The sequence below is a fragment of the Magnolia sinica genome, chromosome 16, assembly GCF_029962835.1.
Source record: "Magnolia sinica isolate HGM2019 chromosome 16, MsV1, whole genome shotgun sequence".
Lineage (NCBI taxonomy): Eukaryota > Viridiplantae > Streptophyta > Magnoliopsida > Magnoliales > Magnoliaceae > Magnolia > Magnolia sinica.
This window is the reverse complement of record NC_080588.1, coordinates 67,206,827-67,278,915: the sequence shown is the minus strand read 5'-3', so window position 1 is coordinate 67,278,915 and position 72,089 is coordinate 67,206,827. Positions and strand designations below refer to the sequence as shown.

At 39.8% G+C, this 72,089-nt stretch overlaps 3 protein-coding genes and 1 long non-coding RNA gene across 4 annotated transcripts; 2 read left to right on the top strand and 2 right to left on the bottom strand.

Annotated features, from left to right (window-relative positions):
• The first annotated feature begins 20,935 nt into the window (after positions 1-20,935).
• On the top strand, positions 20,936-22,386 carry LOC131229698 (UDP-glycosyltransferase 91C1-like). Its single transcript, XM_058225688.1, has one exon. The coding sequence runs from the start codon at positions 20,980-20,982 to the stop codon at positions 22,369-22,371; it is 1,392 nt and encodes a 463-aa protein (XP_058081671.1). The 5' UTR covers positions 20,936-20,979; the 3' UTR covers positions 22,372-22,386.
• Positions 22,387-30,510: 8,124 nt separating this feature from the next.
• LOC131229481 (putative UDP-rhamnose:rhamnosyltransferase 1) lies at positions 30,511-32,031 on the top strand. Its single transcript, XM_058225445.1, has one exon. It carries the CDS (start codon positions 30,557-30,559, stop codon positions 31,937-31,939), a length of 1,383 nt encoding a protein of 460 aa, XP_058081428.1. The 5' UTR covers positions 30,511-30,556; the 3' UTR covers positions 31,940-32,031.
• Positions 32,032-34,948: 2,917 nt separating this feature from the next.
• Positions 34,949-43,357, bottom strand: LOC131229088 (uncharacterized). The gene is made up of 2 exons (XR_009163172.1): positions 43,088-43,357; positions 34,949-35,209 (listed from the first exon to the last, which is right to left on the bottom strand). It is a non-coding gene; the product is annotated as an uncharacterized LOC131229088 (long non-coding RNA).
• Positions 43,358-53,475: 10,118 nt separating this feature from the next.
• LOC131229293 (anamorsin homolog 2-like) lies at positions 53,476-62,207 on the bottom strand. The gene is made up of 5 exons (XM_058225205.1): positions 61,920-62,207; positions 60,579-60,745; positions 60,366-60,497; positions 59,499-59,691; positions 53,476-54,189 (listed from the first exon to the last, which is right to left on the bottom strand). The coding sequence occupies exons 1-5, from the start codon at positions 62,050-62,052 to the stop codon at positions 53,894-53,896; spliced, it is 921 nt and encodes a 306-aa protein (XP_058081188.1). The 5' UTR covers positions 62,053-62,207; the 3' UTR covers positions 53,476-53,893.
• Between the last annotated feature and the right edge of the window lie 9,882 nt (positions 62,208-72,089).

The window sequence follows — 72,089 nt, the reverse complement described above, 5'->3', positions numbered from 1 at the left end:
AGAGTTGCTTAATGTGATATGAAGAGAGGATGAGGAAATTTATAACCCCCTTGAATGGTTCTTTAGTAATTCTAAGAATTATGGAGGATAAATGATGATGTGGTAGCCTAAGATTCGTGGGGGAAAGGAGATGTCACATGACACTTTCTTATGGGTTAAATGACATGTTAAAATGGTAAATAGTGAGAATTATGGGGGCAATAAGGGTTTCATTATAGTTGTCTCTCCAATAGAGCAACAGCTATAGCTTGAGGCATATTTTTCAAGCGGAGACAGTAATTGAATTACCGCAGGTGCAGCTTCGGTGGATCTGGATTTAGGGTCCATCTTTCTGTATGTGTCTCCCATCCATGCCATAAATCTGTTTTGACAGCTCATTTTAGGCATCATCCAAAAATGAAGAAGATAGAAAACTCATGCGGAACACACTGCAAGAAATAGTGGTGACTGACCACTAAAAACTTCTTGTGGGCCACAAAAGTTTTGGATGAAGATGATATTTATGTAGTCCATTCATCCATATATTTTTTACCTTATCAACTAGTTAGATGGAAAATAAAAAGGGACATCAACATGCATATGCATACGTTTTGGTGCAATGATGGAGAAAAGACTACTTTTAAAATAATATCATCCATTTGCCTAAGCTTTTTAAAAAATGTCATCTATATGCCTAAATTGGCCTTAACCAATGGTCCCGAAACGGAAAGCGATGTTAACTTTATTTTGAATCGATTTTACCCCCTTGATTGTTGTGTAATCCACCATTTTATCCTTTATTACCCATTCTCTAAAGTTTCAATGATTGCCATCAATTTACCCACTTTTTCTTACAGTGTGGTCCACTTGAGATTCCGATCAATGTCCTTTTTGCTTCTTACCCTAAAATAATGTTAAGAAATGGATGGATGGATGGTGTTGTTCAAGCAGATACATCATGGTGGAGCCCACAAATACGACTCTGCTCGTTTTTATGCCTAGCTAAAAAATAACTTCAGGAAATGGATGGACGGTGTTGATCAAGTATACACACAGTGGGGCCTACAGATATAAATCTGTTTTTTTTTTTTTTGCGCTTAGCCCTAAAATTATCGTGTCACGTAAAATTCCTTGCTAAAATACTGATGCATACATGGGCGAGACCGTTAGGGAGCCGTATTTGTCCAACTTAATGTCCTAATTAGTCTGAAATTGATGAATTTAGGATAATTAAAGTCGAACATTGTTTTCACTAATTGTTAATGAGTAATATTGCTAGCGTGGGTAGTCTCGATATTAACTAGGGCCCATGAGAAATTCTTGGGGTTAAGTTACCTAAAAAATGCCCTGATTAGCCAGATTAGGTCTAGACTATACGTTAATGGTTTGCTAGACTCGAAATTATAGAATAGCATCCGTCTTGCTAGTGTTGATGTCAATCATGGATATTGAGTTGAGATAATGCCTAGGATCGCTTAACTTAGGCCTGAAAGCCAAGTGCATGGGATGTGTGAACGGCTTAGGTGATTCCTGAAATTTAAGTTAAATCAGCACCTTTTTTTGAAGTTGTAGATTTCAAACCGTTGGATGATGACCCAATTTGGGGCACCAATCGAGGATTTTACCTAACCCACATCCATATAATTGGGGACCTGATCGATGCTTGGTGAACGTCGATTTGAGTTAGGGCCTTCCTGGTCAATCGACGCGCCTGATCATTAAACGGTTGTGTTCAAGCATAGATCGCTTAGAAGGATGTCTATCCCATGGTGTAGATTGACCCATACACATCCTATTGGGTCCTATTGGTAGAAACAACCTCCTTAAGGGTTAATATAATGAACAAAGGGCCATTAGGGCTATCTGCGTACAATCTGGCATTATAAATACCAATTCGTTTCACACCCCCTCCCCTTATATAAATTTTGTGCCCTAACCCTAAAGTTGAAAAAGAATAGAAGGAAGAGAGGAGAAATGGAGTGAGAGAGGTATCGATTGAAAGATATTGCTCTTCCTTCCTTCTATCATCGTCCATGCCACATCCGAAACCCTCATCGGAGATTTTTTAATAACAATTGAAGGTAAGATCCGAGCCTTACTTCCAAACCCTATATCAAGTAGATTACCTTCTCCAAAATCCTCACATGACTTTTGTGATTGCTTAGGGCTTGGTGATTTCTCCCGAAACCCTAACCCTAGGAGCGCTAAGTTGGGCAAATTATCGCAAATGTGCAAACCATTATTCCTAGGTTGCCGTTTATCAACCATTGAGGGTCCTAGTTAACGATTACTGATAATAAATGATGCAGTGCATGATAATGTCTATGTTTTGATTTTTAATTGCATGTCTTATTATAAATGCTTACATGTTTGATGAAATGCTTGAATGGAAAATTTGTTACATTTCGGGCTTATACTAAATTTCATTGTGATTTGTTGGATGAATAGTTAGTTTTTAATTGATATGTAGAACTACTTAAGATGTTGGGTTAGTCAGAAAATCACCAAACTAAGGGGTGGCCCGAGTTAGGTCGGCAACCCTAGACTCATTCGATTGACACGGGTCGAACACGGACGACTAATGGTAACTGAACTATGCGGGATGCTTACACCCAATGTTGGTTGCGCCGGGGTTCCCCAATATCAATTAAATTAGTCTAATGGTTGACTGATCATATATGTTCACCATGTATAACCGCGATCGATTGAATCTAGGATACTTCATTTCCATTGAATGAGTCCATTGATAACTGTTAGCGATATGACCCACAGGACTCATGAGCTGAGCATAGTGTTATGGGACACCGTGTTTGTTTACGCTGGGGTAACGAGCCTCCTCGTAGTGACCGTTGAGCAAAGTTATTGACAACCTGTCTATCGTATGCATTTGATCGGGAGTGACAAACCCAAACATATCAAGGGACACATGCTAGGAGCCGATGTGATTGTTTCAAGCCTAGTAATGCGGTTGAGACCAATGATAAAAATGAAGGTACTCTAGCTTCCCCAATATACTGGGCGAATAGGACTTAATTACTCGGCTAAACTTACATATCCACCGCATTACATTAGATTAGGTTGTAACGATTTGGTGTTGTAGTCGCATGATGATGGAGTGTCGGTATTCGCGAAATAAACATTGAAGTCGCTTGTGAGGGAGTGCTGAATTGTAAGAGCATGCATCATGCCACAATCCGAAACCACTGAGTTGATCACTTACTCCCACTCTGGGATGATGTTTTAAAACATTAACTAGACCATGTTGTAAATGCAGGGGTTACAAAGGAGGATGCGCGTATGGACCCAAAGGAGTTCTTGTACTTTTAACTGTCGACAGGCCGATGTAGCTGACTCTCCGCTTGGTTAGATGCGACAGATGTTTTGGCTTCAAGTGGACCTTACGCTGACACATTTCGTTTATTTTTTGGAACTATATATTAGGCCATAACTGTGGACCCATACTCTGGATAGATACTTATTGCATGTTTAGTTGATTCACTTGCTTTAACTACATTTATTTTAGAGTATGATACACCGTTTAGCTTACTTCTATGATTGCTTGGGTATCAGGATAAACATCTTGAAAAATAACACTTATGCAAAACATAAGTGACATTCGGAATATCGAAGATCGAGTATTTGATCGACTCCTGAAATTTAGGATGTTACAAAAATAATAAAAGGAAATAGATGAACAATGTTGATCAAGCAGTTACATCATATTGAGGCCCATAGATACAACTTTACTCTTTCACTAATCATGACTGTCCAATATGTAGACCACCTCCTAGATGAATGAAAATGCCATTCATCTTACTGAATTTTATTTTTAATTTTTTGATTCCCGTTAGTGGTTGAGATGTAGACAACACCATTAGACAATCATTTTCACAATTTTTCTTGTTAAATAAACAACACCCTTTATCTACGCATTTATGAACTTGCTTCGATTCCATAATCTACAATGTTAAACAAATAACACCCTTTACCATCCAAAAAACACATCACCAGGGAATATACAAGGACAACTAGAGCTGTGCACGAATCGGGCTAACCCGGTTAACTCGCTCGACTCGACCCGAAAAAGCTCGACTCGGCCCGACCTGGAACTGAATTTGGGCCGAGTTTGAACAGGTGCCAGTTCGGCTCGACTCGGTTCGAAACCCGACTTGATCTGGCTCGACTCGGCCATTTATATACACATATATATATATATATATATATATATATATTCTTAAATCCTTACCCTAACCATTTGAGACAGATAAGTGAGAACGCCGCCCGACCCTAAACCCTAAAAATCTTTATCTCTCTCTCTCCCTCTCTAATCTCTCTCTCTCTGTCAATCTCTTTACTTCTGAGACAGTTCACCGCTCATCTTTGAAGTGACAGTGACTCATCCACCTCACAAGTGTCATAGATTTACAACAATCTAGGCCGTCCAAATCGTGGGTCCCTTTGTAGATGGAGCAGAGTCCAAAAATCACGTAAATTGGAAGGTCGTAACCATTTAAGTTTGACGATTGAAACATTTTAACCATTCATTTGATAGCCGCTGGCTGGATAGCGTAGATAGTTTGACATGTTTCGAGTTATGCACTGTCCACAATGAGATGTATAACTTGAACGGCCTAGATTCACCCAAATACAAAAATGAATTATAATGTCCTGATTAGTTAGATTTTTTGTGAAGTTTATATAAATCGTTGATCGAGGGTCTTGTAATGGGATGCGGATTACATGCCAAAGCCCTTCCTATGAACTTACTGTAAGGTCCGAAACTGGCCCGAACTCACCCGATTGCTAACCGGGCCGAGTTCGGGCTGGACATGTTGGCCTGGTTACCGGGCTGGGTTTGGTTGGTGACTGGGCCGGGCTAGGTTGAGCCCAATTTGACTCGGTTCAACCCGATGTACACCCCTAAGGACAACCATCCAGTGAAATAGCCCACTTCATACTGTGGAAAGTGATGGGGATTTTCTCCTCGTCGCTCGACCGGTCGAGTGGTGCTCGACTCAAAGTCCAACGACCAATTGCGTTTATTCTTCCGCGCTGCTCGACCAGTCGAGGAGTCTGCTCGACCGATCGAGGCTCCACTCGACCAATTGAGGACTCTGCTCGACCAGTCGAGGTTACGCAGATTCATATCCGGATTTTGTGCGGACTGCGTAAATTTGAGGCGGATTTCGCCATGGTGCGAAAGGGAGTTGCCTAAACTATAAATAGGGGTTCCTAGGGCTTTTCTAAGTAATGCAAGAGGGTTTCCTAAAGCTTTACAAGGGTTTGTTAAAGGGTTTAGGGCTATCAAAGGTGTGAGAGAGATAGAGAGGAAGCTTGTGGAATGGAGGTTATGCTCACAGAGGTAATCTACTATGCACTCAACATCTCAACGCTTTTATATCCTCGTAATCAGTGAGATCTCTCCATTTTTCTTAATTATCTTATTGTTTATCCACTCCTACGTGAGTGAAGAAGGTTTGATCCAAGCGATGTGTGCTTGTGATCGGTTGTAACGTTTTACTTCATAGTGGATTGTTGATCTGGAAGAGGTCCCATGATTTTTACTTCTTTGAGGGTTTTCTATGTAAAAATCTCGTGTCATGTGGTTTGTGCTTTTATTTATTTCATTGCTTTATTATCCCATAATTCTAATATTTTTGGGAGGCCAAATCCTAAGGTTTGTGCAACGACCCCCAACAAAGTGGTATCAAAGCGTTAAGGTTGGTTGAACGGGGTGAGATCGGTTTTGAATTATGGAAGGTGGCTCATCAAGGATGATCAGTTTCAATGGTTATAACTGGACCATATGGAAGACTACGATAGAGGACTCGCTTTATTGCTAGGACTTGTATTCTCCAATTCAAGGCATATCGGCAAAGTCAAAGGATATGACAAATGATGATTGGAAGAAGTTGGACCAGAAGGCGGTGGGGTTTATTAGATAATAGTTGGACGATTCCATATTCCACCATGTGTCTACAAAGACCTCAGCCGCTAGCCTATGGTTGAAACTGCAAGGGTTGTATGAGAGGAAGACAAATGACAATAAAATTTTTTTGATAAGATAATTTGTGAATCTCAAGTTCAAATATGGTGGTTCTGTGGCTGAGCACATGAATGAAGTCAGTAATATATTGAACCAACTCTCCGCTATGAAGATGGTCCTGGACGATGAATTACAAGCTTTACTATTGCTTAGCTCATTACTTGATAGTTGGGAGACATTGGTAGTATCTCTAAGTAACTCCATGCCAGACGAAAAAGTATCCATGAAACAGGTAACTAGCTGTCTCTTCAATGAGGAGACAAAGAGGAAGTCTCAGGAGTCTACTCAGCAAAAGGCCCTTGTGACAAAAGAACGAGAGAGAAGAAAGAACAGAAAGGGCGAAAAGGCCAGAGATAAATCAAGAGGCAAGTCGAGCACCGGGAAGGATGTTAAATGCTGAAATTGTGGCAAGAATGGCCACTATAAGCATGAATGTCATAAGAATAAGAACGACAATAAAGGAAAAGAAAAAGACAAGAAAGATGAATCAGATTCCATTACGGTCGCTTCAGATGGTGACGCTATAGTTATTCTTTCTACAAATCATGATGTTTGTCTCACGGCTACGAGTGTAGACACAGATTGGGTGATAGACTTGGGAACCTCGTTTCATGCGACTCAACGCAAGGACTTCTTTACAAGCTACAAGTCAGGTGACTATGGGACCGTGAAGATGGGAAATTCTGGCATATCGAATATCGTAGGGGTCGGTAATATTTGTGTGAAGACCGATATGGGCTGCACGTTAGTTCTCAGGGATGTGAGGCATATCCCAGACCTTCGCCTCAACTTTATGTCGACGGGAAGGCTGGATGATGATAGATATGAAAGCTGATTTATTGGTGGGTGCTGGAAGCTCATCAAGGGTTTATTGATCGTGACCAGAGGAAAGAAGTATTGCACCATTTACAAGACAAGTGTCAGTGTGTGCAAGGGTAGGTTGAACGCAGCGGAAGATTCAACTATTGACATGTGGCACAGGTGTCTAGCCACATGAGTGAAAAAGGGCTTTAGTTACTAGTGAGGAAGCGACTCTTTCCAAACGTGACAGACATACCTCTCAAAAACTATATTGATTGTTTATCATGGAAACAACATAGAGTTTCATTTGTTAAATCTATTTCTCATGTTAATAAAGTGCATGAATTAGATTTGGTTTATTCTAATGTTTGTGGTCCTATGAGGACAAAAACCTTGGGTGGGGCATTGTATTTTGTCACTTTTATAAATGATGCATCTAGGAGGGTTTGGGTTTATGCTTTGAAATCCAAGGATGAGGTCTTTGGTGTGTTTAAATTGTTTCATGCTATGGTCGAGAGAGAGACAGGTAGATCATTGAAGTACATCCGCACTGACAATAGTGGTGAATACATCGGTGACTTTCATGAGTATTGTAAGTCCTTAGGTATACGGCATGAACAGACGGTTCCCAAGGCCCCCCAGCATAATGGTGTAACTGAGCAAATGAATTGCACCATTATTAAGATAATCAAATGCATGTTATCCCATGCGAAGTTGCCCAAGACGTTCTGTGGAGAAGCAATGCACATGACAATGTATTTGATAAATAAGTCTTTATCAACCTCGTTGAATGGAGAAGTACCTGAGAAGGTGTGGACTGGACAGGATCCATCGTACAGTCATCTCAGGGTGTTTAGATGCAGGGCATCCGTTCACGTACCAAAGGACGAGAGGTCCAAGCTCAATATGAAGATTAGACAGTGTGTGTTCTTGGGGTACGGTGATGAAAAGTTCAGCTATAGATTGTGGGATCCAACTGAGAAGAAGCTCGTCAGGAGTAGAGATGTGGTATCCTTTGAATATTAATGTATAGAAGATATTTGTAAGCCAGAGAAGAACCAGCCTAGTTTAGGTGAGTTAGAGGATATGGATCTGGTTACTCCTCCCGTGGTGCCTGATGACGGAGGAGTACAGTAAAGTGTAGAGGAAGAGGGAGTTTCTACAGAAGATGGATCGGGGGAGTAACCCCCACTTAATCCACCTATTGAGCCACAAGTAAGGAGGTCATCTAGGGACAGATAGTCATCTAAGAGGTACTCACCGCATGAGTACATTATGCTCACTGATGGGGGAGAGCTAGAAGATTATTCTAAGGCCCTAGCTGACGAGCATAAGGGGGAGTGGTTGAAAGCTATGAAAGAAGAGATGAAATCCTTGTATAAGAATCACACCTATGATATGGTGAAATTGCCTAAGGGCAAGAAAGCTCTGAGCAACAAGTGCGTGTTCAGAAAGAAGATTGAGCAGAAGAATTCACAGATGAGGTTTAAGGTCAGACGTATGGTGAAAGGGTTTGGTCAGAGGAAAGGTATAAACTTCGAGGAGATATTCTCACTAGTGGTAAAGATGACATCCATACGAGTGTTGCTTGGGTTGGTGGCTAGCATGGATCTAGAGATAGAGCAGTTAGATGTTAAAACTACTTTTATCCATGGTGACCTGGAAGAAGAGATCCACATGCACGAATAAGGAGGGTTCGAAGTCAAAGGCAAAGAGCATATGTTGTGTAGGCCGATGAAGAGCTTGTATAGGCTGAAACAAGCCCCAAGATAATGGTACAAGAAGTTTGACTCGTTCATGTTGAAGCATGTGTATAACAGAATAGAGTCGGACCATTATGTGTTCACGCGTAAATTTTCGGATGGTGATTTCTTAGTTCTGCTATTATACATTGATGACATGCTCATCATGGGAAAAGATATCAAGAAGATTGACAGGCTGAAACAGGAGTTGGGCAAGTCGTTTGCGATGAAAGACTTAGGCCTAGCTAAACAAGTCCTATGAATGGAGATAACCCGTGATAAAAGTAGTAAGAAACTTTGGTTGTCACAAGAGCAGTATATTGAGAAAATCCTAAAACGGTTCAATATGAATGCAACGAAGTCGGTTAGTACTCCACTGGATGGTCACTTCAGATTGAGCGACATGTAGTGTCCCAAGACGAAGGTAGAGGTGGATGAAATGCAGAAGATACCCTACGCATCAATAGTAGGAAGTTTGATGTATGTTATGGTGTGCACGCGCCCAGACATAGCATATGTGGTTGGTGTCGTCAGCAGGCACCTTGCCAATCCTGGCAAAGAACATGGGTCAGCGGTGAAATGAATACTGCGGTATCTAAGAGGCTTATCCAGGTTGAGCCTATGCTATGGTGACGAAAAACCTATGTTAGAGGGCTACACAGATGCAGATATGACAAGTGACATAGACTCCAGGAAGTTTACATTGGGGTTCATGTTCACGTTTGCAGGGGTAGCGGTCTCTTGGCGGAGCAATCTACAGAAGGTCGTAGCATTGTCGACAACATAGGCCGAGTACATTGCGGTCAAAGAGGCATGTAAAGAGATGCTTTGGATGAAGAGGTTCCTACAGGAACTTAGCTGAAGCAAGAGCACCACGTGGTCTATTACGATACTCAAAATGTTATACACTTGAGCAAGAATCCAAGTCAGCACTCCAAGTCGAAGCACATAGAGATTCGGTATCACTGGATCAGGGATACTTTGGAACATAAGGTGTTACAGCTTGAGAAGGTCCATACGGACGATGATGGGTCAGACATGAGACCAAGGCTTTGCTTAAAGGCAAGTTTGAGGTTTATAGAAACCGGGTTGGCTTAAAGAAAGTAAATTTCTCTTGAGTCGAAAAAGGAGAGATTTAATGGAGATTTTTTCCTTGTCGCTCGACCGGTCGAGTGCCCTGCTCGACTCAAAGTTTAGCGACCAATTGAGTTTATTCTTCCGTACTGCTTAACCAGTCAAGGAGTTTGCTCGACCGATCGAGGCTCCGCTCGACCAGTCGAGGACTCTGCTCTACCAGTCGAGGTTAAGCAGATTCATGTCCAGATTTTGTGCGGACTGCGTAAATTTAAGGCGGTTTTCACTATGGTGCGAAAGGGAGTTGCCTAAACTATAAATAGGGGTTCCTAAGGCTTTTCTAAATAATGCAAGAGGGTTTTCTAGAGCATTACAAGAGTTTGTTAAAGGGTTTAGGGCTATCAAAAGTGTGAGAGAGAAAGAGAGAGAAAGAGAGAGAGGAAGCTTGTGGAAGAGAGGTTATGCTCGTAGAGGTGATCTATTATGCACTCAACATCTCAGCGCTTTTACGTCCTCGTAATCAGTGAGATCTCTCCATTTTTCTTTATTCTCTTATTATTTATCCACTTCTGCGTGAGTAAAGAAAGTTTGATCCAAGCGGTGTGTGCTTGTGATCGGTTGTAACGTTCTACTTCATAGTGGATTGTTGATCTGAATGAGGTCCCGTGGTTTTTATCTCTTTAAAGGTTTTCTACGTAAAAATCTCTTGTGTCGTGTGGTTTGTGCTTTGATTTATTTTATTTCTTTATTATCCCATAATTCTGGTGTTTTTGGGAAGCTAGATCCTAAGGTTTGTACAACAGCCGCCAACATAAAGAACTAGAACATGCATTAGGTGGGCCCTACTGTTCACATGCCCTAGCAAAAAATCCCCGCCATTCAAACTCATGAAAATGGTCATTTTAAGACTAATATTTTATAATTTAGGTGGATGGATGACATTATTTTAAAAGCAGGCATTTTTCAGTGGTTGCACCAGAAGGTAGGTATATGGATGTCGATGTCCCAAATAAAAATTCCCGTGGCCAGAATTTTTTATTATTGTTGTGACCCTGTTTCCTATTGCGTGGTACACCAAATATTTATATCTAATTAATTTTTATCACATGCCCTAAAATAAATTTCCAAAACGTATGGGCGGCGTGGATGTACATCAAGGTGGACCCCACAGCCAGGGATCTACCGAAGCCGCGCCCCGTTTCCGCTCCTCGGAACGGCGGACATCACTCATCAGTCATCATCCAGCGGTGTCTCATGATGACCAAAATACCCTTCACCCGTATGGGAAGGATCGCTAAATACCCGAATGGCATTTTCGTATTTATATGGAAGACCAGGCGTATTTCTGTTTCGAATACGACAGATGGTCCGGGATTCCGGCCAGTAACTTCTCACCGTATCGTACCTGGTGGATGATGCTGTCAGGATCACGTGCTGGAAAGCACGAAATCTCGCTATCACGTGTTATGGCACGTGTAAAAGGAGACAAACTGCTCATTGACACGTGTATTACAGGTACAAGACAGCATAAAAAATACTTTATTATAATGATGATAACATTTTCTATGTAAAGCAGCATCCTTCAATTATAGAGGGCCCACATTCAACGGCAAAGATCTTCTCGAGAATAAAGAGATCGGAGATCACGATATCATGATAACAAAGCCGTTTTAAATAATATCTGAAAATGGAAATCGGATTGCGTACTGAGTTACTCAGTAGGCTCTTATCGTACTGAGTAAACTCAGTTGGGTCCACCACGAATGCACGTGGTTTATCCATGCCGTCCATTCGTTTTTCCAGATCATTTTATGGGTTCAAACCAAAATTAATGTATATACAAATCACAAGTGGACCATACCACTGGAAAAAGTGGAAGTATTGATTTCAATCGTTGAAAACTTTCTAAGGCCCCCAATGATGTTTATTTGTCATCCAACCTGTTCATAATATCAGAAAGACATGGATGAAGGGAAAACATAAATATCAGCTTGATCTAAAACTTCTGTTGTCCCCAAGAATATTTCAACGGCAGATGTTCAATTCACACTGTTTCCCGTGGTGTGGTCCATTTGAGGTTTGAATATGCTCCATTTTTGGGATAAAGCCCTAAAATTATGTGTTAAAAGAGATGGACGGAGTGGATATAATGCATGAATGACACTGGGGCCCACGGAGTTTACTCAGTACGCTTACCGTACTGAGTTACTCAGTACGCAATCTGCTTCCCTGAAAATGTACCACACCGTGTCGGATGCAGAAAGGAATTGGGTGGTGACCCCAACACCACCCATATGGTGGGGCCCACCTTGATGTATGTATTTTAAATCCACGCCGTCCATCCGTTTTTGCAGCTCATTTTAGGTTATGAGCCAAAAAATGAAGAAGACCCGAAGTTCAAGTGGACCATACCACAGAAAATAGTGGAAATCATGACATCCACCGTTGAAACCATCCTAGGGCCCATTTGTAATGTTTATTTGCCATCCAACGGGTTGATAAATTCACACAAACGTGGATGAAGGGAAAATAAAAAGATCAACTGGACCCAAATCTTTTATGGCCCTCAAGGAGTTTTTAATGGTGAGGGTTCAATTATCACTGTTTCCCGTGGTGTGGTCCACTTTAGCTTTTGATCTGCTCGTTTTTTGTATCACGTCCTGCGATAATCTAACAAAACGAATAGGCGGCGTAGATAAAACACAGACATCACTTTGGACCTGTGGTCGACGTGCATTCAATCATCACTGTTTCCATGGCTGGTGGTCGGTGCTTTGTGGGCCCTAGCATGGTGTATGTGTTTCATCCGTGTTGTCCATCTATTTTTCTGGATAATTTTATGGTATGAGAACAAAAATAAGATATATCCCAATGTTAAGTCGACCACGTAACAGAAATAGTGTTGAGTGAACTTCGACCATTAAAAACTTTTTGGGGCATAAAAAGTTTTGGATCAATCTGGTCTTTGTATTTTGCGTTCATCTGGTTCTATATGGCCTAATCAACAGATTTGATGTCAAATAAACAGTACAGTAGGCCTTAAGAGTATTTTAATGGTGGATATCTAATCACTAATTTTTTTTTTCCTGTGGTGTGGTTTACCTGAGATCCATATCCCTCTCATTTTTTGGATCAACCCTTAAAATGATCTTTAAAAATGGATGAACGGAATGGATGAAATACATAACATGACTCATTAATGATTATTCACTATTGTTCCGTATTTTATGGTCGACTTGATAATTCGATTTACTTCAACGCGGATTGGCTACTCACGGGTCGAGTAGCGAGACTAGCTACTGAAGTGACGTCACCAAGTTTTGTGGCTCCACCATGATATATGTTTTGCATCGGTTGCATTTGGAAGGATGGTATTAGGGCATGATCTAAAGAATGAGTTAGATCCAAATGTGCAGTGGACCCCATCACAGAAAACAGTGGGGAGAGTGATGCCCACCGTTAAAAAGTCCTACGGGCCATGGAAATTTTTTTATCAACCTGATATTTGGTTTTTTCCTTATTTCATGTCTGAGTTAACATATGAAGGGACCTTAGGAAGGTTTCAAAAGTGGGTGTCACTCTCCCCCTGTTTTCTATGGTGGGGTTCATTGGAGATTTGGATCTGACTCATTCTTTGGATCATGCCCTAAAATGATATCTCCAAATGCATGAATGGCGTGGATATATACAACACAAACATCATGATAAGCCCTAGAGAACTTGGTGACATCACCTCAGTAGCGAGTTTCGCTCCTCAACCTGCAAGTAGCTAATCCGGGTCTGGACCGCAACGTCTTGGGTGTGGGGTCTCACATGGTCGGCTCACATGAAAGTTAGACCCACGTGGCAACTTAGTATATGTACATAATATTCGAGCGGTACGTGAGGTGGGCCAGACAGTCCACTAAATAAGTGGCTATGCATGCATGTAAAACATGGACTGATTAAAAAAGTTTCTCCCTGAGATCATCTTCACGGTGGGGCAGCTGGAGTCTCCACATGTCTGAAAATGAGCATAAGTTTACCTTAAAAAACGTGCATCAAAGGCAAAATGTTTTTTAAAAAACTAAAGTATGTCAATCCATACGTGTGAATGAACCGTCGATCAAGGTGGGCCAACATGCCAATAGAAAATGATCAATATGAGCTGCAGGTCATGAATGATACTTACACAACAATCTACCATATCATTTAGATTTTCTTAAAAAATTTGTTAGTTAATAAAGAGATATGGATTCCAACCTATTTAAGTATCGTTTCCAGGAAATTAAGAAATTTTTAAAAAAATCAAGATAATGTGGTTGCACTTTGGTTTGATGAATTTTGTGCCATGTCGTGGAGAGATCATGAAAATCTTAATGATATGTTGGGTTGCTTTCAAGACAGAACCTTTTGCCATGAGGCTTTCCTCCCGTCGTGACATAAGCACAATAATTATATCATACAGTGTAATATATTATGTTGGGAGTGAACCTGCTCTGTATCACACCACTATGATATAAATATGAGCTAACAACAAACTTGAATTAAATCCTATATATTAGAATTTTGGATTTAACATTATTGTCAATGCATGCACTCTGTGAAAGCATAATAATTGAAGATGGAACGATATAATAATGTATGATAATCATATCAAAAGTAAATAAGTCACAAATACATGATATTTTACATTAACTTTTGGGAGAAATAACCATAGTACAAAATGACAGAAATCTATTATAATCAAAATCTTAAAGTTGTACAAAATCATATTTTTCGATTACAAAATTGTCCAATCTCCCCTTACGATGCACAACACTTGAAAAACCCTTTCCAAGTCCTTTCAAATGTTGGAAAATCCCTCCCTTGCAAAACTCTAACCCCTTAAACTCTAAACTCTAATAAAAAAACCATATTTCAGAAAAAATCACAAAACTGGACGATGGTTCTACGGTCAACCAACAGTCAACCATGAACATCACAGCGAACCAAAGTCGACCATGAATTCTCATGGGCAACCATAAACTCTGCAAAATGCAAAGCATCTGTAGAACATATTATATTTTAGATTATCATATATCAAATGGCACGAAGCTTGAATTAAAGAATTGAAATATGAAAATTGGTGGCCCATTTAAGTCAACCACATAATGGAAAGATGAGCCAATTTATTTACCTCATTCGAAGCCAATTAATAGTTGGTGAATGTGGTTTTCCTAAATCATGTGAGCAGGGTCCCTCCTTTCTCTTCTCTTCCTTCTCTATTACACCCGTACGTCCATCTTTCTATATCTAAAATAGAAAGTTGGTGGAATACTAGCAATCCTTTACTTTACCACGTGGGTGGGTCCCGTTAATGGTTGCCCATCAACACGTGTCTAACAAAAAGCTTGTTTGAAAAGTTATTCGGTAGAGAACATACTCAATGGGCCCATCCATAACAGTGGCACCAGGCCTAATAATATCTCAACATGTTGGGTTATCTTTTCTTGTGTGAATAGATTAACCTTAATTAATTGGATGTGGATTGTCTAATGACCCAACATGGTGAGATTTGATTAAGCCATGTGTGGCATGGAATAGGTATTACTCAAGTTACGCATTAATAGGTGTTTCCTTGACCTTGAGGCTCACCCTGATGTATGTGTTATATATCCATGCCGCCAATCAATTTTTTCAACTCAAGTGGACAACACTACAGGAAGCAATGATCATTAAATGCCCTCTATTGAAAATTTCTTCAAGCCCACTTTAATGTTTCTTTATTTTCCAACCTATTGATGAACAGAAAATACAAATATCAACTTGATCTGAAACTTCTGTCTCCCAAAAGGTTTCTAATGACAGGCATTCAATCCTTCTTATGTGGTCCATTTGAGATTTAGATCCGCTTCATTTGGCCACCATGTCCTAAAATAAGTTGATGGACCGCATGGATATACAACTCACATTAATGTGGGCCCCACAGTTAGGACAACACCTACTAACGTGTTACCTGGGTGACCACCTAATCCGCTCCACACTAAAGACAATGTCTTTGATAGCGTCACGTGTCCCAATCAAGCCTCTTCCTTTTGGAAGCGGATAGGCTGGTGTACCCTACACCAGCTGTATAGCTGCTTTATTGACGTCAGCTAGCTCTGTGAGTCAAATCACGAGGTCTATGTTAAATCTAAATCGTCCATCAATTTGGCGAGCTCGTCTTAAGGATTGGCCGAAAAATAAGACATATATAAAAATCAACTGGATCACACTATCAAAAACAGTGGGGGATTGAACGTCTACCATTGAAACCCTTTTGGGGGTCACAAAAGTTTCAAATCAATATGAAATTTGTTTTTCCTCTTCATCCATTTATTTTTAACCTTATTGCCAGATTGGATGGAAAATAAACGTTATAGTGGGCCCTACAAAATTTTTAACGGTGAAAATCATTATCCTTGCTGCTATTTTTGGTGTGGTCCATTTGAGTTTTAGATATTATTCCTTTTTTTTTCTAATGCTCTAAAATCATCTCGAAAAATAGATGAACGGTATGGATATAATAAATACATCATTGAAAGGCCCATGTTACTTTGATCTCATTTGAACCGTTCGTACAACTCAGAGGTCGAGGCTCGTCGGCGCTCGTCTTGGCATCGACACGTATCTACAGCAGCTATATAGCTGGTGTGTGGTACACCAGCCAATCCGCTTCCCTTCCTTTTTCTTATCAACGGTTAAAAATTAATATCCACTAGATAAATTGGCCGTACGTCACCAACTTTGCAATCCGTTGCGATGGACAGGACATTGATATTTCCTGAAAAAAGAGAAGAAAAGATAATGACACGTCACTGTAGCCATTGTAATGGTCAGTATCGGTGGCCCGGTCGGCGCATTGAGGGGCATCCAAGCAAACACAATGAACAATCTCGTTCTCCGCAATTTATCGCTTGGAAATTTCTCGTGGGATTTTCAAAATTTAAGGTTTTCTTCAATATTATCTAGAAAATATCGGCAAAAACAAAATGATTTAAATATTTATTCTTAATTATTAAATATTTATATGTTAGAAAAATTATATTTTTAAAGCAAATATCATGATAAAAACGTAATATTTTCGTAATCTGCTGAGGTTTTGAAAACCTTGAAATAACATCGAGAAATGTCATCAAGTGTATTTATCACAATGTTATCTATATTTTCAAAATCTCAGCTATTATGGTTACACTGCTCGCAAGCATGGTCCCATCCACCGTACACGTGGCATCATATGATCCGGATCTTAGGTGGTGCATGGATCAAAGCCAGACATTTGCACAGATAGTATGATCAAACCATCCCTCTAAATAAAGATTAGATGGTTGAGATTATCCTGTTAGCTTGATTTTCAGTCCTAGCCCCATCTATGATGGCCCAGGAAACATAAAAAAGACTGAAACAATTCTATCCATCAATTTTCTTCACCTTGTAGACAAAGATGTAGGGCGTCGATTGGCCCGGACCGAGTTGCCTTTGGCATAGGTTTTGAGCTATTTGGGCAGGGCCTGATCAAAATTTTAATTTTCCATGCTCAAGCTTATCTCAGTGAGAGCCTTTCATAAGCTTGTTTGGGAGCTTCTATATAAATGGAAAATGAAATTGGAAGTAAATGAATTAAGAGTAAATGGTAAACAGTCAATTTTATTTTTTAAATTTGAAGGGTGTGGAAGGATACTTTAAATTATATGTATTCTGATATGTGGGGGTCATATCTGGTAGTTTCTAGAGAGGGTTTTCATTATTTATATTATTCATATATGACTAATTTAGAAAAGTTTTGATGTACTTTATGAAGTACAAATTCAATGTTTTTATCACTTTTAAAATATGAAAGGTGATGGTGAAAAAGCAGTTAAGACGAAAGTTAAAAGTTTTAAGGACAAACAATAGAGATGAATTCACTTTAAAAGAATTTAATCAGTTTTGTAAAGATAAGAGAATTGTACAGCACAATACAGTCAGGCATACAACAGATCAAAACAGTATAATAGAATGAATGAGCTTTCACTTTTCACTTCTCGGCCATCCTCTGACTCTGAATGACGTGTATTACCTAACCAGTGCTAGTTGTTACCTCTGCCGCACGTGCTCGAAAATATCTTTGCAGATCTTACGCATGCTATATATTTCTTGTGCAATGACATGTGTCTGTTCTTAATTAACTTTTCTAAGAATGATAAAAACAAGGTATAATAGTTGTATGGTGGATCACTCTTAATCACTTTGGATCGCTAATATTTAATGTGGATCGCAAATATTAAATACATAGATATTCATTATGGATCGCAGCTATTCACTATAAATCATTGATCCCACAAAAAAAAAAAAAAAAAAACCATAACTCTCTCGTTAAATGTTTAATTTGGATGATCTTCTACTCGTTGGAAAGATAATTTGATGAAATTTTAAGGGGATTTAGAATAATCTTATTGGAAACTATTTGATTGCCCAAAAGTAAGCCTAAAGTTCATTCATTTGGACATCTCATTCAGTAATACATATTATGATAAACTTTGTGCCCACTTTTGGATAATTAAATGCTGTCCAAAAGAGATGGATGCAAGTCCATTTAAAAGTTCATTAAATTATCTTTCCATTGAGTATAAGATCAACCAAATCAGACATGTAATGAGGGAGTTATAACAATTTTTATTAGATTACCAATATTCACTTTGGATTACCGATGTGCATTTGGACCATATGGATTACCGACATTCACTGTGAAAATATGTTGTAAACCTTTACAACTTCTGAACGTGTCTGTTAAAATAAGAAAAGATCGACATTGGCAGATGAAGGGGCTTTTTAAAAAGATTGGCATTCTTCTTATATATGCTTTCTAACCATCAAGCCTCATTAATCCCATCAGTTCAACTTTTAATCTTCTTGCATAAATTAATTTCCCTGATATTGCTCGAAGGGCTATTACTTCTACGATTTCTTTCTTTAAGTTAGATTTACTGATTTTGTCTTGCGAGGAGGGATAGAGGGATTATTGCACTTCTCCAATAACTCTGACCCTTTAAAATACATACACTATTGCATGGGAAACAACCATCGTTTACGACTGGTTCGAGCCATTCTTGAAGAATTTTGCGAGGCTTGACACTTTTACATTCTGACAACACAACAATTTCATACTCATCAAGCTTGAAAAAAACAACTTAGACAAATATAGGAAGACAATAACGTTGCCCAAGCCATCGTATATGTCCTCTGCAGGGATTATCGTAATGCCCTGTACGTTGTCCAACATCTCTCTAGGCTTCTACTAATATTGAAATGTTAAATTTAAAGAGAAGGTCGTCTTGCAGAATTGAAATATCATCTTCCTGAAGTCAAAATTCGACTTCAATTAGTCAGACGCATAGCACTATTAAGAGCCAAAACTTTGGAAGATACTAAAATAGTCTTAATCACAGGATAAGAGCTCTTTGTGATAACACTTGTCCTATGTAGACATGAACATGTTAGAACAATTTCATAGAGGGAAAATTTATGTAGGACTGTTGCAACCTTAGTCGACTGCAACTATCGACATGAGTCAGTGCCAAATGGCCAAATATAACTCATCCACATAAAAGAAATTCTAATCTCATATTATTAACTCAAGTTTGAAAGTAAAATTTATCACAAACCGACCACATTGGATGAAACAATTTAAAATTAACATTGGATGAAACAATTTAAAATTAATGCACAACATTAATATAGTTGAGAGCCGCAAAGAGTTTTAAAAGAAAACGAAAGAAACCATTTTATGAGTTCACAATTATCCGATTAAAATAAACTGATCAAATCAGCTATGAGTCCGTATAACTCTTAATTTTGGTGAGGCCATACCTATTTTTAAAAAACGTTCTCTCTTTTAGAGACAAAAGCCCGCTGTAATAGGAGCCCTAAGAGGGCCATTTTTGCAAAGAGAAAAATGAGAAAGTGCCATTGATATTTAAAAAAAAGTTTGAAGACGTCTTCCCTGAGCCTATTGGCCCCCCTACCCCTTGTTATTTTTAATTTCTCGTATTTCTATTTTTTTTTAAAGAGACCGGCAGAGTTAATTTTAAAATGAGAATGGATCAGGTACATCATTGAGTACTCCAATCAGGTTTTTCCCAACACGACAGCTGTGTATGACATCCTTGCAACGAAAAGGATAAGCCTATCATGAATATCACCTGGGATAAAAATTAGAGGTTTGTCCTTTCATCAGGTGGGCCACACCTATATATTGAGTTAGACTGTCGGTTGTCCATTGATTCCAATGTTGCCCCGAATTTAATAATCTGGCCCAAATGATTTTTGTACCACACGATCTTCCTATTGAGTCCTATCTATTACATGGTACGGATTTCCTAAAAATGTAGAATATAGGCAGGAATGAATGCGTAGGATCACAGGCCAGCGTACATTAGGCTGTACCTTATAAGTTCTCACTTAATAAAAATTAAAATAGCCCTCCCCATCCAAAAGCATGATTCCAAAGTCCAAACCGAGGAATTGTTTAATACACCCACCGAATATGATCACATGATGTACATCCAATCGTGCAGGTTTTATAGCCTCTATCTACACAAACTCAATCTGCACCGTCTATATTGTCGGCTTTAATTATGGATGTTTTATAACGAAAATTTACACTAAAATCCCATTGAATCCTAACCATCCGCTTAATTTCTGTCCATACAAAGATGGTTAAATGAAAAACAGTTAATGGTTCAGATTTAAGAAAAGAATATTCATTAATATGAATTTCGATCATATGATTTTGGATACAGTGGCCCACCGTTCCAATTATTTGGAAGGAGGTACATATGCATGCATACACGCATTTCACATAATTGTGGATACATAGATATCATGATAGTTTACCACCATTTTGCGGTAATCGTTGACTCATCCACTGTAAAATAGGCGTAGATCTATGTCAATCTAGACCATCTAAATCGTGGGACGCATCATGGGTGTACCCCAACTTAAAAATTCTTATGGATTAAATACTCGTTATTATCCAATTGATTGACATAGGATTCAGAGAACAAAAACAGACGGTTAGGATTGTTGGATCAGTCTGATCTTTCGATCTGATCCATTGATGATGGAGCACGTAGTTTGGAACGAGGATTAATAATCTGTTTCAGGGCATTAGATCATGCACCGCCACTACGTGTTGTATTGCTTGTATTGGACAATCCAAAAATGGTAGTGGATTAATATCACCAGTGTAACGTTGTCCTTGAGCTATAAAACCAAGTGCTTCCTCTCTTCCCTTTCAAGTGTTTGTATAGACTGTAGAGAAGGTGGGTCCCACCCTTCAATTGCATTTGGTAAGCCATGGCTGATGGAATGCATGTGGTGATGCTTCCATGGCTGGCTTTTGGTCACATGATCCCATTCCTTCATCTCTCCATAGCCTTAGCCAAATCTGGCATCCGAATTTCCTTCCTCACTCCTCCTAGAAACATCCAAAGGCTCCCCAAGATCCCACAACATCTAACGGCTCTGATCAATCTGGTGGAGCTTCCCTTGGCGAAGGTGGACGGCCTACCTGAAGGCGCTGAGGCAACTGTCGATATCCTCCAAGGAAGCGACGAGTACTTGAAGAAGGCCTACGATCTTTCCTACCCCACCTTCAAGCAGTTCATTACCAAAGAATCGCCGGACTGGATAGTCCATGATCTCTTCCCCAGTTGGGTGAGCAATGTTGCAAGTGAATTCAACATCCCTCGTGTCTTCTTCTCTATTCTCTCTGCTTCCATGGTTGCATTCTTAGGGCCGGCCGGAGAGGTTCTAAGGAAAATATGGCCATCACCCGAGAGCCTGGAATCCCCGCCTGAGTGGTTTTCATTTGAGTCATCTGTCGCATTTCCACCCCATGAGACCGCTGGCTTCTACCGAAGGTTTTTCACCCCAGATGCATCGGGCTTCTCGAGTTTGGATCGTCTGGTGATAGCACTCCAAGGGTGTTCGGCTATCGCAATTCGGAGTTGCAATGAGTTCCAAGGAGAGTACTTAAGCTTACTGAAGAAATTTCACCAGAGACCGGTCATTCCTATCGGATTACTTCCACCAACGCCACCAGAGAAGAGAGAAACGACCGACCCCAAGTGGGCAAACACACTCAAATGGCTCGATGAACAGCCCAACAGATCGGTGGTGTTTGTTTGCTTTGGAAGTGAATGTAAACTGAGTAGAGATCAAGTGTTTGAGATTGCTCATGGGCTTCAACTCTCCAATTTGCCATTTCTATGGGCTCTCAGGACTCCCATATGGGCAACCAACGACATCGATACCCTTCCGTCGGGATTCAAGAGCCAGATCGGCAATCGTGGGGTCATCCATATGGGTTGGGCCCCTCAGTTGGAGATACTGGCTCACCCTTCCATCGGTGGATCTTTGTTTCACTCCGGATGGGCATCCATCATCGAGACCATCCATTATGGGCATGTTCTCATCGTATTGCCGCTTGCAAACGTACAGTCATTGGATGCGAGGATGTTGGTAGACAAGGGTCTGGCAATTAAGGTTGAGATAAATAAGGATGGGTCATTCCACAGGGATGCAGTCGCTCGGTCACTGAGGCTGGCCATGATCGAAGAAGAAGGTGAAAGTTTCAGGATTAAATCGATGGAAATGAAGGCCATTTTCAGTGATCAGACACTACATGAAAATTACGTGAGTGAATTTATCAACTTCCTCAAAAGTTCCTCAAAAGCTCTAAGTTAAAGCGGGCAACTGATCTGAGATCCCTACTCTTGCTTGGGTGGTAGACTCTTAGGGGTTTCAACACCCGGGCAAGCTCTTGCTTGGGTGGTAGACTCTTAGGGGTTTCAACACCCGGGCAAGGGTTCGAGTATCCATAGGTGGTGAAATTCCACTAGCGTGAGTGTGTGGGGTAAAAAAAAGAAAAAGAAAAAAAAAGAGAGAGATCTGAGATAAAATGTAAGACGCCGTAGCTGTTAGGATTGGTTACTTTCATTTGATACAAGTACTTTCCCATTGAATGTGAACTTCGTTCGTGTAGGATCATGGTTGCTTTAATTAATCCAGCCGTTGATGTTATGGCCCCATCATTGATGAATGATGAGAGATGATGTTGGCTTCTTTTTTTTCCCATCAAATGTGGATACTTCGAATTTCTCTTTTCCTCTCCACTTTTCTCAGATCATTTTAAGGTATGAGACTAAAAATTAGGCAGATCCAAATCTTAAGTGGACCACAAGTGGGGATTGAACGTCTACCATTAAAAACTTCCTGGGAGCCGGAGAAGTTTCGGATCAAGCTGATATTTTTGTTTTCACTTCATCCACTTCTACATGACCTTATTAATAAGTTGGATGGTAAAAAAACATCACGTTGGCCCTTAGAAAGGTTTCGACGATAAGTGTCATTATCGGTGCAACTTCCTTTGGTGTGGTCCACTGGAGCTGTGGACCCGTCTCATTTTTAGGGTCATGCTTTAAAATGATTTGATAAAACCGGTGAACGGAGTGGATAAAATACTTACATCACGGTGGGCCCCACAAAAGCATGTAAGGGCACTTTAAATTATATGTATTCTGATATGTGGGGGCCATCTCTGGTAGTTTCTAGAGAGGGTCTTCATTATTTGTATTATTCATATATGACTAATCTAGAAAAGTTTTGATGTACTTTATGAAGTACAAATTCAATGTTTTTACCACTTTTAAAATGTGGAAGGTGATGGTACAATTAAGACGAAAGTTAAAAGTTTTAAGGACAAACAATAGAGATGAATTCACTTTAAAAGAATTTAATCAGTTTTGTAAAGATGAGAGAATTGTACAGCACAACATTGTCAGGCAATTTGCGACGTCTTTTTGCGACACCATGCCAATTAGGCCTAGGTTTTGAGCTATTTGGGCGAGGCCTAATCAAATTTTAATTTTGCATGCTCAAGCTTATCTCATTAAGAGTCTTATATAAGCTTGTTTGGGAGCTTCCATATAAATGGAAAATGGAATTGGAAGTAAATGAATTAAGAGTAAATGGTAAAGAGTCAATGTTATTTTTTAAATTTGAAAAGCATGTAAGGGTACTTTAAATTATATGTATTCTGATATACGGGGGCCATCTCTGGTAGTTTCTAGAGAGGGTCTTCATTATTTGTATTATTTATATATGACTAATCTAGAAAAGTTCTGATGTACTTTATGAAGTACAAATTTAATGTTTTTACCACATTGAAAATATGGAAGACGGTGGTGAAAAAACAGTTAAGACGAAAGTTAAAAGTTTTAAGGACAAACAATAGAGATGAATTCACTTTAAAAGAATTTAATCAGTTTTGTAAAGATGAGAGAATTGTACAGTACAACACAGTCAGGCATACAACAGATCAAAATAGTATAGTAGAATGAATGACCTTCCACTTTTCACTTCTCGGCCATCCTCTAAATCTGAATGACGTGTATTACCTATCCAGTGCCAGTTGTTACCTCTGCCACACATGCTCGAAAATATCTTTACAGATCTTACGCATGCTATATATTTCTTGTGCAATGACATGTGTCCGTTCTTGATTAACTTTTCTAAGAATGATAAAAACAAGGTATGATAGTTGTATAGTAGATCACTCGTAATCACTTTAGATCGCTAATATTTAATGTGGATCGCAAATATTAAATGCATAGATATTCACTCTCTCGTTAAATGTTTAATTCGGGTGATCTTACACTCGTTGGAAAGATAATTTGATAAAATTTTAAGGGGATTTAGAATAATCTCATTGGAAACTATTTGATTGCCCAAAAGTGAGCCTAAAGTTCATTCATTTGGACATCTCATTCAGTAATACATATTATGATAAACTTTGTGCCCACTTTTGGATAATCAAATGCTGTCCAAATGAGATGGATGCAAGTCCATTTAAAAGTTCATCAAATTATCTTTCGAATGAGTATAAGATCATCCAAATCAGACATGTAATGAGGGAGTTATAACCAATTTCATTAGATTACCAATATTCACTTTGGATCACCGATGTGCATTTGGACCATATGTGTAACGCCCTGAAAATCAGGGGTTGAGCAGGTACCCAACTCCCGAGTTCTAACGCATCACTTATGCAACATACATAATGATGATTTAATGTTGTCCATGTTAATGCATAAAAACATGAATGAGATTAAGTTAAAACACCAGATCATACTCCAGGGACAGTTAAATTTATGCAAGCGGAAGACTGTAATCAGAGTATAAAATATACAAATCATTGTAAGTCCCCAAACACCAGATCATACTCCAGGGACAGTTAAATTTATGCAAGCGGAAGACTGTAATCAGAGTATAAAATATACAAATCATTATAAGTCCCCAAAGCATAAATGCATTGCCAGGTCGAATAGTTATAAGTACTGTTTCAAAATGCAAATGTCAAAAGAGTAGTAGTCTTTTACAAGCATGAACCCAGAAGCCCCATCGATTCAGCACGATCTACGAGAACCCGCCTGAATACTGCATATATGAGGATGCCTCCTCATCATCCTCAAAGTCCGGCTCTGCCCCACAGGCTACGCCATCATCTAAACCTACAACAGAGTCTAGTTGGTGTGTACAATACTTTCCCGTAATGTGGGAGTAAGTGATCAACTCAGTGGAACAATAAAGCAAAGGTTAACCTGTTATCAATTCAGTGAAGCAGTAATGATAAAGCAACACAATCAAACATCCCTAAATACTCTTATTAATGCAAGAATGATATGAAATAATGATGCATGCCCTCGCCTACTCTCCCTCAGCGACTTCATCTCACGATCGCGGCATGCAACCCTTTCTCAGTGCTTGACCTGTTACGCCAAACGCACACGTAATGCGGTGCATGAGCATAGTTACCGAGTTTCTTATTAGACCCTTTTCATACAGCAGGATTAGGAAGCTAAGGTACCTCCCTTATATCAATTCTCAAACGATGATCCATTCTAGGGTCGTCAGTCCTAGTAAATATCATATGATGTTACGGTTCTAGGTCACTACAAAGGGCTCGTCACCTTATCAGTACAGGCCTAATATATACTCTGGTTGCTTAGTAAAGGCTCGTCGCCTCTACGCGGTCTTAGTGTATGCTCGAGATCACTACAAATGGCTCGTCACCTTATCAGTGTAGGCCGACAGCTCGAAAATAGTGTCCCATACCACCGTATTCGGCTCACAAGTTTGGGTTGCTCACTGGTCACTACGGGGAGGCTCCTCACCTCGACGTAGGCCGATAGCTCGACCACGGTGTCTCATACCACCATGCCCGGCTCATGAGTCTTAGCGGATTGAGGTACCAAGGTTAAAGGAGTTTTCACTAGTGAGTTTGGTACATTATATTCAAGCAGTAGCATTCATACATGGTGAAAATACATCGAGTCAATCGGGTTACTTGACGAGCTCGACTAGTACAAGCGCACGTGAACTTAATCGACATGGAGTGCATAAGCATTCTGCGTGGCCTAACCACTGTCATAAGTGACGTACGAATCGGATTCATCGAACGCATCTGTCGTGGTTAAAACAGTTTAGCCACCGGTCGTAAATCATTACCGATTGCCTGGACTACTACGTAGCCCCAAACACACTCCAAATCAATAGCATTCAAATGTAATAGCCAAGACAGCATGTAACAATACAATTAAATATAGATCCCATATCAGCATCTCAACGAACACATAGAGTACATGTTAATATACATGAGCATTTAATTCACAAATCACATAGTAGTAAAATAGACTACATGAAGGAAACTGTAACCCTAGATAAGGGGATTGAGAATCCTATCTTAATACCCTCATTAAGCACATTACATTAAGCATTTTCTCACTCAAGCATTTTATCCAACACTTAAGACTACACATATTACGTACTTGTAATAAATTAGTTAAAACGTACATCGTAGCAAATCCTTCCACATAGGAGTTGCCACACGTACAACCATCATATATCCTCACACATAAATCATGGCAAGCACAAATCATAAATCCATATTCATTCAGTCATTTCAACAAACACTTAAAATGCATTAAAATCAACATAGTTTACACCTATGTGTAATATACGGAAAACATCGTGTCTAAGCATATGAGATAGCAATCAAGTCAGTCATAAATCATTACTGACATTGAAAGCCTTGAAAACCATAACCTAAATGTTTATAGTCCGCACCTTACGCCAGTAAACGCGTATCGAACTCAGTTTGTATACCGAGTCTGTGTCTACGGCACCATAACAACCTATATCAGGGGATAGGTTAGCTATTTCATCTATTACAATAGTTGGAAATCCTAAAACAGGTTAGGGTTAGGATTCCTTACCTAAGTACGGAATCGGAATTGCCCGTATAATGATACAAGGATGGTGGTTAAGCATGTGGAGCGTCAAGGGAAGATCCTGACAACTAACTCCCACTCTCACTCATTTCTCCTCACTTTCTCCTTCTCTTTTCTTTCTCTTTTCTTCCTAGGGTTTGGAAATTCGTATGTGGTGAGAGAGAAGTGGGTTTAGGCCTTTATATAGACCCAGGTCTGATGGAAATGGCCCCAGGGCCAAGGTATACTTAGGTTATATCCAAAGGGCATTTGTTTCAGCCTAACGGAATACTTCTGTTGGCCCCCTTTCCACGTGCGGTCGGACTTAGGCTCCCTGACCATGGATCTAGGTCAGGTTGAGTTTTCGCTCCAATCGGGTTTACAAATCAACCGTGACGGACCAGTTTCAATTCAACGGTCACCGTCATTCGATCAGGGCCATAAGTACATTACCATGTATGGAAAATGTCCCCTAATCCGAGGGTGTATTTGGGTCAGATTTTGACGGTCTGAATCCTTATATTTGACTTGCAAGCAACACGACTCAGTTTACTTAAATTCGAATTTTATTTTTAAAGACATTCACGTTTCTCACGCACTTTGTTCCGGGCTCAAGTTGTGTATTTATAGACACAATTAAGACTTAATTTTTAAGGAAATTATCAAGTCCAGTAATGCGGTCATAGCTGTATAGTTTTGCGGTTATCGAACTTTCGACGTGCGATCCAGGTCCGATACGGAATTTCGGTGTGCTCCCAAGAGCAACCGGGTTTAGGTATGGATTCTAGATTTCAGGGTAATGTAGCGTCAATGATTCTGCACTGTTTGGGTCTTACAGATCATATTTAAAGTAATTAGTGCTAATTTCATAAGTACTCTAATTTAGCACTTGCTAATATTAACTTAATTTCTAAAGGTTTTGGTCTTGGGTGATTTCTATCTGAGGTGTTACTCGGGTCCTTGTACGGATTTTTTCGAGACGTTACAATATGTATTACCGATATTCACTGTGAAAATATGTTATAAACATTTACAACTTCCGAACGTGTCTATTAAAATATGAAAAGATCGACATTGGAAGATGAAGGGGCTTTTTAAAAAGATCGGCATTCTTCTTATATATGCTTTCTAACCATCAAGCCTCATTAATCCCATCAGTTCAACTTTTAATCTTCTTGCATAAATTAATTTCTCTGATATTGCTCGAAGGGCTATTACTTCTACGATTTCTCTCTTTAAGTTAGATTTACTGATTTTGTCTTGCAGGGAGGGATGGAGGGATTATTGCACTTCTCCAATAACTCTGACCCTTTAAAATACATACACTATTGCATGAGAAACAACCATCGTTTTACGACTGGTTCAAGCCATTCTTGAAGAATTTTGCAAGGCTTGACACTTTTACATTCTGACAACACAACAACTTCATACTCATCAAGCTTGAAAAGAACAACTTAGACAAATGTAGGAAGACAATAACGTTGCCCAAGCCATCGTATATGTCCTTTGCAGGGATTATTGTAATGCCCTGTACATTGTCCAACATCTCTCTAGGCTTGTACTAATATTGAAACATTAAATCTGAAGAGAAGGTCGTCTTGCAGAATTGAAATATCATCTTCCTGAAGTCAAAATTCGACTTCGATTAGTCAGATGCATAGCACTATTAAGAGCCAAAACTTTGGAAGATACAAAAATAGTCTTAATCACGGGATAAGAGCCATTTGTGATAACACTTGTCCTCCGTAGACATGAAGATGTTAGAACAATTTTGTAGAGGGAGAATTTATGTAGGACTACTGCAACCTTAGTCGATTGCAACTATTGACATGAGTCGGTGCTAAACTGGCCAAATACAACTCATTCACGTAAAAAAAAAATTCTAATCTCATATTATAAACCCAAGTTTGAAAGTAAAATTTATCACAAAAAGACAACGTTGGATGAAATAATTCAAAATTAACGCACAACATTAATATAGTTGAGAGCCGCAAAGAGTTTTAAAAGAAAACGAAAGAAACCATTTTATGAGTTCACAATTATCCAATTAAAATAAACTGATCAAATCAGCCAAGAGTCAGTATAACTCTTAATTTTGGTGAGGCCATACCTATTATGAAAAACATTTTCTCTTTTAGAGACAAAAGCCCTCTGTAAGAGGAGCCCTAAGAGGGCCATTTTTGCAAAGAGAAAAATGAGAAAGTGCAATCGATATTTAAAAAAAAAAGTTTGAAGACGCCTTCCCTGAGCCTATTGGCCCTAAAAACCCCTCTCCTTGTTAATTTTAATTTCTCGTATTTCTATTGTTTTTAAAGAGACCGGCTGAGTTAATTTTAAAATGAGAATGGATCAGGTACATCATTGAGTACTCCAATCAGGTTTTTCCCAACACGACAGCTGTGTATGACATCCTTACAACGAAAAGGATAAGCCTATCATGAATATCACCTGGTATAAAAATTAGAGGTTTGTCCTTTCATCAGGTGGGCCACACCTATATATTGAGTTAGACTGGCGGTTGTCCATTGATTCCAATGTTGCCCCGAACTTAATAACCTGGCCCAAATGATTTTTGTCCCACACGATCTTCCTATTGAGTCCTATCAATTACATGGTACGGATTTCCTAAAAATGTAGAATATAGGCAGGAATGAATGGGTAGGATCACAGGCCAGCGTACACTAGGCTGTACCTTATAAGTTCTCACTTAATAAAAATTAAAATAGCCCTCCCCATCCAAAAGCATGATCCTAAAGTCCAAACCGAGGAATTGTTTAATACACCCACCGAATATGATCACATGATGAACATCCAATCATGCAGATTTTATAGCCTCAATCTACACAAACTCAATCTGCACCGTCTATATTGTCGGCTTTAATTATGGATGTTTTATAACGAAAATTTACACTAAAATCCAATTGAATCCTAACCATCCGCTTTCTGTCCATACAAAGATGGTTAAATGAAAAACAGTTAATGGTTCAGATTTAAGAAAAGAATATTCATTAATATGAATTTCGATCATATGATTTTGGATACAGTGGCCCACCGTTCCAATTATTTGGAAGGAGGTACATATGCATGCATACACGCATTTCACATAATTGTAGATAGATAGATATCCTGATAGTTTACCACCATTTTGCGATAATCGTTGACTCATCCACTGTAAAATAGGCGTAGATCTATGTCAATCTAGACCATCTAAATCGTGGGACGCATCATGGGTGGACCCCAACTTAAAATTCTTATGGATTAAATACTCGTTATCATCCAATTGGTTGACATAGGATTCAACGAACAAAAGCAGATGGTTAAGATTGTTGGATCAGTCTGATCTTTCGATCTGATCCATTGATAATGGAGCACGTATTTTGGAACGAGGATTAATAATCTGTTTCAGGGCGTTAGATCATGCACCGCCACTACGTGTTGTATTGCTTGTGTTGGACAATCCAAAAATGGTAGTGAAATAATGTCACCAGTGTAACGTTTTCCTTGAGCTATAAAACCAAGTGCTTCCTCTCTTCCCTTTGATCAAATGTTTGTATAGACTGTAGAGAAGTTGGGTCCCACCCTTCAATTGCATTCGGTAAGCCATGGGTGAAGGCATGCATGTGGTGATGCTTCCATGGCTGGCTTTTGGTCACATGATCCCATTCCTTCATCTCTCCATAGCCTTAGCCAAAGCGGGCATCCGAATCTCCTTCCTCACCACTCAGAAAAACATCCAAAGGCTACCCAAGATCCCACAACATCTAACTGCTCTGATCAATCTGGTGGAGCTTCCCTTGGCGAAGGTGGACGGCCTACCTGAAGGCGCCGAGGCCACTGTCGATATCCTCCAAGGAAGCAACGAGTACTTGATGAAGGCCTTCGATCTCTCCTACCCAGCCTTCAAGAAGTTCATTACCAAAGAATCGCCGGACTGGATAGTCCATGACTTCTTCCCCAGTTGGGTGGGCAATGTTGCAAGTGAATTCAACATCCCTCGTGTCTTCTTCTTTATTGGTTCAGCTAACGTGTTTGCATTCTTTGCGCCGATCGCAGACGGCCTAAAGAAAATATGGCCATCACCAGAGAGTCTGGCGTCCCCGCCTGAGTGGTTTGAATTCGAGTCGTCCGTTGCCTTTTCGCCCCATGAGACCGCTGGTTTCTACCGTTGGTTTTTCAGCCCAGATGCATCAGGCTTCTCGGGTTTGGATCGTTTAGCGCTAGCACTCCAAGGGTGCTTAGCAATGGCAATTCGGAGTTGCAATGAGTTCCAAGAGGTGTACTTGGGCTTACTCAAGAAATTGCTCAAGAGACCGGTCATTCCAGTCGGATTACTTCCACCGACGCCACCAGAGAAGAGAGAAACGACTGACCCCAAGTGGGCAAAAACACTCAAATGGCTCGATGAACAGCCCAACAGATCGGTGGTGTTCGTTTGCTTCGGGAGTGAGTGTAAATTGAAAAGAGATCAAGTGTTTGAGATTGCACTTGGACTTCAACTCTCCAATTTGCCATTTCTATGGGCCATCAGGACTCCCATATGGGCAACCAATGACATCGAAACCCTTCCGCCGGGATTCGAGAGCCAGATCGGCAGTCGTGGGGTCGTCTATATGGGTTGGGCCCCTCAGTTGGAGATACTGTCCCACCCTTCCATCGGTGGATCTTTGTTTCACTCCGGGTGGGCGTCCATCATCGAGACTGTCCAGTATGGGCATGCGCTCATCGTATTGCCGCTTGCGAACGTCCATTCATTGGATGCGAGGATGTTGGTGGACAAGGGTCTGGCTATAAAAGTTGAGATAAACAACGATGGGTCCTTCGACAGGGATGCGATCGCTCGGGCGCTGAGGCTGGCCGTGGTTGAAGAGGAAGGAGAAAGGTTTAGGCTTAAATCGATAGAAATGAAGGCCATTTTCAGTGATCAGACACTCCATGAAAACTACATGAATGAATTTATCAACTTCCTCAAAAGCTCCAAGACATAAAGGGCAACTGATCTGAAATAAAATGTAAGACGTAGTAGCTGTTAGGATTGGTTACTTTCATTTGATATAAGTACTTTCCCATTGAATGTGAACTTCGTTACTGTAGGATCATGGTTGCTTTAATTAATCCAGCCGTTGATGTTATGGCCCCATCATTGATGAATGATGAGAGATGATGTTGCCTTTTTTTTTTTCCCATCAAATGTGGATACTTCGAATTTCTCTTTTTAGCTATTTATATGCTCGTGATGTAAGAATTCTATAACGTGGGTATTATTGATCAACGGTCAGAATTGTCTTGAGTGTTGGATAGTGTGATTGAGTGTACCAGTGGACCCACCAGGTTGTGACGCATCTGAAATCGTATAAGGAGTGGTATGCTACAACTAAGTTGTGATGTATCTAAAATCGTGTAAGGAGTGATGTGCTACAACTGTGATACATATACAGGATGATTACCAAATTCGTATAGAGCCTTAGAAAGAGGAGTTTTGATGGGTTTCAAACTCTTCTATGTACCCTCTACAACCAACCGTAAAACAAAGTTGGGTCCCCAATCCAACAACATTGTCATAAGCAAGAATCCCGTAAGATTCTCTAAGGGTACAAGTAAAGTAAGACTGCGGTATTCGACCTACAGCAATGTTGTCTCAATAAGGTATGCCCTATAATTCTTCGGATCTCCGTATCCGATGTACAGAATGGTCCTTAGAATTCTGCATAATAATTACATATGCCAATTGGAAGGTTAAGAGTAGTCTGATTGTGAAGTTTCTTTGAGTATGGTCCACTCACAATGGGGGAGAAGCTCGATGTCTCGGGCCCGCCCATTCATTTAAAAATAAAATAAAATTGGTAGGCCTGCTCCATCTTCAAGCCACTATTTTTGTCGCAAGCCTACCAATCCATCCTTAAAACTCAGTGAGTGGACTCAGAATATGAGCCAACGAGATTTCAAGCCAAAGCTTATTTGAAATTGTCTCTCAAATGCTGATGTAGGGAAGTGTGTGATGAGGAAGATCATTGTTTACCTCAAGTGTATAAAATCTTGAATTCACTGGATCATTCTTGAATACATGAGGAAAAAAAAGAAGGTAAATTCAGAAATTTTATTAATCAATAATTATCTTCATACTTCCGATTACATCATTTATAAAGAAAACCAAACCCTAATATTCCAAATCATCCAATTGGTCAATGTGGAATTCAACAAACAAAATCAGATGGTTAGGATTATCGGATCAGTCTGATCTATTGATATGATCCACTGATGATGGCGCAAGTAGTTTGGACCAAGGATTGAGGTATAAGCCCAAAAATGAGGCAAATTCAAGTCTCAAGTGGACCACACCACAGGAAGCAGCGGTGATAATGATTCTCTCCTTTGAAACTTTTCTAGGGCCCATCGTGATGTTTATTTGCCATCCAACCTATTCATAAAGTTACATAGATCTAGATGAAGAGAAAACAAAATTATCAACTCCATCCAAAACTTGTGGCACCCAAGAAGTTTTCAATGGTAATAGTTTAATCCCTATTGTGTACTCCACGTGAGACTTCAATCTGACTCATTTTGGTCTTATAATCTAAAATGATAGGAAAAAAATGGATGGATGTGTGGATAAGACCCCTACATCATGGTGGCCACTCAAAGCCGCTGCCCGTTCCCAGCTAAGACGGGTGGAGGTAGGATGCAATCCGCGTCCCTCTATAATAATGTTGCCACCTCACGTGTGTCAGACTATCGCATGTGTGTGATCGAGCGTGACATGGTTTTAATGACTCAGACGAGTCTGATTCCACTCGTCCTAGTCAACTGAGATTCAGTCAGAGTCGATTCAGTCTGACACACTGAGTCAACTCACTGAGTCACCCCTGACTCGGACGAGTCCCAACTCAAGTAATGAACTAACGAGTCAATCTGAGTCACTGAGTCATAGCTAGTCAACAGCTTTAAGGGGTAGAATTGGGTTGGTGAGTCACAATCCTTCAACACAGCATAGGAAAGACAGGAGAGAAAACACATGAAAGTTCTACCTACACAGGACAAGGCCTGTTTGCTCAATATCCGAAACTCATTATTCTACGTGACAGCTGCATGTTCTAAATAAGGTACATGAGTCATGTGGTCCTAATCCTAGTCATTATACACATGAGGCCATGGTCCCACAATCCACACCGTTGATCTGATGGACCCCACCAAAAAATCTCCTAGATTAGAAGATCCAACCCTAGTGGTTCAGATTTCTGAAAGTTGTGATCTTAAACCCCAAACTGTCCAAAACTAGTACATGTCGCCAATATGAACCGTTTCGACCTTAAACTGGCTTCGGTGGTGATGGAAACGGATTGGCTACTCCCCCTGACACCAGCCAATGGCTGGTGTTCGGTTCCCTGTGGGCCCCACCATGATGTATGTGTTTCACCCATGCCGTCCATCTATTTTTCTAGATTATTTTATGGTATTACACAAAAAAAAAGAGGTGCATCCCAATTTCAAGTAGACCACATTACAGGAAACAGTGTTGAATGAACGTCGACCATTAAAAACTTTTTGGGGGCCATAAAAGTATTGGATGAAGCTGATCTTTGTTTTTGACCTTCATCTGGGTCTTTGTGACCTAATCAACATATTAGATGTCAGATAAACAGTACAGTGGGCCTTAGGAGGATTTAAATGATGGATATCCAATCACTATTGTTTTCCTGTGGTGTGGTCCACCTAAGATTTATATCCTTCTTCCTTTTTTAGTTTAAAGCACTAAAATGATCTTTAAAAATGGATGAACAGAATGGATGAAACACATACATCATGGTGGGGCCCATAGAGCACTGACCACCGGCCACGGGGCTGGTGTCAGGGGGAGTAGCCAATCCGTTTCCGGTGGCGATTGGTATGGTACATTGGAACTGATTTCAATCTTTGATCCTTATCTACCACGGGGTGCATCGAACCGACGGTTTAGATTGCAGAAGCCTGGGCCCCATATGAATGGAACAGGGAGTCTATGATAAAAGTGTACCACTATAATTTCTTGTATTTTGAATTTATGCAACACCAACCTTATGTATCAAGTTTGAAATTATTGCAAATTAAAGAGAAGCATAGAAACATGTATTGGGAAGATAAACCCTAATAACACAATGTTTCCTAAAAGGATTGAGCCACCATGCGCCAATATCTAAAATGGAAGGAAGGAGCTTCTTTGACAATAGGATTTCAGTTTCATTCCACGCATGGTCACTCTTTACGAAATTCCCATATTGTCCCTGCAAAATAGGCCAACAATAGGTCACTTTGGTCTTTTCAAAAAGACAACACCAATATTACTTTCTATTATGTAGAGCCAGTAGTTAAGCTGACCTAAGTAACCTCGACAAATAATATGTTAGGGGATTTCTTCTTAATTAACCAAACACGTAACAATTTCAAAATTAAAAGAAAACAAAGAAAAAAGATGCAAACCATAACACAGGAATTTACATGGTTCCCTTTCAATACATCCATGGATTCATACACCGATTCACTATGCTTTAACTTTGATAGACAATATGTCAGGAGAAAAAAAAAAAATTCTTGACCACACGCATAGCAATATTGAAATTAAAAGAAGACAAAGAAACAAGATGCAAATCATAACATAGGGATTTAGATGGTTTCCTTTTGATACATCCATGGATTCACGAGTCAAACCACTATGCTTCAAGGAAAAATAAACATAAGAAATGAAGAAGTAGCTCCTAATGCAAATAATCATTCTCTCTTTTTTAGATCAGAATATATATTACCCAAACAAATTAGGGTTTACATAAAACACCTTGTGAAATTACAAAATTGCTCTCTAAATTGACGTCAAAACCCTCATACCCCCAAAGTAAAGGGGCAATGCCCCTCAAAAACCCTTGTGAGATTAACTTATGACAGTAATAGTTGGATGAACAATACTTCTCAGATGATCAAGCTCCACAGATCCTAACATGGTGTCCTTAAATTCTATATTTATTTAAGTGGGATGCGTGTTCTCTTGATCTAGGCCGTTGATCTGATGGCCCTTCGATGTGGTATGCATGAATGCAAACATGAAATGCTAACATTTTATGAACATCTTGGGTATTAAATAGATTGTGGGGTACCATTTAGAAAATAGTAGCTGACGTATAAACACTCCTAAACTAACGACAATCCTGGAATGGTGCAACTGCTAGGTTATGGCCAAGTGGGTCCGCCGTGATGAACGGCCCAGATCCTGAACGTGGACGCAGGATTCGTCATTTGAATCTTTTAATTGATCTTTTACAAAATAATACCACTTTATTATCCTATTTGCTTTACAGTACTTTTTAAAAATGCTTTTCATCAACCTACCTCATTAGAGGTAACTATCACTTCCATACTTTCACTATAGATTAAGAAAATCGTTTTTGTAAATGAAAAAAATGCCGAGTGAATACTATTCCGAGTTTAGGATCGTTCAACCAATTTTATTTTAGGAGACAGTAAATAGGGAAGGGGAAGTTATATTTACGAACTTTAGCCATTGATGGAGACGGATTCAGTTAATACAAGACCCAACAAGATTGTCGCGATTATAATTGAAGGGAATCATGGCTTAGGGACAGTGGGCTCGCCAAGAGAACAATTTCGTGTTGCCTGTTTATCAAACTTCACACTCCGGCAGAGTATCTAATGACTAGAACCGGGTGCCAAATCTCTGAATTTTAAGTTATATATGCAACTAGGAATATGTATACACCAATCTAGATTGTCGAAATCATATGCGTGAATGGAGCATGGCCCAAAATCTAACCATCTTATTGGTGACCGTAAAAATGGACGTTTATAAAAATTAGTGGTCAAATTTTAACTTTGAAATTAGATGGTTATCCTATTGCAATGATTTTGATGGTAAAGTTCGTCTATAGCAAAATTAAGTTTGGATGGTCGAACAACCACGAGCTTTAAGAGAGCAAGTGGTTATTTGACACGGTATTATAGTGGAAGGTGAAGTGTTTGAATCCCGCAGAAACATACTAGGCAAGGGTCGAGGGATACTCACGGAGTTTGTGAATATATCAATGGAGGTATATTTGCTATTATCGGGATTCAAACACTTGACCATAATCTATTAAGCTTGAGCCATTAGAATATGACATATTAATGTATATCAACGGAGAGTTCAATTATACACTGTAATTTAATGTGCTGTAACTTGTCAGATGTAAGACTCGAATGTGAGGTTAAAAGCATATATGATCAATCTACTCAACTAATTTATCCAATGTTGTGAAAATCAAGCAACAACTCACCAAGTGTACCAACATTTAAACCATACATAAAGAGTCAATATCATTCTTAACCATCCATTTTATTGGGCATGTGTTGTCCAACTAATTAGTGGACCCGCAAGATATTTTTCAACTAGGGTTCGAGCATCCACCATAAGGTGCACTTGGTAAATGATCCGGATCTCATTCAAGGCATCTCTCTTTAATTTCATCTTGCTAGATGTATCATTAGTAATCTCATAATCTAAAACCTCGGCATCATCATCTAAAACCATAAACTACCGATGGGCCATCTTATACCTAATCATATGTTAAACATGAATGAAATGCTTGCCTTTTAAATTCCATCACAAGGTCATTTACGTCATTTACAAAAATCATCAGCTAATTTTATAATTACATAAACGAACGGGTAGTTTAATGAAAAAGTTCTTAACAGGCGGCGGAGTGTAAATATTATAATAACGAGGTACTATTTTATAAAAAATCCTTTATTTTTTAACTCTCCTGACCCGCCGTGCCGGAAGTCAAACAAAATAGACGACGACCAAAAAGTGGTACGTGGGAACGGTATGGTAGAGACGGCTGAACCGAAATATGGTACATCCATCTCTGCAATGAAACACGTGGCAGGGACATATATAAATTTGGACCATACATCTTGTTTATCCTACGGTGGATAGAAAATGGTTAAAAATATATTTGCGCCGAATGTTCCTATCCGTCCGATCACTGCTATTCAATGTAACAGTAGATTTTTTAAAAAAGGTAAATGGTTAGGGAGAGATGGCTCTACCACATTCCCAAAGTGTTTCAAAAGAAAAGAGGAATACATAAGTAACTCGCAGGACCACTCCAAAACTTACACACTAACCATCCTCAAAACCGTTCATCTAGTGGGCCATGTTGCAAAATCAAAGAGCGAAAAAAGATCATACAGATATGGTGGGCCGTATCATGCAGTCTACAAACGGACGGTTAAGATCAATCCGGCCCATTTAATTCCGACAGTGCGAAAATGTGGGGCCCACTTACTATTGTGAAACGAAGAGACCCAAGTGCGTTAAAGTGGTTACGCGAGCTACCGAATGTATTTGGGTGGTGGGGCCCAGCTACAAATACCCAAAAACAGGCAGAGAAGAAAGAAAGAGACCCCAAAGAAGCGGAGGAAAGATGCATTCAATGACATTTGTCAGGTCTCAGGTTTTCAGACGACATAACACTGCATACTACAGTAAAAACAGCTGCATGTAAATCTTTCCATGCACCCACTTGCATGTGGATTCACTGCCATCCACATCATCAATCCGGACCGTCCATTATATCCGCTCCACACTTCTTCACCTATGTCTTAAGTAGTTACCCGACCTATCATTTATGTAAAATCTCTACCAACCATTTTGTTTACTGTTTCAATGGTCCTGATCATCCGATCACTATAAATCTTTCCAATAAACCTAAGAAGAGTATCCTTGACCTAATGGACGGTCCAGATAGATCATTTGGATGCCAACTCAGGTCCAGATTCAAGTAGGTGAAAACATGGCGAACTAGATCATTTATCCGCGAGGAGGTTTCAACTCACCGCAAGGTATGGCCCACCCAGAGGATAATTTCGAACCTGTCAAGTGAACCTGAAATCCAGCCATTCCAATAGGTTGGCCCCACAACGAGAAACATTAATAGTAAAAATCAATCATATACACACATCAGGTGGACCACACCATAGAAATCAATATCCATCCATTGAGAAATAGAAAAATACAAGTTTGGTTCAATGGATCTGTGGATATGAATGATTTTGTGATAAGATGATTACCAGGATAGGACCCACCTATTGGACGGTTTGGATTTCGTAAAAAATAAACGGTTAGAACTGGGTGTACTGTAATTTATAGTCCAACCGGATGGACTTGAAACCTTCAGTTTCTCCATTGTATATATATGGATAAACTCCTGCAATAGTTCACCACCATTTAAAAAAAAGGTGCTGACTCATCCCCTGACACATGGAAATACCAACGGCTATCCAAGCCATCCAAATTGTTGGGCATGTTATAGATGGGGAATTTTCAAAATTAAAGCTGACGAAGCAATAGTAAGTATCTTTTTGAGGCCCACAAAATGTATGGTAAAATTAAAACAGTAAAAGCAAATGTTTTATATCGTTTTCTCAGTTCTAACTTTAGGTTATGATCCATCCATTATTGGGTCATAGATTAGGACGGTCTGGATTTTCGTACACAAATGTCATGTGTACGGTTGAAGAGTCACCACCATGAACTATCATAACCCTATGTTCAAAGCAGAGACATTTTTGAGTGTGGCAGTGGAAGACCTGCCACAAAGGACACTTCCGGAAATTAGATTTTATTACTGCATTTATGCAACTAAAATGAAAGGCTGAGAATTGCCAAAAACGGCATTCGATTTCCACCTGCTCCAGTGTCCCATGCAACTCGGCAGTACAACTAACCAAGTGCCGCCCCATCTTTTCCGCCAATCTTTCCCTTCTTTAGGAAATCCGAACCATCCAAACGGAAGGGCCCACCAAGATCACCGTTTATCATGGAGGTCATGTTTGGGGACGCGATAATTTTGCATGAAACGATTGAGCACTCCGCCGGACTACCAGTAATTGAGTACTCCACCGGGGCGTGTGTGGGGCCAAACGTTAAATGATCGGAACCACACATGTCTAGTGTCGAGGATCACCAGATGAACGGTTACAAGGCAATGTACGGGCACCATGTGAACTGAGAGGGCCAGAGGACTACATGTTGGAGTGGCCCAATGGACTACTGGACACCAATGACTGAAACGGAAGCGGATTCCGTGGATCCGAGACTGTACGGCCCACCGTGATGTACGTGTTTTATATCCACGCCATCCATCCATTTTCCAGGTCATTTTACGGCATGAGCCCAAAAATGAAGTAAATCCAAGTCTCAGGTGGACCACACCACAAGAAACAGTGTTGATTGAGAACCCCATTAAAAGCTTTTGGTCGTCCACAGAAGTTTTGGATCAATCTGATATTTGTTTTTTTACCTTCATCCAGGTTCGTGTGACCTTATCAACAGGTCGGATGGCTAAATAACATGACAGTGGGCCGTAGGAGGTTTTTAATGGTGGGCGTTACTATTTTCTGTGGTGTGGTTCACCTGATATTTGGATCTTCTTAATTTTTGGGCTCATACCAAAAAAATGATCTATAAAAACGGATGAACGGAGTGGATATAAAACAAATACATCAAAATGGCCCCACAGTCACGGATCCACTTAGCTCCTGTATCCACCGAATCCGCGTCCGACTCGAGGCACTTACAAAAAAAATATGGCTGATGTCATTAATGACTGTGGCGGATAGCGAGATACAGTGAGACATAGAATGACACGTGGCGAAACATGATAGGTTGCTTTTGACGTAGAGTTAAATAAGGAAAACCCAGTTACCATTGTTTGGTCAATTTAGTACAGCTCTAGGTAATAAAACAGTAGAGCTTTGTACTTCTCTTTTACCAAAATTAGAAAAATAGGGCGTATCTATCACAAAGTAGAGGCTTAGATGGTGGGCCACAGGTGGACTTCAGGTTGAGTGGGGCCCACCCTGGCTGTGGCCCACTAATTTAAAACCATTGCCTGGCTTATTTGGCTAATGGACGGCCCAGCAAACCCAACTAACCATGGACGCTGTGGGGCCCACCGTGATGTAAGTATTTTATCCACTCCGTTCCCCGGTTTTATCAGATCATTTTAAAGCATGATCCTAAAAATGAGACAAGTCCACAGCTCCAGTGGACCACACCAAAGGAAGCTGTACCGATAATGACACGTACCGTCCAAACCTTTCTAAGGGCCAACGTGATGTGTTTTTTTACCATCCAACCTATTAATAAGGTCATGTAGAAGTGGATGAAGTGAAAACAAAAATATCAGCTTGATCCGAAACTTCTCCAGCTCCCAAGAAGTTTTTAATGGTAGACGTTCAATCCCCACTTTGTGGTCCACTTAAGATTTGGACCTGCCTAATTTTTAGTATCATACCTTAAAATGATCTGATAAAAGCGGTAAACGGCGTGGATAAAACACTTACATCACGGTGGGCCCCACAGAGCCACTAACCATCTAGTGAAAATTACTATTTAAAATAAAAGGACTGATAGGATGAGTTGCAGTTCTACCAGTCAGCTAGTACGCGAGTGACAGGTTGAGCAGCGAGACTCGATACTGAAATGACGTCACCAACTTCTGTGGGCCCCACCACGATGTATGTTTTGTATCCACACCGTCCATCCATTTGGAGAGATCATGTTAGGCCATCAGCCAAAGAATGAGACAGATCCAAAGCCCGAGTGAGCCTCACCGCAGAAAACAGTGGGGAGAGTGACGCCCACCGTTAAAAAGTTCTGAGGGCCACAAAAGTTTTCGATAGAGCTGATATTTGTGTTTTCCCTTCTCTCATGTCTGCGTTAATACATGAACAGGTTGGATCTCAAATAAACGTCACGGTGGACCTTCGGAAGGTTTCAACGGTGGGTGTCACTCTCTCCTTTCTGTGGTGGGGTCCACTCCAGCCTTGGATCTGCCTTGTTCTTTGTATCATGCCCTAAAATAATCTCTCAAAATGAATGGACGGTGTGGATACAAAACATACACCATGGTGGGGCCCACAGAAGTTGGTGACGTCACTTCAGTAGCGGGTCTCGCTACTCAACCTGTCAGTAGCTAATCGACCGTAGATGCTATATCTAAGCCATCCATCATGTGGACCTTACCTTGTAGATACTACAGCTGAAAGATAAAGATGGTCTACTCGGTAACTGTGCCATGATCTTAGAAATAAGTGGATGGGTTAGAAACCGTACATTTGTCCTGTGGACCACCTGACTGATGGACTGACCTAATTCTTGGGAGTGGGAATCAACGTAGTGAAGTTCTTCTGATGGATGGGTTGGATATATTACTTGTATGCCACGCTGGCATATTTGGTGACGTGTGCATTAGTTGATTGTACACTCGTGTGCGGACCGGCAAAGCTGGACCGGCAAAAATCTCGTTTCGAATTCGAACTGATGAAAGTACACTGCATATTGCAAAACGACTCGTGGCGGACGCGATTTCATTCCATCTTTTAATTTCCCAAAATAAACCCGTGTTGTTTTGTTATTAACGTGTAACCACATCATAACTAGCTTGCCATTTGTAGAAACCGAGTGGCAGTTGTGGTCTTATAACTACGTCAACAGCAATCTAAAAGAGTTCGTTTTACCTCCGCCGCGACTCTGGATCCAGCGTCTGTCGCCCTCCACTGGGTCCCATATTCTGAGTGATCCAGTGATCAGGACCGTCCGTGGAGTGGAATCTATTATATACGGGAAAATACATGAAATTTACGCCGAACAGATGATTGAAACTACACTATCGGTACATGAATTTAGAACAAAGAAAAGAATTATCAATGGCTTGCATTCTATTTTAAAAATCAAAGGTCAAGATCATCGCTGAAACATGATTATGGAACAGATAATCATTTATGGTGGCAACTAGAATATGGATGACTGAAATCATCGAACCTTCTCATTATGTGGGCCCCTATGAGAAGCGACACACGCACGCTCCTCAGTCGCGACAGGCGCAAAATAAAAACACCAATGCATGTTAAACATTCAAGAGAGACTCTATACACACTCTACTTTTTTTTACATTACACCCCCTATACTTCTACAAAGCAACTGCAGGGGTGTTTGGGTATCAAAAAAAGGGGTGCAAATGTCAATTTTCAGTATGAAAATGGTCTGAAATAAAAAAATAAAAAATAAAAAAACTCATTTTGGTTTTTTTTTTTGAAAGAAATCTGACCTGTTTGGAGAAAACCGAAGCTCCTCAAATCACGATATTTTCCGTTCTTCTTCTTTTTCTTCTTCTTCTTCTTCATTTCTTCTCTCTCTCTCTCTCTGTCTCTGTTTGGGTCTCCTTCCTTTCTTTCCGAACCGAAAAAAGAAGAATGAGTTTTTATATAAAAATCAAAAGAGGTGAAAGCTGTATAAAAATTCAGAAGAGAAATGGAAAAGGCTATCGTGCACATGCGCGCCGGAAATAAGCAGCGCTTTTTCGGGTTAGGAAAAATGGCAGGTGTGTCGGAGGACTTCCCAAAAATCGTAGCTCGCGTGTTTCTTACTCTTCGCTGGAGATTATACAGTAGAACAAAGTACCGAATAAATACAGTAGAATCGCGTGAGTTTCATTCATTTGGTCGAGGTATAGATCGATCGGGACCGTCCGTTTTCTGTAACGTTTCTCAGATAGCTTTTAATATGAAAAATAAGAAAATCTGAGGTTGGTGTCTACTGATTTTTTGCACATTTTTTCCATTGGATGGAAACCGTTGAAGAATTTTTGGGATGTACGCGGACGGCCTGAATTGCACTAACTAAGAGACACGTGGGACAAAAAAAGAATAAGATCCACCCCGTTAATCATGTGTGCCACTGCATTTTCACCATGGATCCTAAAAGTATTATAATCCATGACTTTGGTGGGCCACACCATACGGAAGAGTGTAAAATCGTTCCTTAAACCTCTAAATTCAGGTGGTGTGGAAAGCATGAGTCTCAGAATATTCTGATTTTTGATAAATACATTGATCCTTATGTATCATGTCAGATGAGTGGACTGGATGGAATACACATATCATGGTGGACCCTAAACACAATCTTTACGATTTTAATGGTGAGATTTACCACCTCAATTGTTTACTATAGTGTAGCCCACCTGTGTTGCGCATCAGCCCCCGTTCCAAACACATGGTGGCCCACCTGATGGACGGTGTGGATCTAAGGTCGTTCCATCCACGTCAGAGAAAGGCAAATGCTTTCGTTTCTGTAATGTTTTGATGGTTGGATTTTTTGCACTATTTTGTAAAAGAGTCAAATGTCCATCCAAGTAGTGTCCACTAGATGGACGGTCCTGATTCATACATTCACCACTCCCATATGTGCGGAGGAGAGGGCACTCTAGCTAATTTCCCACAACAAGCGTGTGCAACAAGATCTGTGGGGCCCACCATGATGTGTGTCACATCCACTCCGTCCATCGTTTATTCTTAGGATGTCAGCCCAAAATATAGGCTGATCCAAAACCCAAGTGGGTCACACCACATGTGAAATAAACATCAATGGCTGGTTTTAAGTAAGTGCACGCTCAATCGACACGTTTCATCTTCAAGGGCCAAAGACAAACGCTTCACACGTGCTAGTTGGCACACTCGTGGGTGATCTAGGAATTACACGTGGAGACATGAACCTTCGATGGTATATGCACGTTTGCTATTCAGAGAAGTGCAGCGCATGCTTTTGTAATCCAGACCATGGTTCTGTTGTGTCCCATCGTGGATGCACCATGCCCTGAAAATCTACCAGATTGGAGAATCCTATCCACCAATCATGTGGACTATTTCTATATTTCTCCCATAGCCGTCTATTTGTAGGACACAAATTGGAAGGTCATGATCGTTCTGTGAGAAAGAACTTTCAAATATCAATTATCCACAGTAGGCCACAACAGACCAGCGGCATGGATTGCTGAAGCATTGGCTTCATTTACGAGAATTGAAAACCCGAGTATACAAGGAAAGTGTCTGACTGCATGTTTCTGCCGGCCTTACTCATCAGGTGAGTGACACATGTACGCCATCTCTTAGTACATGCGTGGCCCACCTGATACATTGGGCGTCATGGATCGGGAACGGATTGGGGCCGGTGGTCTGTGCTCCGTGAGCCCCACCATGATGTATGTGTTTCATCCATGCCGTCCATCTATTTTTAAAGATCATTTTACGGCACGAGACCAAAAATGAGGTATATCCCAATCTGAAATGGACCACATTACAGGAAACAGTGTTGAATGAGCGTCAACCATTAAAAACATTTTGGGGCCATAAAAGTTTTGGATCGAGATGATTTTTGTTTTCTCCCTTCATCTGGGCCTGTATGACCTAATAAACAGATTGGATGTCAAATAAACAGTACACTGGGCCTTAGGAGGATTTTAATGATGATATCCAATCACCACTGTTTTCATGTGGTGTGGTCCTGAGATTTATATACCTCTAATTTTTGGAATAAATCCCTAAAATGATCTTTAAAAATGGATGAACGTAATGGATGAAATACATACATCATGGTGAGGCGTTTTGTGTTTTAGTGCTTGTAGATAGGGTCTCTGTAATTGGCATGTTCTCGTTCATTTATCATGCCCCACCGGATGAATGGGCTGGATCACTACTAGCACAGGAGCCTTGCACGTCTACTTCGCACGTGTGCATGGGATCCAAGACATTCATCAGCGGATCCTGTCTAAATCCTCCTCAGCACGTGCTCATCAAGTAAGCTTCATGTGTACAGAAAGAAACAAACGGTTAGAAAACGTTAGCCGACAATCGACACTCCATGTTGGGTGGCCCACCGGATGAATGGACTATACTAATTTTCTAACGACTTTTTTCCGGTGTAGGCCTCACATTTAAGCCACCTACCGTACTCTGCCCGACCAAACTTACTGTAGTAAACTATGGTCCTTCTGTACGGAAGCCTTTTTACTGGACCAAAATTCCCCACCTTATCGGAAACGCAGTTTGCTACTATTCCCCTCACATTGTTAAACCTTAACAGAAAAATTCTCATGTTCCCTGTTTTTTCTCTTTTCTCTGTGATTGTTTATTCCATCAAAAAAAAAAAAAAATCTTCATTTTCCGAATCCTTCTCTTCTTATTGTGGTTGTCCACCCTCACAGTAAAACCTTCATTTTTAAATTTTTTCTCATTTTTCTGATTATCTATCCTAGCAGTAAAATTTCAATTTTCAGTATATTTTTCTTTTGGTCAAAATTACACTTACCACATATGTCATTTTCGAGTTTTGTTAACCCAAGATAGGTCAAAAATAGTGCTCCCATCAAAGAAGCCATGAATGGTAAGTATATTTCAATGTCTCGACTTCGTTATGTGGACCCCACCATATTTTATATGATATATCTCCACCGTCCATAGTTCGGCTATTTTATTTATACATTTTATGGCATGAGTTGAAAAACGATGCAAATTTAATGCTCAAATGGCCAACGTTGATGCTTTTTTTTAATCAATGAACGAATACCAAAGTGTAACTGAACGAAGACCGAATGAAATGAACCGAGGACTACTAAAATTCACCGTGAACTGAGTTAAATTGACCATGAACTGAGCTAAATTAACCACGAACTGAGCTAAATTGACCGAGGCGTAAGTGAAATTAACCTAAGACTGCTTAAAATTGACATCTTTACTGAGAACTGTGTGAAATTGACCAAGGACTGAGTCAAATTGACCGATAACTACTTGAAATTGACATTGTGTTAACCGAGAACTTGCGGAAATTAAGCGACAACTTCACGAGCGAGTTCTCGATCAATTTTATTCACTTATCATTCAATTTAACTCAGTTCGCGGTCAATTTCACTTAGTCATCAGTCAATTTCACCAACTTAAGCACCAACTTAAGCAAGTTCTTGGTTAATTTCACTCAGTTATCGGTTAGTTTCACGATGTTCATGGTCAATTGCACTAAGTTCTCAGTCATTTTCATTTGAGGCTTGGTCAATTTAACAGAGTCTTCAGTCAATTTCACAATATTTGCGGTCAATTTCACTAAGTTCTCGGTCAATTTAACTAAGTCCTCAGTCAATTTCACGATGTTCGCGGTCAATTTTACTCAGTTTGCAGTCAATGGCTTATGTTCAACTTGGTCAATTTCACGATGTTCGCGATCAATTTCACTCATGTTCAGCTCGGTCGTTTTCATGCTAGGCTTGGTCAATTTCATGTGAGGCTTGGTGAATTTCATATTAAGTGCGTTCAATTTCATTTGAGGCCTAGTCAATTTCTTTCAATCCTCGGTCAATTTCACTCATGTTTCGCTCGATCATTTTCATGCTAGGCTCGGTCTATTTCATGTGAGGCTCAGTGCATTCCATGTTAATCGCTATCAATTTCATTTGAGGCTCGGCCAATTTAACTGAGTCCTCGGTTAATTTCACGATGTTCACAGTCAATTTAACTCAGTTGAAGACATCAATTTCATTCATGTTCGAATTGGTCATTTTCATGCTAGGCTCGATCAATTTCATGTGAGGCTCGGTCATTTTCATATTAAGCGTGGTCAATTTCATTTGAGGCTTGGTCAATTTCTTTCATGAAACTGACTGAGTCGAACATGAAATTCACCGAGCCTCACTTGAAATTCACTGAGCTTCACATGAAATTGACCGAGGCTCACATGAAATTGACAGCGCGTAGCATGAGATTGACCAAGCCTCACATGAAATTCACTGAGCCGAACATGAATTTCATTGGTGAAGATCGCCGACTAGCAATATTCTTATGAAGTGCTTGAACGACTTAAATTATTTTTAATTTTTTACATCTTGCTTTACAAAACTAATTATTAAACTTTATTTTTATTATATTTTGCAATTCATTCTTGTAAGTGTTCATTCTTTTGATGGAGTCTCAAACCTATCATGCAAGTGTTCACTTAGATAGTGGTTTGATATGGTTAAGTGTGGGTTGGAAAAGGACGATAGCCGGCTAAATCTTTTTAGGCAGTCCCCATTTTCTTTTTTGTTGCACACTTCACCCTTTATATTCATATGAGCTTTATTTCACATTCTTTTTGCAAGATGTAGAGGCAACCTTGTATTTGAAATACGGGGGATGCCTTTGAAATTCACAAAAATGGACTTCGCCCTTATAACTAGGCTTAAGATTGGAGACCTATCTATACCGAAAATTCCTCCCACAATGAATACAATACGAGAGAGGTACTTCAAAAAACATTCAATTTATAAGAAAGATTTAGGAGAAGTGTTTGCAAGGATAGTTGACACCAATAAGCACAAGGATGTCGTAATGTTTTTGTCCCAAATAATCAACGCTAACTGTATCTTTTTCTATCATATCTTTAATAAAATATTATTTTTTAAAACGTGGACAGGTGTATGTACCCATCAACCACGATAATGCGCATTGATTTTTTATGGTGATCTACCCAAGAAAACGAGAGATCGTTCTGTACAATAGTTTATATATGAACACACTCACGAAGTACAAGGAAAAGATTAAGTTGATTACCGAGGGGTTCCCCATTATATTTCATGCCACAAGTGACATGTTTGTGCTCGACGGGAAGAGCCGGACCGCCATAGAAGAGAGATCAACACCAAAGCAAACAAATGGTTATGACTGCGACTTATTTGTAATGAAATATATTGACATATTGTACAGCGGTTACACTTTGGCGGGAACAGATATGCAAAAATTCACTCCAATTTGGAGGAATTCAATAGCATATGATTGTTTGAGTGTTGCTCATAAATGATATTTGTCTTAGGCATGGGAGGAACAGAGAAATTTTGTGAAATGATGAATTTTGTTTTGTAATAGATATTTTGTGTAAATTTTATAGTGAATGACAATTTGTTTTATATTAAATTTATAATATATGAAAATTTTGTATATTTTGTTTAAACTTTGAAATATTAAATTGAGGATACTGACCCTAAAGCCTGGTCAATTTCATTTGAAGCTCGGTCAATTTGAAGTTTGGCTCGATCAATTTAAGTTAGGCTTTGTGAATTTCGTGTGAAGCTTGGTCAATTTCAAGTTTGGCTTGGTCAATTTCATGTACAGGCTCGGTAAATTTTATATTAGGCTCAGTAATAATCATGTTAGGGTCAGTGAATTTCATGTTCACCTTGTTCACTTTCATGTTAAGCTCGTTCAATTTCATGTTCGTCTCGGTCAATTTCATGTTGGGTTGGTGAATTTCATGTTAGGCTCGGTCAATTTCTTATTAGTCTCAGTGAATCTCATGTTCCGCTCGTTGAATTTCATGTTCGCCTCAGTCAATTTCATGTTAGGGTTGATGAATTTCAAGTTAAGCTCGGTCAATTTCATGTTGGATCGGTGATTTTCATGTTCGCCTCGGTGAATTTCATGTTCGCCTCGGTCAATTTCATGTTAGGGTCGTTCTATTTCATTTCAAGCTTAGTCAATTTCATTTGAAGCTCGGTCAATTTCATGTAAAGCTTGGTCAATTTCAATTTAGGCTTAGTCAATTTCAAATTAGGCTCGGTGAATTTCATGTTAAGCTCGGTCTATTCATGTTAGGCTCAGTCAATTTCAAGTTCGGCTCGGTGAATTTCTTATTAGGCTCGGTCAATTGCAAGTTCGGCTCGTTCAAAATCATGTTAAGCTTGTTCAATTTCAATTTAGGCTCGGTGAATTTCATTTTCGCCTCGATCAATTTCATGTTCGCCTCGATCAATTTCATGTTAAGGTCGATGAATTTCAAGTTAAGCTCGTTCAATTTCATGTTAGGGACCTCGAATTTCATATTAAGTTGTTGCGTGATCTCTCCAAATGGATGGACAGTCTGGATACAAAACATACATCATGATGGGGCCTAAACAACTTTGAGCCGAATCGGGTCGACCCCATATGGACCCGGTCGACCTCGTTCAATTTCATGTTCGCCTCGGTCAATTTCATGTTAGACATGAAATTGACCGAGCTTCACATGAAATGCATCGAGCCTAGCTTGAAATTAACCGAGCCAACTTGAAATTGACCGAGCTTCAAATGAAATTGACTGGGCTTAAGGGTCAGTATCCTCATTTCATGTTCGCCTCGTTCAATTTCATGTTCGCCTCGGTGAATTTCATCTTCGCCTTGGTCAATTTCATGTTAGGGTCGGTGAATTTCAAGTTAAGCTCGTTCAATTTCATTTTAAGTTCGTTCGAATTTATATTAGGACGGGGTTGCATGATCTCTCCAAATTGATGGATGGTCCGGATACAAAACATACATCATGATGGGGCCCAAATAACTTCAACCACAACGGTGAATTTCAGTCAATTTCACTAACTTCACAATGAATTTCAATTACTTCGCGGTCAATTTCTCTCTCTTTACGGTCAAGTTCACTCACTTCGCGGTCAATTTCACTCACTTCGTGGTCAAGTTTACTCACTTCGTGGTAAATTTCACTCACTTCATGGTCAAGCTCACTCACTTCTTGGTCAATTTTACTCACTTCGTGTTCAATTTCGAGGTCAACCCTGACTTGCTGTCTGTCTGCCTAACCTTAAAATAGTCATATGTTGCAAATCGAAATGAGTTTTTTGACATATCATATATTGATTTTGGGGTAAGAGAAGCTAATTGAACCAACCAACCTAGCAAATTTGCGAGATTGCATTAGATCGATGGCCGAAAGCCCATTTTGTTTTTGTTTTTACTATAAATATTAAGTTATGGTTCAATTAGGCTACCCTAGCATTCTTCTCAACTCAAACCTGAAAACTTTAAACCCATATAGTTAATCACTATAGAAGATATTAATATTGTGAATTTCATGTTCAGCTCGGTGAATTTCATGTTAGGCTCATTAAATTTCACGTTAGGATAGTTGGATTTCATGTTAGGCTCGTTGAATTTCACGTTCGTCTCGTTGAATTTCACGTTAGGCTCATTGAATTTGACCACAAAGTGACTGAAATTGACCGTGAAGTGATTGAAATTGACCACGAAATAAGCGAAATTGACCGTGAAGTTCATCGTGAAGTGAGTGAACTTGACCAATAAGTGAAATTTAGTGAACTTGACTGCGAAGTGACCGAAATTTACCACAAAGTAAGTAAAGTTCACCGCGAAGTGAGTGAACTTAACCGCGAAGTGAGTGAAATTGACTGAGAAGTGAGTGAACTTGACTGAGAAGTGAGTGAAATTGACCGCGAAGTGACTAGAATTGACCGCGAAGTGATTGAAATTTACTATGAAGTGAGTGAAATTCACCGCGAAGTGAGTGGAATTCACCGCAAAGTGAGTGAACTTAACCGCGAAGTGAGTGAAATTCACTGCGAAGTGAGTGAAATTCACTGCGAAGTAAGTGAATTTGACTGCGAAGTAAGTAAACTTGACTGCGAAGTGAGTGAAATTGACCGCGAAGTAAGTGAAAGTGATCGAGAAGTGAGTGAAATTTACCGCGAAGTGATTGAAATTGACCGCGAAGTGAGTGAAAATTACCATGAAGTGACTGAAATTGACCGCAAAGTAATTGAAATTCATCGCGAAGTGAGTAAAGTTCACCGCGAAGTTAGTGAACTTGACCGTGAAGTGAGTAAAATTGACCACGAATTGAGTGAACTTAACCGCAAAGTGAGTAAAATTGACCAAGCTTCACATGAAATTGACTGAGCCTAACTTGAAATTGACTGAGCTAAACTTGAAATTGACCGAGCTTCACATAAAATTGATCAAGCTTCAAATGAAATTCACTGAGCTTCACATGAAATTGATGTTTGCCTCGTTGAATTTCATGTTAGCCTCGCTCAATTTCCTTTGAGGCTCGTTGAATTTCATGCAGCTAGGTGGTTAGGCAGCAAGATGGGGTCGACCGGGTCCAGTCGGGGTCGACCTCGACTAGCTACATGTCCAACCTTAAAACAGTTGTATGTTGCACACCGAAATGAGTTTTTTGACATATCATATATGATTTTGGAGTAGGAGAAGCTAATTTAGCCAACCAACCTATCAATGGCAGAAAGTCCATTTTATTTTCATTTTTGCTATAAATATTAAGTTTTATTTCGATTAGGCTGTCCTGGCATTCTTCTCAACTCAAACTTGAAAACTTTAAAGAAACTAAAGGCCGCGATTCACATGATGCATGGGTAGGAGGATGTGAATCATGGGTTCAAAGTTTTCAAGTTTGAGTTAAAAGAGGGGATCCAATGTATATCAAAGCAATTTAATAATATTCATAAACGCAAGAGATACCAAAGAGAAGGTAAGTACTCTCATGTTGGCCTTGCTCAATTTCATGTTAAGCTCACTCAATTTCATAATAGGCTCGGTGAATTTCAAGTTAGGCTCAGTGAATTTCACGTTATGCTCGGTCAATTTCATATTCGGCTCGGTCAATTTCATGTTTGGCTTGGTTAATTTCAAGTTAGGCTCAGTTAATTTCAAGTTAGGCTTAGTGAATTGCATGTTAGGCTCAGTCAGTTTCAAGTTAGGCTCGGTAAATTCCATGTTAGGCTTGGTAAATTCCATGTTAGGCTTGGTGAATTTCATGTTTGTCTATGGCTATGGTTATAATCCGTAGCGATAGGTTTCACTACAACAGCTTTTAAAAATTACATTTCTTTAAAGCATGGCATTTTGCTCCGGTAAACAGAAGTATCATAGTTTGGTAAAGTAAGTTTGGAGGGGCAGAGAGACAATGGCTTAAAAGTGAGTCACACGGTCGGAGAAAACTGTTTTTAAAAAGGCAGGATCAAAGAGGCACGTCCAATGTCCTTGCAGTATATCGCACGTGCCTATTGGGAAGTGCAGAGCACTTGCGTTTTGAGTCTTTGACGCACCGTCCATCTGCCCACCAAACACAGCTGCCACACACATGTCGACACAGCACACGTGCATGAGATCTGGGCCCCTTATCATGACTGCTCCGACGAGTGGTGCAAAAAGATTAAGAATATAACCAAACTGAAATTCCTCATGGGCCCCATGTGTGGGGCCCAAAAGGAAGAGAGGGATTAGCTCTTCTTTTTCCTCTCTTTTGGTAAGTAGGCATCCAATGTGGAGATGGGCCAGCAAGAGCAGTGTTCGCAAAGCTCTTGCAATATACGACGGTCCTTCACTCATGGACTGGACCCCACAGAAGCTTGTACGGCCTAGTTGCAACCTTAGTGATTGCTTCTTACATCATTGATATGAAATGTATTCCTGATCATATGAAGCCTGGGACACATGCCAAAATGGTGCACGTGCAGGATCCGGACCATATATCAGGTGGGACTCGACGTTAACATTCCTTTTCAACCGTTCATTTTCTTCATATGTGAGGCCAATTCGCTGGGAAGTCATGTTGAAGGTCAGCTCCACCTATTGTCCTGGATCGCTCACACATGAAATTCCCACTTCGATCTCTACTAGAGGGAATTGCCTAGCATTCCACATTCGGTACTGTTACAGATCAGAACACAAAACCGCATGGAATCACAATTAGAGGGGGTTTGATCACGTTGAGCTAAAATGGGCCCACCCCAACTTGATCTTTCTCCTAATATTGAATTGGATTATTGCAATTTAGTTCAATTGAGCACCCAAACGCACCACAAACAATGAAACTGGCACATCTAATAAGGCATTCCAATACAACACCCGGACAGGGATTGATCTTTTATTCATATGGACATGGGTTCACAAGAAAATCTCCAACACCCATAACCTGTCTGACATCTATACAACATATCAAAACTATAATCACAAAAAGGGTGTAGCTGATGCGCCACACATAGCATATGAGCAGAGCTTGTAGCACTTACATGGATATATGCTGCCCGTTTCGATATGGGTATCTGTCCCATAGCTTGTCCTTTAACGCAAAAGTGTGAAGGTTTCTATATACCAACAATGGTTGCAGCGTTATGGTGTACAGAGCAGCTGAATGGCATTGAGTTCTTTCGGTTACCCGGTCAATGCAGCCTCAGTAGTGTTCTTAGGGACCCTTGAAACTTGGGTGTGCTCCATTGAAATGGTACTTTTCATATTGTACAAACATCTTGCTATGATGCTTCGCCGGCCTCTCCCATTCCTGGATTCTTCTCCGTTTCAATGCCTCTGGTTTCTCGAAGCTGCTGCCCGCACTGAGGGCCTTGCTCGCATTCCTTCGGCCTACTGTAGCTGATTGGTAGAGGGAGCGGCATCTCGTAGCTGATAGGCTGCACCCTACGGCTTTGCATGTACTGCCGCCGCCTCTCCCTTTCACGTTTCCTCTGGTCTTCTGTCATCCGTGCCCGCCGTCTACGTTGATAAAGACGGTTACGTTCACGTATCCGCTCCCTTAACTGGTAGCTGCCGTCTAGTTTGGAAAGAAGAGAAGATTTGAGGACAATTCTGGAAGAGTACGAATTTATTCCGGGATATTTGAGAACCAAACACATTCAGTAGGGGCAGAACTTAAAAAATAGCGGCAAGAGCATTCGATGCAGGTGAGCTTAGTCACTGGAGAGAAGGTATCATGATAATCAATCTTGGACTCAAGTAAAGCCTTTAGCAACAAAGCAAGCTTTGTACCAGTAAAACCTTTAGCAACAAAGCAAGCTTTGTACCAATCAATTGTACAATCAGGATTGTACTTAAGAGCATAGACCCACTTATACCCCTACCACATGATACCCTTGAGAAAGAGTTACTAGCTCCCATGTCGCTTGTCTATCAAGAGCAGCCATCTCATCAAGCATTGTGATTACCAATTGGGTGAACGGTACTACAATTGATACCATACTAAGATAGATGTATGATGGTATATTTAGCTTTCTGGACTACAATGGGAAGATCATTCGAACGAGGATCACCAAGGTCTACAAGTGATGAGTTAAATGTGGTGGGACGATGGGTCTCAATGTTTACCCTTCCAATTGTGGTGGTATAATCCAAAACTCGAAGGGGAAGAGATGGAGCAAAAACATTAGTTTCAAAATAGGGAACTTAAAAAAAATATAGTGTCTTTAGAGATATATTTATGTCATATACCAATCCTCATAGTCTGCAGATCCTATACAATATAAGAATGAGGGGGAAAAAAAAAGTAACAAAGCAATGCAACTATTTGGTTAGAGCACTAACAAAAAGCAATTTAGATGGAAAAGAAGGAACACAAAGAACTGATGGTAAAGTGAGAGATGAGTTGAGTTGACAAGATCCCTTCGCAGAAATTGTGGAATAGGATTTGTTAGCTAGCTTATTTGATCATGAAAGAGGCAGATGTAAAAAAGTTGCCTTCCTTACTAGTCACGTGATTTTTAGCCCCAGAGTCAATGATTCAAAGCATATTAGAATGAGACTCATGTCAAAATTCATAATGGGCAGAGATGCCTAAACAATCCAATGTATCAGCAGTAGATTTACTCCAAGGACGATATGCTAAATTGAGATGAGAGTCAAGTAAACGGCTAGTATCAATAGGGTGACCCTCTCCCTTTATTAGCCCTGCATATGGGCTTAGGTCAAAGGTGAGGATGCAAGTCATAGTAACGGTCCTAGTGAGTGCAACTTAGGAGGCCATATTCGTTTTTTACTCGATCCGAGTCCGTTTGACCCGAGTTCGTCCAGTGGTCGAACTGGAAAAAACTAGTTGAACTCCAATCCAAGAAATCTCTTTGGGCCCACATAGCTTCCGACCACAGGAACTTCCCTAAAACAAGTTGGAAAAATGGATGGACAGCTGGATAAAACACATACATCATGGTGGGGTCCACAGAGTTTTGACACCAACTACCGGGCGCAGCTTTAATGGATCCCTAGATCCACCGAGGTGATGGATCCCTGACTGTGGGGCCCACCATAATGTATGTGCCTTACATCCACGTCATCCATCCATTTTTACAGCTCATTTTAGGGCATGATTCCAAAAATGAAGTAAATAGATATCTCAATGGTCGTGCATGGGCAGCGTGCAGGGACACCATGCTACGGCGGCGGGCGTGGGCGTCGTGCTAGAGCGATGGGCATGGACGTTGTGCTTGGGCGGCAAGCAGGGACGTTGTGCTACGGCAACAGGCGTTGTGCTAAATAGGCAGGCTAGGGCACTAACGCGCATGCTTGGCATGCATGGGGCAAGGCGGTGGGCTTGGGAGCTGGCCTCGGGCGGAGCCATGCTCGGGCGACGACTTCGGGCGTGGGGTTCTATTGAATGCAATGTATAAGGAAATATCCATTTGCGGCTCGATCTAAGTCTGTTTACTCGGGTTCGTCCCAATTCGTCCAGTGGTCGAACTGGGACAAACTAGTTTAACTCGGGTCCAATGGTCCTGGAACTGTACAAAAATTGGTGAGTGCAACTAAGGAAGCCCTCTCTGATTTCGGCTTGATTCATGTCCGTTTGACCCGAGGTTGATCTAATTCATCCCAGTTCGCCCAGTGGTAGGAGACCCTATCCGTTTCTGACTCCATTCAAGTCCATTTCACCCAAGTTCATCCCAATTCATCCAGTGGCTGGGACGAACTTAGTCTAAGTTGGGTCAAACTCAGTCTAAGTCTGTCAACGATGTCCATGATGAGCGCGAATCAAGCTGTCTAAATTAATTAGCAGAATTTAGAGGTGGGTGATCTGTCCATTCACTCATCTGACTTTTTACAGTGTCTCCTCATCAACTTGGTTTGGACATGACTATAAGGACAAACTTCTTAGGTACAGATGCCACCATGGAAGCACGTCAATTGGCCTTGCTCCGCATACAATTATAAATTATTTTCAAAGAGTGTAACCTCTCCTGTCCGAAAATTTGAACTCTATGGGGTTCAAACTTCAAACTCATCAGTAAGCCCACCAAGGAATACGAAAATGCATAACTTCTCATGCCCCTTGAATATATCTTTAGACGGAACATATTGTGGCATATAGTGATCAAGCTCCTTCCACTGCTACACTCCCCTTATCAGATATTCACAATCTCTTTATCTACATGATATGCTTGGGCTAGGTCATCACAATGAGAAAACATATTTGCAATAGTATCCTATATTTGTTGAGCTGTTGAACACATCATTAATGGTCCACTAATATCAGGCTGCATAGAATTAAGCAACCAACCATAACATTGAAGTTATCACATTCTCAGTCATCACATGAAGGGTTGTCGTCTGGTAGTGCCAACTTCCTCCAGATATAAAGCCCAACTTCCTTATTCCTCCAATGTATATTTTAACATAATGTGACCATGTAAGGTGGTTGTGACCGTCTAACTTTACAGTAGTAATGCATAGGGTAGGATGTTGATCAACTGACCTAGTGAAGCTAGCCCTCTAACCATCCATGATATATTACAAGTGACTAGAATAAAGCTTAAGAAACTTACAACTTAAAACAAAAATTAAACGAACACAAACTGAAACAGATACTTATGGTTAGGCCACCTACATAGACCACTTAATAATAGTGAGGATGATGATGAACACGATCACGGTGACATGCAATGTGGTTTAAAGCGTCTGATCACCACCAGCGTGCGATCTAATGCCGCTTGCGTAGGACTGTAGGAGATTAGCATACTGCCACACCTGAGCTGGAGTGCCGCCTAAGGTGACTTAACACAACAAGGACACCACTGGGTGGGGTGGGTGGTGCTCAAGCCACTGCTAAGGTCAGCTGGATGCCATTAGCTGGTGGCTGGAGAGCCACCGAGAGCTGTTGAATGCTTTTGATTGGTGCAGCACTAGTGGCAGTGTGAGACGGTGGCTGGCGGCTCAGCCACTTGTTAATAGCAGCGAGACAGGGCAGAAGCGACACAGACGCTGGTTTAAGGAAGCAACACTTATTTGAGGTGGTGGTGAATCTATAACCCCTGTTGATTTCAGCACTACCTGATGGGTTTCAATTTGGCCGTTTCCAATGCTGCCTGGTGGTGGTGGATCTAATCACGGCAGTACAACGGAATGAAAGAGAAGCTAAGGTGAGGTGGCACACAGGAAAAACGTGGTGACCGGCTACTGGGCCACAGCGATGCTGATGTTAACACTAGCAGCAATTGGGGTTGCTAGGGAGGGAGGGAGAGAGAGAGAATCTAGGCCAAGGGACCAATGGTCAAGACAATCTAGGACTATGCTGAAACTCGTTGCTGCTTCTAATAAGTGAAAGCTTAAATTCTTTCTATTTTCTGCATTTTCTGAAAATTTTTAAATTTTTTTTAAAGACATTTAGTAGCTGTTTGGGATGCGTAGCTATTTGGTTGATGATCGCATAAACTACTCAAGGGAGTGTATTCTATATGGAGACACATGCCAATGCGATACACGTACCAAATTGGTGATCACTTGATGAGTGGGCTTGCTTGAATTTTGGGCCCAATTATCGGGAGAGTTTGTTCCACCTGTTACCGGCCCCAGATCCTACACAAAATGCTCCCTCCAACACCGATCATCTTGATTTTGGGTCGCAAGACAAGAACAGTGGGGCCTACCCATTGAACAACTTGGATCTAACACGAACTTTCTACATTGACGCATTGAATAGTTGTCCATGTGCACCCCTGTGCATCGTGGGATTCACTACTAGTTTAGTTGGAGCAAATTGTTTCTACTTGGCGCATGGATGAGCTGGGCGAGAAATTTCAACAATCGCTCACAAGATGAGTAGCTAGAAGACTATGGAAAACGAGGAAATCTTTTTCCACGGCTGTAGCAGGAAACCTTGAACCTTCTTGAGGGTCAACCCATCGTTAATACTCAAGGAGGTGGACTGACTACCCACATCGTTTTGTGTCCAAAGAGCAGTTCTAATTATGCTTCGGATCATCATTCTGCCAAGGCTGCACAACTGTAGATGTGGCAATCTTGGCAATCCTAAGCAGGATGAAATTCCAACTTCTCAGGATCCAAAGGCATAAGCCCAGGGCTGATGACCTCTTCAGGGAGGATGACCAATGGGGGGTTGGCAGCAATAATGGCCAACCACTCGGATGCATTACAATCAGTTCAATGGATATGATATGGATGAGACCCTCACCATCTCAAATTTGCAGTGTTTAGTGATCCAAATGACACTTGTTCATATTTGGTTAGTATGTGTCTGATGGAAGCCATAAATACAACAAAGAGAAAGGCTTTTTTGTGTAGCGTCCATGTTCTTTAAACACAACTGCTAATGTTCGTACTTTGTACCCACATGATAGATTTCTCAAGACATCGGGCAATCAATTGCAGCAGGAATGGGAGGAATTAATCATTCCCTTTCTCACATCAGATGTATTTCGAGAACTAGTATAAACATCATGGTGGACACTTGTTCTCCACATTAGCCATATGATTGGTGGGTTGACATGAATGTTCGACAGGTAAGGACTGGACCACATAGTCCAACTTGAAAATTATGGCTTCCTAAAATCATGAAAAATCTAGAATGTTTTTTGATTTGTAAAATAATTTCTTTCAAAGAAAAGAGCAATATAGATATCAATTAAGGCAATGGATAGTTACTCCCCATATAGAGTCCCTCTCTATTAACACTCACTCACCTTTCCAAATATTCATATGGAGAAACATCTATCTTTCCTTCCATGTCAATAAATATTCTACTGGATGTTAGTGGAAGAACGCATGCTAATGACAGAACATCCCATGAAACATACCACAGAAACTTTGGAAAAACCCACAGGGATGTAGAAAACAAACCTAGAGGCAACTCTGGCGGCTTTTTAAAATCCTCTACTGAAAGCAAAGTGTCTTCATCGATCAAGTCATCAATGTCATCTATTTGCGGTTGGAAATTGCTGCCAGAAGCAACCACAGAAAGTTCCCCTTTTTCAATTGTTTTCTTCTGAAGTGGAGTGGATGTGCCTGTATCCCAAGGTCTTTTAGCTTTGATCTGCACTATCAAAAGAATAAGAACAGAAACTTGCATTTCTCTCATTGGTAAACAAAGTAATATGCATGTAACAAAGAAGAGCCTGTTTGGGTGGCTCCGAGTGAGGGTTGCAAGATGCACATTTCTGTCCACGTGTATTTCTCATAAGCAGGATTGCTTTTCCTCCCCAAAATGTGGTTGGGTGGATGCCACCCACTTCCACAATTGGGCAATTCCTAGAGTTTCAATCCAATACCAGAATTCAGAAGTGGATAGGCTCCCCAGCATGGTATACAAAAACGGTTACGTAACGGTAGAGGCTATAAACATTACACATTACAGGGCTGAAATGACCATTACAGAAATAATTGCCCATAACGGACCGTAATATCCCGTAACAGTCTCGAAACAGGGTTTTTCAAAAAAAAAAAAAAGGAAAGAAAAAGGCCATAATAGCTGTAGCAGCCCATATTGTAACGGTAATGGTGGTGGACGATACAGCCACCGTTACCATTATAGAACACCTTGCTCCCCCAGTCCACACTTGGCAGATGTTCCAAACAGGCCCCAAATTGTAAGTCTAAAGATGAAATGGGATGAATCTAATACTTAAATTAGGAAGGAAAACAAATTTGTTAGGTTGGGTTATTGACTTTGGCAAGTTGCAAAGCTTAACAGAACAATTTATGGGTTACCGCAATAAGCTCAAAACTTTGAGTTGATGTATCGATTTCAGCCGAGTGGTCGAGGCATTCGAAACCCTCCAACGAAGAGAATCCCGCAAACAGAAGGTTGCGCTCTATTGAAGCTCTTGACTCCCTCAAAACCTGAATTGAGCTCCACATCAAGGGAAATATGTCCCAAAAAACAATCGGTGTTAATCTTGACATTTTAACATGGACACTTACAATTTCCTTGTTTTCATCGAAGAAAGAAGGCTCTTGTAAGAATACTGAGCCACCTGGTTTAAGCACTTTTGCCAATTCTAGCAGCCATAACTGTGTGTGGAAACTGGGCTTCTCTGATATGGAAACAACGGCAGACAATGATGCCGACTTAAAGTACAGATTTCCTTCTGCAGGATAAAGGGAATCAATTCAAATTCATCTAGAACTATGTAAAAGAAGTACTGGTTATCAGCATCTAAAAATATACAAAATCAAGAAACCATTTTCTTTTTAATTTTTTCTATTTGACTAAAGATACCCGAAACAAAGAAGAATATGAATAATGGGTCACAAATTAATATTGAATTTTAAAAAAAAAAATGACAAACAAGCCAAATAAATTGAATTCATCTAAAACTATGTAAAAGAACCTCAATTGATGAAATTATACGCACCCATAAACAAAAAAGAACTGATTACGCACACAACACCAGGAAACATTTTACTTTTCTACTTTGATTGTTGGAAAGTGCCCAAAATAGAGAAGAAAATGAGTACTAGGTCATAGATTAAAATCAAATTGAAGTACATTGTACAGAAGCTATTACACAGGAACGTCAATTAACGAACCACACAACGCCCAATAACCAACAAGAACTAATCATCAGCATATAGATGTATAAATAAACAAAACCCAGAAACCATTTTCTTTTTCATCTTCTTACACAGCAACATAAACCCCCAAAAGGAAAAGAAAACAAGTAGCGTATCGCCACCACAATCAAATTCAAATAAAGACTATACAAAGAAACGGGCCAAAATAATTTGAATTCATCTCAAACTATGTAAACAGACTTCAATTAAAGAAATTATATATACATACCAACAAACAAGAACTAATCATCGGCATATAAATGTATACAAAATCAAAATGTCGTGCCATTTTCTTTAATATCGCTTCCATGTGATTAAAAAGAGCACATGATAAGCAAAATTGGGCAATGGGTCAGCATTCACAATCGAATTCAATGGAATTACCCAATGAGAAATACGACAATAATCAGAAGACGAAGAAGAATTAAGCAGCCAAAAAAAAAAAAACACCCACAAAAGAAAAAAGAAATTCAAACCCAACAAAAGCAAAGAAGAATTAAGCATGAAATTGAAAGTAGAAAGCATTGAAAATGAAAAGTAAAGAAAAGCCAACTAAAATTAACAAAAACCAAACAAATTTTCACTCAGAAAACTCAAAATTCAAGAAGAGAATAAACCAAAATAAACCCATAAAAACCAAAAATTCCAGGAACCCAAAAAAATTAAAGGAAAACAAAAAAGGAGAAAAGCTCGAGTGATGAGTCTGACCGAGAAGAGAAGCTTGGGTGATGATTCTGAGATCTTTTAAGGAGATTGAGAAATGCTGCAGAGCCCAAACCACGACACTTGCATTTATCGAAATCGAATCCGTTATTATCAAAACCCCTTCTTCTATTTCCATCCTCTCTCTCTCTCTCTCTCTCTCTATCTATCTATCTATCTATCTATCCTTTATTTTTCTTCAGTTTCAGAAATGGCGTATGGGGCCCACACAGGCACACCCACTCTCTCACACTCTTCCGCATTCCCAACTAACAGAAGAGACTCTTCCTTTCCTTTTCTTTTTCTTTTTCTTTTGTTTTTTTTTCCCCGACCCGTCTTACTCTTAACGGCAAGAGACGGACGGTCCTGACAGGGGGGGCTATGTGGGGCCAACCATGATATATTTGTTTTATCCAAGCCATAAATCCATTTTTAAACATCATTTTAGGAAATTATCCCAAAAATTACATATCTAGAAGGCTCAAGTAGACCACACCACAGGAAACAGTAGATACGATGACCACCACCATTGAAACCTTCTTAGGGCCCACCGTGATGTTTGTTTTACATCCAACCTGTTCATAAGCTCACATAGACATGGATGAATGGAAAACATAAATATCCACTTGATCATAAGTTCTGTGACTCCCAGAGGTTTTTAGCCGTAGGCATTTAATCCCTACTATTTCCTGTGGTGTGGTCCATTTGAGAATTCATTCTAACTAATTTTTGGATGAATCATTTAAAATGATTTTTCAAAATGGATGAATGGCGTGGATAAAACACGTACATCACTTTGTGCCCCTTAAATCCCCTGACAGCACCGTCCGTTTCTAGGTCGCTGTGCGTGAGGTACCCAATCCCCGCCTGAAAGAATCCCACAGCATCGCCGGGCTCTGTGGGGGCCACCGTACTGTCTGTGTTATATCGATCTCTCCATCCCTTTTTCAGTCCATTTTTACGACACGAGCTCAAACATGAGGCATATTCAAATCTCTAGGTAGGGTGCAAATTTCGTACTGGCCAACAGTAATATATGTAGGTTACCCACCCCGTCCATCCATTCTGTGGGCTGATTTTATAGCATGATCTTAAAATTGAGACAGATCCAAAGCTCAAGTGGGTCACGTCACAGGAAACAGTAGGAATTAAATACCCACGGCTAAAAACTTTTTAGAGGTCATAGAAGTTTTGCATCAAACTAATATTTGTGTTTTCCTTTTTATGTATGTATGTGTTATCTTATGATTGGCTTAGGTGGCAAATAAACAATCTTTCCGGCCATGAGAAGAAAAATCTTTTCAACAATAGACATTTCATGATTACGGATTCCTATGATCTGTCGGCCACTTGAGCTCTGGATTTGTATCATTTTTGGGCTCATGCCCTAAAATATTCTGATAAAATACATGGACAACGTTGGATATATCACATACATCTTGGTGAGCCTACAAATTTAAGTAGCTACTTTTCAAACCACTTTTAGAAGAGAAAATGCTCGTCACTTTCAAAGGTAGATGTGCTATGAAATGGGAAAAAATAAGAAATCAAACACTCCCGTTACGTGACATCTAACATGATAATTATAACAAGTCCACTGAAATATGTATTTTTTGGCCAAAAATAAGGAATTTTTGACCCTTGGGTGGGGTGGTTGGGTTTTTTCAAAATAAGAAGAAAAGAAATTTTAATTTATAAAGGATTTTGAAAAAAGATTTGTGGCTTTAGTGATTGTTGGTGACCATTCATTTTGTGAATGGTGGTGCCTCTTGGTAAAGAAATCATTATTTGAATTTGAAATGAAGGAATGCCATTGTTGAAAAGACACCATTGAATAATATATCTTTTCATGAAAAGGGTCTTTAAGCATCTTTTGTAATTCTATATAAACCCATCTTTGGGTCAATCCAAATCATAATTTCAACAATCTCCTCTTCATCTTCTTCATCTTCTCCATTTTCGTTTTTAGATGGTTTTTGAAAAGTTATAATTTTCAGGCGCTAAATTGCAAATAGTTTTTTAGGCAGTAAATTGCAAACAGTTTGCAGCAGGTAAATTGTAATAGCATAGAAGTCAGGAGTGTACGCTGTAAAAGTGTGTTTGAAGTGCAGTTTTCGATTTTACAAGTCAAAACCCACATTTCTCTGGTCTTGGAGAAGAGGCTTACTGTATCCTGGAGGCAGATTTGATGTGACCCTCTTCTAAATGGATTTAATTACTAGTAGGGTGCGAATATCGCCTTAAAAATGGCGACATCGTAACGTGCCCTAAGCCTATCTTTAAGTGATTTATTTTCTATATTTTCTCCTAACTCATAATAATTTTAAAACGACATTATGGCCTCTTCTATAGGTCATCCTGACTTTGTTCGAATTACACTGTTCGACGGTTAAAATTTTCTTCGATGACAATTGAAGGTCCATTTCTTCCTTACATCACTCAAGTTAGATCACGTGTTCACTCAATATCCTCATTCATCATCATCTAATAATGATACGTAAGAATAATTTCGAAAGAGACAAAATTAGGAGCATAACGACTACCTATGCAAATGTCATATCTTCAACGCGCTTTCTGACTCATTATATGTTGTTTATCGTCAAAAAAAGACCGTTAAGGAGTTCTAAAGATTTATGGCAGGCGTTGCTCACCAAAAACAAATCAGAGGATGAATGCAACAAAAAATTCTTTATAAGTCAGTTTATTCAAAATGTTGGATGAAAAACCTATCATTGATCAAGTACATAAGTTACAGGTCATCATCCAACAGATTATTGCCGATGGCACTAATCTCAATAAATCCTTCTAAGTATCCATTATTATTACTAAACTTCCACCTAAATGAAAGGATATTAAAAAATCATTGAAACAGAAAAAAAAAAAAAAAAAGTCTTTAGAGAACCTCTTAATGTTTCTTCGAATAAAAGAAGAATTTAAACTCCGTGACAAAAAAGAAGAACAATATGAGGTCCTAAGTAACGCTAATGTAGTCGATAATAGTATGAATTAGGAATCAGAGAAGTCACATTTCAAGAAAGATGATCGGCCCAAACCTAATAACCAAGGGTTCAAGAAGAATACATCCAAGAAGGGTTCATGCTTCTTTTACAAAATCCCTGATCACTTTAAGAAAAACTACCGAAAAGAGAAAAAAAAAATGCAAGAAAAGAAATAGCAAGTCAATATAATGAAAAACATGAATCTGACAGTTGTCGTATTTGAAGTTAATATGGTAAATGAGGATGTTCAATAGTGGATAGATTCTGGTACTACCAGACATGTTTGTAAAAATTACAACATGTTTAATTCCTACGAAATGGTAGGGGATAATCAATAACTATACATATGAGGAATGCCTCCACATCCAAGGTTGTAGGAAATGGGAAAGTACGTCTTAATCTAACTTCCGAAAAAGTCCTTACTCTAAACGATGTGCTGCATGTACTGGATATTAGAATAAATCTTATACCAAGTAGTCTGCTTACTAAGTTTGGATACAGACTCCTATTTGAATCCGATAAATTGATTGTGTCTAAAAATGAGGTATATGTAAGGAAGGGCTATCCAATGGAATGTTCAAATTAAACCTTATAAATGAAAATTCTTCTTCCGTTTATATGCTTGATTCATATATTTTTTGGCATGCTAGATTAGGACATATTAGTTATTATAGTATGGATAATATATCTAATCTTAATCTAACCTTAAGTATATAAAACCTAATGACAAATGTAGTATTTGTATACAATCCAAAATAACTAGAAAACCGTTTCCAATGGTGGAAAGAGAATCACAACTTCTAAACCTAATTCATAGTAACATATGTGAAATGAGCGGTTTAATGACAATAGGGGAAAAGAGGTACTTCATAACTTTTATAGATGATTTCTCCCGTTATACCTTAGTATACCTATTAAAAAATAAAGACGCGGCACTACAAGAATTTAAAATATATAAGACATAAGTTGAGAACTAGTTAAACCATAAGATCAAAATTTTAAGGTCGGACGAGGGAGGAGAATATTTATTTTTAGAATTCCCAGAGTTTTGCAAAACTCATGGTATAATTTACAAAATTACAACTTCCTATTTACCCTAACAAACTGAGATAACATAACGAAAAACAAGTCTCTCATAGACATGGTAAACTCTATGCTAAATAATGCAGGTTTAAGTTCAAGATTTTGGAGAGAAGCCCTATTGACTGCCTATCATATCTTTAATATGATATCTCACTCAAAGACTCATAAGACTTCATATGAACTATGGATGAATAGGATTTCTAACATCTCATACTTCAAGGTATGTGGTTGTAGAGCCTTAATTAGACTTACTGATCCCAAAAAGTTCAAGATAGGGTTGAGATCTCTTGAGTATATTTTCATAAGATATGGACAAAATAATAAGGCTTATTGGTTTCTAGTTATAGAATCTAATCATGTGATTCCGGTAAATATCATAATAAAATCTAGAGATGCCAAGTTTTATGAAAACTCATTCTCTTCTATAACTAAAAAAAGAAAGATAAGATATTAAGATCCTAATACAAGTAGTAGTTCTCAGATACCTGATCAAGATATTAGTAGTCTCGATATAGTGGACATAGAACCTAAAAGGACCAAAAATATCATAACAAGTACATCTTTCGAACCCGACTTATACCTTCTGCTAATAGAAGTAAATAAAGATAACATAACAAAGAAAATCATGTTGATATATAACATATAAAATGATCCGATAACAATAGATGATGCCCTTACATCTCATGATGCTTATTTTTTAAAGGAATCTATAAACGTTGAGATGAATTCTATATTGCAAAATAGAACATGGAAACTTGTTGATCTGCTCGCATGATCAAAATCAATAAGTTGTAAATGAATTTTCAAAAGAAAACTAAGAGCAAATGAAACCACAGAAAAATTTAAGACCAGATTACTGGCCAGAAGATTTACACAAAAAGAATGTATTGATTTTTTTAATACTTATGCTCTAGTAGCAAGGAGCATTGGTAAAACATATCCACCTTGATATGTGTATTATATATTCATTTCTCTAGCTCATTTTGAGGGCATGAGCTTAAAAATAAAGCATATCCAAATCTCAGGTGGACCACACCATAGGAAATAACGGTAATTAATCATTTAAAACTTTTTGTGAGCCATAAAAGTACTGATTAAGCTTATATTTGTTTTTTTTCCTTCATTTCAGTCCGTGTTACCTTGTCAATAGATCAGATGGAAAATAAACATTAGGGGGCATTACTATGGGCCTTATATGTTTTTAATGGTGGGGTTCAATTACTACTGTTTCTTATGGTGTGGTCCACCTGAGATATGGATCTGCTTCATTTTTGGGCTCATGCTCTAAAATGAGCTGAAAAAATGGATGAACGTAGTGGATATACAAGACTCATATTAAAGTGGTCGTATCGTGTTGGGTGAGGCCGGGCCTACCTAATCTGCTCCCATCTCCTAACATGAGCCACTGGCAAAACGGAAAGGACAGCAAATTGTCTGTGACCCGGGCACAGAGATAGATACCTCTATGCCCGGGGCTATATGGGGCCCATAGAGATGTTTGTGGCAAATCCACTACGGGCATCTGTTTTGAAAGACCACAATAGGACAAAATTTTAAATCAGGCAGATATAAAACTCATGTAGGCTATACCACACGAGATAGTGGGTATTGAACACTCGACGGTGACAGAAGTTTTGTATCAGGATGATATTTGTTTCTAGAGTTTATCTGAGTGGGAATAATTGTAGGAACGATTTGGATGGCATATAAACTTCATGGTCAGATCCAGAAAGGTTTCAATGGTGGACGTTGCTTTCCTACTGTTTTGTTGGTGTGGCTCACCTGAGTTGTTGATCTGCCTGATTTTTAGAATCATGTCCTGTTATAGTCTTTCAAAACTGATGGACGGATTGTATTTGTCACAGAAATCTCTGTGGACCCCACACAAGCCCCGGCACGGAGATGTCTTTATGCCCTAAGGCACATGCAATCCGCTCCCAACAGAAGGACGGGGTATACTTCTATCAAACATCACAGTGGTATCGGATGACGTGGATTGGGTATACTTACCTCTTACTGTTCGAGTTCGACACAGGCAAGGCCTTTGAGGGACCACCACGATCAATGGTTTTTATCTGCACTGTCCATTCATTTTGCCATATAATATTACTTTTAGAGTATAAGCCCAATCCAAGGCGTTAGTGGACCGTCCAGGGAGATAAAATGCTTGCTTATTGAGGGCTACAAAAGTTTTGGATCAAGCTAATATTTGTGTTTTATCATTTATGTCTATGTTGCCTTATAAAAAGGTTAGGTGGCAAATAAATGTCGTAGAAAGGATTCAACCGTGTGCATATGTGAACACCTTGCCACCCACGAATATGCAAAATGATGCTTTCACTTTTTATCCTTCTTCATACGTGAGTTTGGGATTGATTTGACTTGAAAATTGGGTTGACTCAAAGGCAAAATTGTATTTAATTTAAAGTTCACTAAGCAGGATATGGCTTTAGAATTTATACTTGGTTAGCAATTCAATGGCACCAAGCACACACAAGAGAACACGCAGATTTAACGTGAAAAATTCTTTCGAGAAAAAACCACGGTACAAAGCGACAGAATTTCACTATGAAAGCATAAATTACAAAGAGAGAGGACTTCTCGATTCGAACAACCTCGAATCTCACCCTTGCTTACACCCTTTGAAACTCTAGAACCCCTTCTAGAAACCCTTGGAAACCATTTAGGAAGCCTTAACATACCCTAGAATAGCCCTAGGGACCCCTATTTATAGTTTAAGAAACTTCTCTTCTGCACCTCTATGAAACCGCTTCAAATTTACGCAGTCCACCCAGAATTCACGCACTATCTGTGTAACCCTCGACTAGTCGAGACAGGTCCTCGACTGGTCGAAGGACACCCTTGACCGGTCGAGTCTGACCCTCGATTGGTCGAGCGGCCCGACACTTAAAAGAAAAAACATGCTGGACTTCGAGTCGAGCTGTCCTCGACTGGTCGAGCAGCGCGAGAATTATAGATTTAAGATATCCGATTACAACAATCTCCATCATGTCTTCAATCTTCAACCGTGTAGCTTTTTGACCTGTTCTCTTATCTATCCATCACATCATAGCTTCTTGTGCATACTCCGTCCTTCTTTTCCGCCATCGCCAAGCCCAGAGAAGTTGCACAGAACTTGAACTTCTCTGCAGGAACGTTCTAGGTGAGCATGTCTGTCGGATCAGAATCCACGTGCCCAACTACCTTTACTCTTATCTTCTCAAAAAGAAAGACGTAGTCTTCTTACCATTTCACTACTACCCCAATATTGATTACTGGGGTATTTGCTTACAATACTGATAGCCCATGAAATAATCAGTCTAATTCAAACCATGACATGCATTGTCAACAACATTTGAATAAGGCTCATGAGATATATCCTGCTTTTCCTCATCTATTTTGGGACATGTTTTGAGGAAAACTTGAGGAGAGACGCATGGGGAACGCTCTCCGGCTTTGCCTGGTCCATCACATCCTTGATTAATACTTAACTAATGTACTCTGCCTGAGATAACCAAAGCCAACTCCTCTTCCAGTCTCAATGCTGAGAACCATCATTGCAACTCATTGATCATTCATCTTGAATATACTACTTAACCGAGTCTTCAGTATATTGATATCAGACATGCCATAATTAACAATCTACATGTCATAAACATACAATACCTGACCCACCATGAATGAATCAAACTTTATATCACTGCCTAGGTGATAGGTCGTACCACGACCTCCTGCAAAAAAATTTTTTAACCCCTTTAACTTCAAATTACTCTAGTTGCTTCATGTAGATCTGTTCTTTCAATTTCTCTTACAGAAGTGCAGAGTCTACATCTATCCTTTCAGCTTAAAATCACATTGGCCAACTAGCGCCAATCACGAATTTAATAGACATCTGCTATACCGTCAGCATGAATATCTCTGAGAAATCAATCTGAATAAAAGATGAATCCCCTATGATATTAGAGTCATCCATGTACCTCGCCGATATCTTACGATTATGCTGTGTGATTCTTCTCATAGGTGGCTGCTCCACCTGCTCTGTGTCCCTGTCTACGCGTCTCAGCCTTCCTGCCCTGTCCACTCGATCCATTTGATGTGGTAGCATTGGCCTCCCTATATGAAGCCTTAGAATCTTCTCTCTTAGATTTAGAATTCATACAATCCTTCTTCATATGTCCTTCCTTCCCACAGTTCCGGCACTTTACATTTCATTTGCCCTTGCCCTTGGATTTGGATCTAAAACTTGAAGAACTTGTATCTTATTCAGAATTTCTACCCCTTGTAAGCAATGCATCAGAAGATATCCCTATGTCGACGTTAAGCTTTCTTATAGCCTTCCCTTGAAGGGTTGAAATAACGGTGTCGACACTCAGGGTTTTATTCATGGAGCACATTGTGTCCTTGAATGACTTATACGACGCTGGAAGAGAATTTAGCAACATACATGCTTATTCTTCATCTTTCATTACTTCCTCTATATCTAGTAATTTGCAAACCAATTTATTAAAGTTGTTGATGTGAGCCTCCAGATCTCTACCATCTGTCATCATGAAGTTATACCACTGCCACTTTAAATGTAGGCAATTTTCAGAGGATTTTTTCACATAAACATCCTCTAACTTCGCCCACAACTTAGCCGTAATTTTCTCTCTCATGACATTGTAGAGAACCTCATCCGTGAAACATAAACGGATCGATGATAAAACATTTTTATCAAAAGTATTTAATTCATCATCAGTCATAGTAGACTTTCGCTCCTCAAAAGCACCATCTTCGCCTTGCTTGTTTAAGAAACTGATCATCTTGATCTTCCATAACTCAAAATTATTTTTCTATAAGTACTTCTCAATATCATACCTAGTGCTTGCCATTATTACTAATTCCTCAGATTCAGATCTGTGCCCCAACGATTGCTCTTATATCACTTGTTGGGGATTTATGTTGCAGAATTACACAGATCTAGATCTAGTATAGCAATTCAATGACACCAAGCACATACAAGAGAACACGCAGATTTAACGTAGAAAACCCTTTTGGGAAAAAAATCATGACACAAAGTAAAAGAATTCCACTATGAAAACATAAATTACAAAGAGAGAAGATTTACCCGATTCAAACAACCTTAAATCTCACCCTTGCTACACCCTTTAAAACCCTAAAACCCCTTCTAGAAACCCTTTAGGAAGCCTTAGTATTCCTTAAAATAGCCATAGGGACCCCTATTTATAGTTTAGGAAACTCGCATTCCGCACCTCTACAAAACCGTCTCAAATTTACGCAGTCCGCGCAAAATCCGCGCACTATCTGTATAACCCTCGACTAGTGAAGTCAGGTCCTCGATCAGTCGAAGGGCACCCTCGACCGATCAAGTCTAACCCTCGATTGGTCAAGCGGCTCGTACACCTAAAAGAAAAAACACGCTGGACTTCGAGTCGAACTGTCCTTGACTAGTCGACAGCCCCCTTGACTAGTCGAGCAGCCCCCTCGACTGGTCGAGCAGTACGGGAATTACAGATTTAAGACATCTGACTACAATAGATTTGAAGCGTGAGAAAAAAAATAAATGTTTTTTTTAGTCAAAAGGGATGATCGAATATCCTGAATTCCGACTCTACACGTTAACTTCTGTATCCTCTAACTTTGACTTTAATTAACAAGACAGTTTGGCAAGGAAGAATTTTAAGAGGTGGTAGAGGGCCACGTGGACATTGAGTACGTGCAAATTTAAAAAAAGAACGCACGCCGCAACCTAGACTATCTCCGAAGAATCCTATAACCTTCGCGTCGAGTCAATCCCACCCTCACCCTCTCTGGACCTTCTCTCACTTCCTCTGTCTCTCTATCTCTAGCTTCTCCCCGTCTCCCTCCGTTTTTCTCTCCTTTCTTATTTTTTTTATTTTTTAGATGAGTGTCTTTAAATAAGCATGGGAAGATGTCGAGTGGTGACCAATAGGGGCTGAGGGAGGATCGGACAATCCGAAGCAACTGCAGCGTTGGAAAAATAGCAGGCTCGAACAAATGAAAGCGCAGTGGCCGGGCTTATGATTGGTCAAGCAATCATACACCCAAAACCAGTTGACCAATGACTAGTTTT

Coding starts and splice junctions, on each gene's coding strand:
- LOC131229698 (XM_058225688.1), top strand. CDS start 20,980: ATGGCTGATGGAATGCATGTGGTGATGCTTCCATGGCTGGCTTTTGGT.
- LOC131229293 (XM_058225205.1), bottom strand. CDS start 62,052: ATGGAAATAGAAGAAGGGGTTTTGATAATAACGGATTCGATTTCGATA. Junction 60,746..61,919: donor CACCCAAGCTTCTCTTCTCG/GTCAGACTCATC, acceptor TTTATCCTGCAG/AAGGAAATCTGTACTTTAAG. Junction 60,498..60,578: donor TCGATGAAAACAAGGAAATT/GTAAGTGTCCAT, acceptor AGCTCAATTCAG/GTTTTGAGGGAGTCAAGAGC.
- LOC131229481 (XM_058225445.1), top strand. CDS start 30,557: ATGGGTGAAGGCATGCATGTGGTGATGCTTCCATGGCTGGCTTTTGGT.